The sequence below is a fragment of the Pempheris klunzingeri genome, chromosome 8, assembly GCF_042242105.1.
Source record: "Pempheris klunzingeri isolate RE-2024b chromosome 8, fPemKlu1.hap1, whole genome shotgun sequence".
NCBI lineage: Eukaryota > Metazoa > Chordata > Actinopteri > Acropomatiformes > Pempheridae > Pempheris > Pempheris klunzingeri.
In genome coordinates this window covers 26229691-26301779 of record NC_092019.1, presented here as the reverse complement: position 1 = coordinate 26301779, position 72089 = coordinate 26229691, and the positions used below count along the sequence as shown (strand labels likewise).

Sequence of the window (72089 nt, the reverse complement as noted above, 5' to 3'; positions counted from 1 at the left end):
CAGTTATTACCATTGATCATTACTTACCTGTGCTCTGTTATTACACCGTAACAAGGGTTACAACGGCAACAGTGTTAACTAAGTTCACTATTCCTATTACAATAGAGACTACTGCCACAGCACTACTACAGCATTAAACACCACCCCCACAACATTGCCTACTACAACTACAACACTAGACACCACTGCTACAGCAACAGTTACCACTACCACGACGTTGACCACGCCCACTAAACAAAACATGGCAACAACATCTACAACAACTACGACCACAACATTAATAACAAGTAAGAAGTTGACTGAAGTCCCAGGCACCACAACGATGCAAGCAGTAACGCGTCGGAAGAAGTTAAAATCTATATTGATGCCCCGGGCAAGAGGAGCACCTGAGCAGAGGCTAACACAAAAACCAGACGTGACTAGAAATGTGTCAACGAAACAGCCAGACTTGACTGAAAACGGGTCCACATCAACAAGTACAGACTATATAAGTATTAGACCAACTACACCATCAAGTAACAACTGCCGTAAATGTTTTTAGTACAATGACAAGTGAAGACCCGACGGTGATAGTAGAAGAATTGTTGGCCAATGTTACGTCAAGCTTAGGCCGAGAGGGCTGCGACTGGATGGACATTTATAATCTCACATATGAGAATGGTTGTAATGACGGTAAAAGGTATTACAAACTTCAGAGGGGACTGGATACCATAATTATGAGGAAGTATGGCAGAGTTAATGCTAAACTTAATCCAAGGACAACCTCTAATATCCTAAATAGATCCTAACTACAACAACGCAAACCACGGGGAGAAGAGTTGTGGGACCTAGCTACACAAAATACGTGGGATAAAAAGATGTCGTATACGGCCAAGGACATGACGCCAAACGACTGTCTAATATGTGCGAAAGCACCAGGGACAGAGCCTACTGTAATTCCAGAGAAGCACAATTGCAGAGAATGTGCTAAGATGCAATGGCGTATATGTGGCGAAGGAAATTTCACATTGATGAAAGACGGAGTAAAGTTTTTCCGTCTTCCTATGTGTGGCAGATAACTATACGGGTCTCAAAGGATACATAATTATTTGGACAAATATTGAGGATATATATTTCAATCAATCAATCAATCAATCTTTATTTATATAGCGCCAATTCACAACAGCGTTATCTCAAGACGCTTTACATGAAGAGCAGGTCTAGACCAAACTCTTTAATTAGAGAGAGACCCAACGATTCATGAATTCAAAATGAAGGATTCAAGAATTCCCACATGAGCAAGCATCAGATATTATATTGAGCAACAGTGGCAAGGAAAAACTCCCCTTTAACAGGAAGAAACCTGGAACAGACCCAGGCTCAATGTGGGCGGCTTCTGTAGGGGTCCGCGTTGGGTGGAGGTTGGACAGAGAGAGAGAGAGAGAGACAGACAGACAACACAAACAGCAACCAATGTACTAGCAGTGACTATAGCACATGACGAGTGGCCGACGATCCGCAGCAGTGATTCATGAACCAGAGAACCACATCAGCAGGACCAGGACCCACAGGAACCTGAGAGATGAGAAAGCACAGAAACGCTCCGGGGAAGATCGCAAGTTAGAGGCTGACATGAGACATAACGATGGAGAGGAAGAGGAGGATAGAGAATAGAGGAGCTCAGTGCACCATAGGAGTCCCCCGGCAGTCTGAGCCTATAGCAGCATAACTAGGGGCTGGTCTAAGGCCTGAGCCAGCCCTTAAATATATGCTTTGTCAAAAAGGAAGGTTTTTAGTCTACTCTTAAATGTAGAGAGGGTGTCTGCCCCCCGAACCCAAACTGGAAGGAGGTTCCACAGGAGAGGAGCCTGATAGCTGAAAGCTCTGGCTCCATCACTACTTTAGAGGACTTTAGGAACCACCAGTAGGCCTACATTCTGGGAGCACAGTGCTCTAGTGGGGTAGAAGGATTTTAAACTCTATTCTAGTTTTTACTGGAAGCCAATGAAGAGAAGCCAGTACAGGAGAAATATGGTCTCTTCTTTTAGTTCTCGTCAGAACACGAGCAGCAGCGTTCTGGACCAACTGGAGAGTCTTTAAGAACTTATTGGGGCAGCCTGATAATAATGAGTTACAATAGTCCAACCTAGAAATGACAAATGCATGGACAAATTTTTCTGCATCATCTATGGATATGATTGGCCTGATTTTAGCAATATTACGTAGATGGAAAAAGGCAGTTCTAGAAATCTGTTTAATGTGGGAGTTAAAGGACAAATCCTGATCAAATAAGACTCCCAGATTCCTCACAGTGGAGCTGATGGCCAGAGTAATGCCATCCAGAGCAGTTATGTTGGTAGAAAAGGTGTCTCTAAGGTGTCTGGGGCCAAGCAAAATAACTTCAGTTTTATCTGAATTTAGTAGCAGAAAGTTGCTGCTCATCCAGGACTTTATGTCCTTAAGGCAGATTTCAAGTTTAGCCAACTGATTGTGTTCATCTGGCTTTATTGATAAATATGATTGTGTATCATCTGCATAACAGGAAATTAATGGAGTGCTTCCTGATAATATTACCAAGAGGAAGCAAATATAAGATAAAGAGTATTGGTCCAAGCACTGAACCTTGTGGAACTCCATTTCTAACCTTAGTGTGGACAGAGGAGTCATTGTTAATATGTACAAACTGAAATCGATCTAATAAATAGGACTTAACCAGCTTAATGCAGTTCCTTTTATACCAATGAACTGTTCCAGTCTCTGTAACAGGATGTGATGGCCAATGGTGTCGAAAACAGCACTCAGGTCTAACAAGACCAGTACAGAGAGAAGTCCTCTGTCTGATGCCATAAGGAGGTCGTTTGTAACCTTCACCAGTGCTGTCTCTGTGCTATGGTTCGCTCTAAAACCTGACTGAAAATCCTCAAATAGACTATTAGAATTTAGAAAATGACACAGCTGATTAGCTACGACTTTCTCCAGGATATTGAAGAGAAAGGGAAGGTTGGATATGGGTCTATAGTTAGCTAACACACCTGAATCAAGAGTAGGCTTTTTCAAGAGCGGTTTAATTACTGCTATTTTATAGGACTGTGGTACATAGCCTGTTAGTAAAGACTGATTTGTCATATCCAGTAAGGACCTCCTTAAGTAGTCCAGTAGGAATGGGGTCTAGGAGACATGTTGACGGTATGGATGAGGAGATTATTGAGGCCAATTCAGCAAGATCAATTGGAGAAAAACAGTCCAAGTACACATCAGGTGTAACAGCTGTTTCTATGGTTCCTAGGTTTGAAGTTGGACCAGACCCTGTTGAGGGCAGGAGGTGCTGAATTTAGTTAGAATTGTATCATTAAAGAAGCTCATGAAGTCGTTACTGCTGAGCTCTAAGGGAACACAAGGATCAATAGAGTTCTGGCTCTTTGTCAGCCTAGCTATTGTGCTAAAAAGTATCTAGGGTTGCTTTTATTTTCTTCTATCAATGAGGAGTAGTGGGTGGCTCTGGCATTACAGAGGGCCTTTTTATAGGTTTTAAGACTATCTTGCCAGATTAAACGGGAGTCTTCCAATTTGGTGGCCCACCATGTCCTTTCTAGCTTCGTGAGTGTTGCTTAAGCTCACGTGTCTGGGAGTTATACCAGGGAGCTTGTCTCTTTTCTTTAATTCTCTTCTTTTTTAGAGGGGCAATAGAGTCTAGTGTCATTCGCAGTGAACCTGCAGCACTATCGACCAGATAATCAATTTGGGAGGGGCTAAGATTAGCATGGGGGTCATCCATAGCACAGGGACACACTGGCTGAAATACTGAAGGAATCACCTCCCTAAATTTGGCAACAGCACTATCAGATAAGGATCTAGTGAGGACCTCCCTGTCATATAGAGCATAGTCTTGTAGCAAGAAATGTTAATGTTAATAACAAATGTTATCAGGTAATGGTCTGATAAAATAGAGTTATGTGGGAAGACTGTTAACTGTTCAGTTTCAACACCATAAGCCAGAACAAGGTCAAGAGTGTGGTTAAAACAGTGAGTTGGTTCATTTACACTCTGGGAGAAGCCAATTGAGTCCAAAAGTGAGACAAAGGCAGTACTGAGACTATCATTATCATTATCCACATGAATATTAAAATCACCTACTATAATCACTTTGTCCACACTAAGGACTAAGTCTGATAAAAACTCTGAAAACTCAGTTAAGAGTATGGGCCAGGAGGGCGGTACACTGTGACAACCAACACTGGTTTTAGAGTTTTCCAGGTTGGGTGTGAAAAACTAAGAACAAGGCTTTCAAAGGAGGTATAATTAAGTTTGGGTCTAGGTTGGACTATTAAACTAGAGTTAAAGATTGCTGCAACTCCACCTCCACATCCAGAATCTCTGGGAATATGAGTATTAATATGACTGGGAGGAGTGGCCTCATTAAGGCTAACATACTCCTCAGGACATAGCCAGGTTTCTGTCAGACACAATAAATCAATTTCATGGTCGGATATCAGATCATTTACTAAAACAGCTTTGGATGGCAGAGATCTGATGTTTAAAAGTCCACATTTAACTCTCCTGTCCTGTTTCATAGTACCAATGGTAGTATTAACTCTGATTAGATGATTGGATCTAAATGATCTGAGTGGTCAGGTGACGGACACAGTCTCTATAGGATGTTGGGTGGGTGACTGTACTAATGGAGGAGCAGAGAAGTGTGTAAGACTGCTGGGTTGTCAAGTTTTAGGAATTATAAACTTCGCCATATTTCTAGATAAGAGCGCAGCTCCGTCCAAAGTGGGATGGATGCCGTCTCTTCTAATGAGACCAGGTTTTCCCCAGAAAGACTGCCAATTGTCTATGAAGCCCACATTGTTAGCTGGGCACCACCTCGACAGCCAGCGGTTAAATGATGACATGCAGCTGTACATGTCATCACTGGTCAGGTTGGGCAGGGGACCAGAGAAAACTACGGAGTCCGACATTGTTTTGGCAAAGTTACACACTGACTCCACATTAATTTTAGTGACCTCCGATTGACGTAATCGGGTGTCATTAACGCCGACGTGAATTACAATCTTATCAAATTTACGACTAGCCTTCGCCAGCAGTTTTAAATTTGATTCTATGTCTCCTGCTCTGCACTTAACTATGGTCGCCGGTGCCGCTAGCTTCACGTTCCTGAGCTTCCAATGACCAGTCTGTTTCTTAGCGGGTGTGTCGCTGAGTGGGGAGAAGCGGTTGGAGACCTGAAGGTGGTGGTGCACCGTGGGCTTCTCCTTTGGGCTATGTTTCCTCCAGACATTCACCCAGCCGCCCTGGTTTCCCGGCTGCGCGGGAACCGCCGGGGGAGTAGGAGCTATGCTAGGTCGGCCCGCACCGGCTACTGGGGGCTGGCTAGCTACAGCTGACTTATGCTCCATAGTGCGGAACCGTGTCTCCAACTTAACATACTGGATATCAGCGCATTGAATGCGTATATCTTGTAGACAAATACTGATCCGGCGTGGCACAGATGGAAGAGCCACCGAAGAGCTTGGAAAAACCATGATCACTCCTCTGATGACCACCAGACAGCGGCTCCCACAGACACCAGGGGCCGCCAGCCTTGTGTTGGATGCTCAGACTCGTGGAAGCTGTTATGCCAGGAGGCGAACAGAACCAGAACCCACACGCACGACTCAGAAGTATCAAAATAAACTTTATTAAGAAAAGACAAAACAAACAAGCACGGTGGCAAAAGCTAATACTATGGAAACAAAAACAATTCCATAAAAGCAGGAGCAAAAAACAAAATACAATACAATACAAATACAATAAATAGAAATACTCAGGCCAAAGGCAATCTATACAAAAATGACTAATCTATGTACAAAAGTAACAACAAAGGAGCAAGACAAAGCTTGAGAAAAGTATCAACACAAAGACAAAACTCACAGACACGGATTCAAGACAAGGTCCAAGGAAACAGGAATGCTGGTTGACAAGACAAAGGTACATGACGAACTGACACAGGACAAGGGGAGACGGAGACTAAAATACAAGAGGTAATGGGGAACAGGTGAGAACAATCAAGGCGGGGCCAGACAATCACAGAGGATCTCTGAAACGAGAGGACAGGGAATTTCAAAATAAAACCGGAAGTGACAAGAGACGAGACAATAACTAAACTCAAGATCATAACAGAAGCAATGTGCATTCTGCAACACACGGAGGATCGTGTTGTGCACCTGCGCAACATGTGGGAAAAGTGTGTGCAAAGAACATTACATCACGGTTTGCAGCTCCTGCCTCCCCTGAGATGTGATGTGAGCTGCTGTTATGTTATGTTGTTGTTGTTCAGGTCATGTTCATGTTTATAGATCTTGTTCTTGCTGTTTTATGTTGTTGTAATAAATAAATGGAAACCGTACAGGGGCAATCTTTATTACAGCACAAAAAGTATTCCATATTTTGATATGTATGATTAGGACTGATGCTGGTGTAAAGAATTCTAAAAAGAAATTTTTTAAAAAGAAAGAATTATAATTATTATGGCTTGTTTTTTTACATACACATTTATGTGTCGAAGGGTCTTTAACGTGAGTATTTTAGTTTGAGCAAAAAATAATAATAATAATAAATGTTGCTGCTAATCTTTCACATGTACCAGGCTGCAATAATGAAACAAAAAAAAATCCAGTTTGCATTAAGTATTTTGAAAGTATGTCATTTTTTGTGTTTTTTAGACCATAAAATGATGCGCATCATGACAAAAACATGGCAATTTAAGGGTTAATTGTTTAAAAAATTCATTAAAATTTGATATGTATGATTAGGGCTGATTAAAAACTATTTAAAAAAAAATTAAGATTTTTAACATTTTATGGCTGTCAATCAGAGTCAATCAGACGTGGCAAAGCTCTCATGAGTGGAAGCAGAGAGGAATATTCTGCTCGTGCTCTGGCATCAGTCGCAGTAGCAGGAGACAGGCATGCAATGTGGGTCAAGAGGGCATTAAACATTTGTGACTTATATTAGTGAACATTTTCAGTCACATTCACTACAAAACACATTTCGAGTTTCAAATACTGTTGGCAAGAGGTTCTTAGCATTCTACAGATATCACAATATTGTCTTTGTGCTCCAAACATTAAGCAAGACACATCATATTGAACTAACTGAACTGAACATCACTGAACTGTGATTTTGAGAAAAAGGCTTCCAAAGAAAGTGTCCCAGTTCACTGCTAGTTGGTGCCTTTACATGCCTACATTTGTAGTCTAACCACCTCATTTGGTGTTTTTAATTTTTTCTTGTTCCGTGAGAGAAATCTAGTCTCTGCTGGGCTTTAACGAGTGCATCGAAGTCAGGTTGAATGTCTGAGGTGGACACAGCACAGCTGACAGATGATCGTCAATGAGAGAGGATCTATACCTGGATTTTGTAAACTTCATCATTGAAAATGTTTGTTCACATGTGTAGGTAGAGCCAAAGAGAACCAACATCTTCTGAGCATGTCTCCTCGTGTTTGGAAAGTTCTCCTCCTTAAGAAAAGAGTTGAAATCCAGCAGAGATCCTGACTTAAAGTGCTCTGCCAGTACTGCATCAGACTGCAGGTCAATGAGTTCCAGCTGAACATCACTGGGTACATTATCCACACTGCAGGTAAAGGGAGACGAAATCATGTGCATTTCATCCTCGATTGTTCTGAGACCTTCAAATCGCCTTGAAAACTCACCATGCAATGCTCCCAACATGGATGAGTACCTGCGGAGGTGATCAGCTGATGGTGTGACTTCTTTCAGGGTGTGCATGTGAGTGAGAGTGTTGCTCTCCAGTTGGCTTGAAAGAAACGGCATCTTTCTCATGAAAGCCTTCACCAGGCTGTGCAACAAAAAGGCCCTTGCCTTGCAGTTTGGTGTTCAGTTCATTCATCAGTGCAGTCACATCAACAGCAAATGCAAAATCTGCCATCCAGTCCTCACCTGAGAGCTCTGGGATGTCTTTGCCTTTCTTCTCACAAAACTCTTGAATCTCTGCTTTCAGGTCCCAAACTCTTTTTAGCACTTGGCCCAGGCTGAGCCATCTGACAGCTGTGTGGTAGCCGATGTCACTTTGCTCAGTCTCATGCTCCTCCAAAAGTGCGACAAACTGTCTGTGATTCAATGCCCGTGCCCTGATGAAGTTTACTGTTTTAGCAACAACATCAATAACATGGTTAATTTTTAGCACTCACTTGCACAACACATGTTGGTGTATAATACAATTCAAAAATACCAATTTCTGATCTGGGTCGATTTCTGTCACTTTATCTTGCATACGTTTCAAAAGTCCGACATTTTTCCCTGTAAGATTTGGACAACCGTCCGTTGTGACACCTGCCAGTCTGTCCCATTTCAATCCCAGAGTGTCCATGCAGGCATTTACTTCCGTAAACAGATCGCTCTCTGTCATCGTCCCTTTCATCGGCCACATGGCTGCCAGCTCCTCCGTAATCTTGAAGTCCGTTATCCCCCGGACAAATATGAGTAGCTGGGCTGTGTCGCGGACATCACAGCTCTCGTCCAAAGCCAAGGAGAAAAAGTCAAAACTTGCCACTTCACGTTGTAGCTGAAGCTCCAGAATCTCTGCAATGTCCTCGATCCTCCTCGTCACGGTTCGCCTGGACAGCGGAACTTGCTCAAATGCGCCTTTTTTTCCAGGGCATATTAGTGCTGCAGAGTCCACTAAGCACTCTTTGACAAACTCCCCCTCCGAGAATGGCTTACTGTTTTTAGCGATTTTGTGGGATATCACAAAGCTGGTCTTGGTTGCTGCATCCCTGGATGTGTGAATCTTGGTAAAAAAAAGCCTTGCTGCTTTTGCAGCTTAGCTAGCAAAGCTTCCGATGTTCGCGCCCTTTCAGCATCAGTCAAGTTTTTGTATTTCTCCGCGTGTTTTGTCTCGTAATGCCGACTCAAATTGTAGTCCTTAAAGACGGCAATCTGCTCCCCGCAAACTAAACACACGGCTTTACCGCCGACTTAAACAAATACTTAGCAGTCCACTTTTTGTTGAAAAGCCTGCGTTCGGCATCTACCTTTCTTTTTTTAGCATGAGTGGACATTTTTGAGGGCTAAACGTCATTATATTTTGGTTAAAATTCACATTTTAGTGCTGTCCCCAGGTTTTCACTCATTGCTGTTACCCAAACACATTCCCCCCTCTGAAAATTTTGGAACATTCTACCAGTGACATGTTCTGCAGGAAGTGACATCATTTGGGTCTTCTGCAAGTCATGGGAAGACCAAAAGTAAGTTATCTCATTTATTTTTCCTTAAATTTAATGATATATTAGCTGTGTCAGAGACGGTCAATCTAAAAACTCAGTCCTGTTACCTAAATTATCTCTAAGACAATATTTGTTGATATCAAAAGTAAAATATTCAGTTAAATCTTAAGAGTGTGCTCAAGCTACTAGCATAGATGCTAAGTGGCTAGATTTCACACAATTGCTAATTTTATGCTAAAAACTCATTGCTGTTACCCTCATTGCTGCTACTCAAATAAAGAGTAACAGCACTGAGTTGGCGATAACAGCAATGAGTAGGCTAGTGCCCTCTGATGCCCTTTTATATTAATTAAAAGAATACAATGAATGAATGAATGTAAATAATATAATGAATGGATGAATATTAATTAGTTTACATGATTGCATACATTTTTAAATGAAATAGGCTAACTAAAGTTGCTGTCATCTGAGATCAGTTTTGTGAATCATAATTACAGGAGGGACCATTGAGCGCTGCTGAAAAGCAGCGGCGGTATCGAGCCAGGCGTGATGCCGATCCAGAGAGAAGGGAAAAATATTTAGTCAAGGAAAAGGAGAAGTACAAGAGAGATCTGCAGTCAGGCAAGAGAAAGAACATTAGTCAGGTCAGTGCCAGAGAGCAACGACAACAGCGCTGAAAGTGGAGGGAGACTTACTACAGGCTGAAGGAGAGAAAAAGGGCACTACAGGAACTCCTTGCCAGTCCTCCACACAGCCCAGAGCCAGCTCTAGATGTGCAGCCCAGTTTCTCAAGGTTTCGTTTTTGTATGTGTGTTGAAGGGATGTCACAATTATTTGTTTTCACAATAAATTGCGGCATTAAACGACACAATTAATTAATCTTAAAGAATCCTGAATACAGTCACTTTCCAAAAAAAATTATGGTGAAACCAAATCATCTGATGTGTATGTGTGTGATGTAAATAGTTAAATAAATAAATAATCAATAAATACATTTCTAAATAGGCTACAGACATTAATTAAACAGTGTTACTGAACAGTGTAATACAATGCTGTGTGTATTTATTGTGATGTACTTGTGTTTTAGGCAACGTGATCAAGGACAGCAAAGCCGCAGGACAACAAAATATGAGTTGATTAAACAAATTGATGAGTTACACAGTCGTCTGAATAATGTAACACGAAGAAAGGACAAATACAAGAAACAAGTTCAAAGGTTGAAAAGGAAAAATGAGTCTCCACGTACAAAAGTCAACCGAAATATAAAACAGTTTCCACATGCGGCCATTAGAAAGACTCTCTTCTTTCATCATGTTTTGATCGAGAACATTAGGAACAAGTACAGAAATGCACAGGGGGAGAGAGAAAGGCATAACGGGGCAGGTTATGAAGAAGTACAGGCTGCAACAGATTGCCCAGGCTTCAGTGGGTTTTTCAAATAGAAGATGGCAGAATGTAGCAGATGGCTACACCTACCAATGGATGCAAAAGAGAGGGATAGGGAAGTATCTGGTGGACAGCGTGAGGGCTTTCTATGAGAGAGATGATGTGAACCGAATCACAACAGGGAAAAAGCAGACAATCACTGTAGGTGCAGTATGCATTGTTTGTGTTAATTGATGACAATTTCAATTAAGTTATTAATCAGTTATTATTTTATGGCATTTAAATAGTTTACATGCATGATTTAGTAACATTTGCATTATTATAATTTACACAGCGACAGTATTTGGTTATTTCAAGCTAATGTACTGTAAGAACTAAGGTAAAAAAAAAGGAGCCTGTCGCTTTAAGAAAGTGCGGCGATCTTTGTGATGCTAGGTACTGTGTGAGAGACGACCAGAGAGTCGAGAGGAGCTCACGGTTTTTCTGACCGTGTTTGTTGGAACGTGTTACGTGTTGAGAAAGTGCTGAGAACTTTTAGGTTTGTGTATATTTACAGCCGTGTCTGGACAGAAAACGTGTCTTCTATTTTTTGTATATTTTGTTCAATAAATGTGAGAAGAGGAACTTTTGTGGAGGACACACTTCTTTTTTGGAAACACGCGTCAGCCATAAGCTCCTGTGGAAGGTTTTATTGGAAAACCTACTACAATCACTGTTAAAAAAACTAAAAAGCAAAAGCGATTCCTTTTAGATACAATGAAGAACTTACACCAGAAATTTTTGGCTGAAGAGAGATTTATCTCTTATTCTCTTTTTTGTTCTCTACGTCCATTCTGGGTTGTGGTTCCAACGCTAAGTGATCGTGACACATGCATGTGCAAAATGCATGAGAATTTGGCATTCATCGTTCAGAAGCTACACCAACTCGGGGTCATCAACACCATCAATTTGGATTAGCTGGTGAAATCAATCACATGTGACCCTGAAAACATAAAATGCATGTATGGTGACTGTAATGAATGTAAAGACCTCTCCTGCCCAGTCTCAAGTTCATATGTAGCAGAGAGTGAGGTTACTTACCTGCAGGGGGTGACAGTGGATAAGGAGCATAAGAATGACCCAAACAAAACATCGAAAGTCACCATGAAGAAGGAGTTCCGGTCCACTCTTGAAGATCTGCTGGACCAGCTGAACCTCCAGCTGCATAGGTTCACGAGACATGTTTATAACATCAGGAATCAGTACATCCACTACAGGGCACTCAGAAATGGGTTGAAAGGCCATGAATGTTTAATTCATGTAGACTTTTCAGAAAAAAAAAAAAAAAAAAAAAATATATATATATATATATATAAAATATATATCCCTGGTTAAATCCTCACACTGGCACGGAAGCTGCTTGCACGTCTCACTGGCACACAGGTGTAAGGAGTGACAGAGGCAGTGATCCCTGGAAAATCTTTTCTGAGATGACTGGACACCGAATTGTGTTGTCCCATCATGGTATTACAGCCATCCGACCCAAAACCCACAATGTTTTCAAGTGGGATACCTGCCTCAGTGAATTACTTAATCATTTGCTCATAAAGCCTTTCTGCAGTGGCTCCTTCTCTGACAAGATCTGCATTTTCTTGTGAAAAGAGCTGGACCAGCTTCCAAAAGCGGGTCTGGACCCTGTTTATGTCCTCATCAAAAAAACGAACCACAACACAGAGGGTTTTGACAGCTCCAATGTCTGTTGATTTGTCAATCAGGATGCTGAATTTTTTTCTTTTCAGGATTTCTGACACTCTCAAAATAGCAGTCACCAATAACATGCTTTGTTATGGCAGTCACCTTTGTACAGCCAAGAGACATTTTTGAATCCTTAAAAATGTCCTTGATGACATCCACCAGATGGTCTGTGGCCCTCATTGCGATGTGCTCTGCTAAAAACCCTGCCAGCTTGACCTCTGCTGTTTTCACCGCTGTTTCTAGTTTTTTGCTTTCCGATGTTTTCAGCAGGCACTGTGTGATCGATTTTTGTGATGGCGCCAGATTTTTTCTTTTTCCTTATGTTTACTGGATTTGCTGTGGTTAGTAACTTCGGCCACCATCTCAACGTTACAACACCGACAGAAAGCTTTGCCGTCAGTGTCAGGACCACTGCTCCTACCCCTGCCTGTGGCCAGAGGTGGCACTGTTTTGTCTGTCTCTGTCTCTCTCTCTGGGTGTGATTGCAGGAGTGGAGGCAGCTGTGTGGTCACCTGCAACTAATCAGCCTGTCTGTTACTTATGTCTGGTTCTGGCATTCGCCCTTTGTCAGTTTGTCACCTCTGCTGTTCCTTCTCAGACCTGTTCCTGCCCAGACTACGACCTCTGCTCTGCCTTGCCTGTCCTGGATACCGGCCCCGTCTCCAGCTTCGGAACCCTTGTTGAGCTCTGATTGCCTAGATCAGCCCTTGTAACCCAGCAATTTAGTTTATGGATTATTTTGTTAGATGTTCACCTTTCGTTCATGGTCATCAGCCCCTGTAACTCGGCAGCTAAGTTTTGTGATTTGCTTTGTTAGCTGTCCGTCTTTTGTTGGTTTTCTATTTTTGCACTCTGCCATTGTTCCTTAGTTAGTTCCCCTTTTGTTCGTGAGGAGTGGCAGCCTCATTGTTTTGTATTTTCCTAATTCTGTTAATAAACCCGTGTGTAACCTGAGTTTGGTTTTGATCCTGTGTCCACATTTTTTGGGGTTCTCGGTCCAGCTGTGACAGTCAGAGCCTGCAGGTTTCAGCCATCCGGCAAAATTGGGGTCGCTCTCCCACTCTTTTCTATATTTTTGGTGGCGATGCTTTTTGCTTGTTCCCTGTTCCATCACCCTCCACTTTGCCTCTCGTCTCTTCAGCTGCGACTCACTTCACTTGTTCTTGCTTCTCAATCTCAATCGAAGATTCCCTGACCTGATCTGCAACCGGGCCGGACTCCTGACTAAGTTCCTCCTCATGGGGCATGATCAGCCACTCATGCTTGTTATTCCGAGACCAATGTCACTTGTATCCAGGTGCTCGTATCTCACGCTAAACCAATTATGATTGGTTGGAAATGTCACATGATAAGAGACGCCTTCAGAGTTCACAAAAACTGTATGGCAGATTTGAGCAAGGCTGATTGGAACCACACGTTCACGAAAACTGTCAAATTATCGTACTTTTGGCTTTTTTTGGGGATTATTGATCGTATATTGTACAGAGGGCAAAATTATCGTACAAATACGATAATTATCGTACACCTGGCAACGCTGATGGTGTGACACATGGTGTCAAAGTCTGCACTCAGGTCAGGAGGATGAGGATAGTGAGTAGGCCAGAATCAGCTGCCATTAGGAGGTCATTGGTAATTTTAGGATTTTTCTGTGCTATGGAGGGGGTGGAAACCAGACTGGAACTCTTCATACAGGTTATTGAGAGATAAATGAAAGTGGAAACAGTTTTTTCAAGAAGCGGTTTTGAAGGATGCAGGAACAGTTCCAGTGGTGAGAGAGGAGTGAATGATGGCAGAGATGAGGGGAACTAGAGAGGGGAGGCAGGCTTTAACCAGATCCGTGGGTGGTGGATGGCTTGGATTTACAGATGAGGTCTGAAATTTCTGAGAAAGTAGGGAGCTGGAAGGTGGAAAATGAGTGAGTGGTTGGGTGAAGTTCGGATGAGATGCTGAGGTAAAAGTTTGGACCAAGGTGCTGGTTCTCTTAGTTCTCGTTAGTACACGAGCAGCAGCATTCTGGACCAGCTGGTGGGTTTTTACAGACTTGTTGGGGCAACCTGATAGTAAGGAATTGCAATAATCCAACCAGGAGGTGACAAATGCATGGACTAGTTCTTCTGCAATTTTACGTAGATGGAAAAGGCAATCCTGGAAATTGGTTTTATGTGAGTTGAAGCACAAGTCCTGATCAAAGATAACTCCCAGATTCCTTACAGTTGTGATGGAGGCCAGAGTAATGCAATCCAAAGTAGCTATATTATTAGAAAGTGTGTCTCTAAGGTGTTTAGGACCAAGCACAATAACTTCAGTTTAAATTGCTGGTCATCCTCAACTTTATGCCCCTAGACTTCAACTGATTGGATTCATCTGGCTTTATTGATAAATATAATTGGGTATCATCTGCATAACAGTGGACATTAATGGAATAAATAAAGGTGCATAGCCTGTTGATGAAGACTGACTGACTGACTATGTTCAGTAAAGACATAATTAAGGGTAGGACTTCCTTGAGAAGTCTAGTACACGTATACTAGTGCATGTGGGGATATATGATGTTGTTCGTCAGCAGTCTCAGCTGACAAACAATTATTTTAAGGTTCTTTTTAACTTTTTAAACAGTTGTGGAAAGTCCATTTTTAACTCAGGTCCTATTCCCTCACTGGCCTGCAGAGCAGCTCGCTTCAGCAGACTCTTCAGCCTCAACTCTAGCCTCCAGTCAGCCTGCGGAGCTCACAATTTAGGTTTTATTGTTTTGGCTATCAGGCCAGATGGAGTCCACCCCAACAAACAGGGCTCATGTGTGCTCGCTGCTAACATTCAGCATACAGTGCAGTCCTTCCCACGTGGCTGACTGTTTACATACACACACACCTCCCTGTTAGCTTGGGCCCCTGCTCTTGTCTGTAGTCTGTGGCCCTCCGGATGGCGCTGATACATGCCTGTTCCATTGTGAACAAGTATTTCATATGGTTTGTGCTCCTCTAGAGGTTTGAATTTTCTGTTTCTGACAGATGACCATGGAATACAGGCCCCTAATTGAACTCTGTCTGCCAGACTTTTCTCTTATCAGCACTCCCAGGACCTTGGGCTGTGGCGGAGGACTCACTGTGGTCTTCAGGAACAGATTCCCAAATTGGACAATGAGCACAGGAGTGCTCTCATTGTTTGAGTTGCAGATAAATAAGGCTAGGTAGTCAAATCAGTTTTATTGTATTTTGATTGACCGACCCTTGGTTTTAGTAGCTCTCTTATGTCTGATTTTAGTGTTTTTTTTCATCTATTATTATGCTGGACAGAGTTGTAATGGTTGGTGATTTCAATTCATGTTGATAACGCTTCATGCAACTGTGATGCTGATTATCCTGATAAATGAGTCTTTTACTTTTGTTCAACACGTGTTTGAGTCCTCACATTAAGGGTCATACATTTGATGTTGTGTTTGAGCATGGTTTAAATTTCCAAATACCGTATTTTCCGCACTATAAGGCGCACCGGATTATAAGGCGCACCTTCAATGAATGGCCTATTTTAGAACTGTTTTCATATATAGGGCGCACCGGATTATAAGGCGCATAGAATAGAAGATACTGCAGTCAAACGTTTGACTGGGGTTGCGTTGTGCATCCACTAGATGGAGCTGTGCTAAAGGGAATGTCAACAAAACAGTCAGATAAAGTCAAACTTTATTAAGCGTTCTGACAACTCCGTTCACTCCCATGGTAACGTTGTTCAAACGTTAATGTGCATATTAACAATATCTCCCAGCCTTGCTCACTCTTCTCCCAAACGTGGAGGGGAACTTTTCCCTGATTCAGTAAACACGTAGTAAAAGAAACAGTCTGATACCACTAAATCAAACGTTAGTGCATAACTCAACATTGTTCAGTTACGTATAACACGTAAAGCTCACTTTTTCAGTTCATTCCTCGTCCATGAATCCCTCGAATTCTTCTTCTTCAGTGTCCGAATTGAACAGTTGGGCGAATACGGCATCCAACCTGCCCGGCTCCCTCTCGTCATTATCCGAGTCAGTGTCGCTGCTGTTGCCTGGCAGTTCAGAGATTATTCCTGCCTTCGTGAAAGCTCGGACCACAGTTGAGACTGATATATCAGCCCAGGCATCCACGATCCATTGGCAGATAGTGGCGTAAGTCGCCCGGCGCTGTCTCCCCGTCATCCACTGCTCCCATGCAGCTCGCAGTCTAGCTTTGAACGCCCTGTTGACACCAATATCTAGCAGCTGGAGTTCTTTAGTTAATCCACCCGGAATGACGGCAAGCTCCGAATTAGTTCGCTTCACTTGTTTTTTGACAGCATCTGTGATATGGGCGCGCATGGAGTCGTAGACCAATAGGGACGGAGCTGTGTGGAAAAAGCCACCCGGTCTCCTAACGTAAATTTCTCTCAGTCACTCACTCATCTTTTCCTCATCCATCCATCCCTTCGGGTTAGCTTTGATGACGACGCCGGCTGGAAAGTTTTCTTTTGGCAAGGTCTTCCTCTTGAAAATAACCATGGGTGGAAGTTTCTGGCCATTAGCCTGGCAGGCGAGAACTACAGTGAAGGATGACTTCTCATTCCCTGTGGTGCGTACAGACACCGTACTGGTCCCCGTTTTTTCCACAGTGCGGTTCACGGGAATATCAAAGGTGAGTGGAACCTCGTCCATGTTGGTGATGTGCTCTGGCTGGATCTTCTTTTCAGTGATCTTCTTTTTGCAGTATGCGCGGAAAGTGACCAGCTTTTCTTGGTAATCTTTTGGCAGTTGCTGCGAGACGGTAGTTCGTGTGCGGATGGAGAGATTACGTCTTTTCATGAAACGAAAGCACCAAGAAGGACCGCCTCGAAATTCATCGATGTTCATGTCCCGTGCTAGCGCTGTTGCCTTCATTCAAATAGTGACTGTAGAGACGCTTCTACTTGCTGCTCTCTGTTCAACAACCCACTGTTCGAGTTTGTCCTGTAGTTGTGGCCATCTCGCTTTGTTCCCTCGGAAACTCTGTTTAGTTTTCTTAACTTGGCGCAGGTCATCTTCTTGCTTCCTCCACTTCCGTACCATTGATTCATTAATATTGAATTCTCTCGCTGCTGCTCTATTCCCATATTCTACTGCGTCACCGCTAGCCTTGAGCTTGAACTCTGCGTTGTAAGCGTGTCTCTTGGAAAGTGCCATTTTGGGGCCGTGTACAACCAGTATGGATCAACCAATTAACCAATTGATCCATATATAAGGCGCTCCGGATTATAAAGCGCACTGTCGTTTTTTGAGAAAATTAAAGGCTTTTAAGTGCGCCTTATAGTGCGGAAAATACGGTATTTGCTCCAATTGTTCTGAGGAGCTGCATTTTTCTAACCCTGATTGTGTTTTATTTAACCCATCTTTCAAGTTTGATACTCTGCACAGTAACTATGTGAGTCATATTTTAAACCACCTTTCTGCTGAATAGTTTTCTGCAGCCTTTATCCCGAGTGCTGTCCTGTCACACTGATGTTGACAGTCTTGTCCACTCTTTTAACTGTCTTGATATTTTGGACCAAGAAGCTCCCACAAAAATGAGACTTCTGCCCTCTGTCCCCCCCCCGGTTGAATGACACTATCTGTTGTCCCGTGTAAATGTCGTGGAGTGGCAGTGGAAATCCACGTTCACCGTCCCCATTTTAAAGATCTTTTAGCTGAATTTAATAACATGATTAAGGATGCGAGAGCCACCCACTTCACCAACCTTAATTCTTCCAGTAAGCACAACCCTAAAGTCCTGCTTGACACCAAAAACAACACTGACCAGCGACTCCTGATGTTCATGTATTTTCAGAAAACGATTGCAATAACTTTCCCTCCTTCTTTGTGGATAAAATTAGAGATGTCCCATATCTCCTTATCAAACTCTGCAATTAATTTTGGAACAAATCTCTGCAAGACCTCTTTGACTCCTCTGGTGGGCAGTGTCAAAGCTTCCTTAAGCCCTGTTGATATTATACCAACTTCCTTGCTCAAAAATGCAGTTGGGTCATTTGGTCCATGTCTACTCACTATTTTAGATAACTCTCTGCAATCTGTGTCCCAGCTTATTTTTAACATGCAGCTGTACAGCATCTTCTGAAAAACGCCAACCTTGACCCATATTCTCCCCAGAACTACAGGCCTATGTCCAAGCTACCTTTTATTTCTAAGGTTTTAGAGGAAGTTCTTGCTAAACAGCTCACTGCCTTTTTAATCAACATCTCAGTATATCCTAGAAATAACTAGAATATATGAAATGGAATATCACACTGCCTGTCCTTATTTGTATAGTTTTTAATTAATTTATTATTCATTTGTTTTATCATTTTATTTGTATGGTATTTGTATTTCAAATTGTGGTTGTGTTCTTGGTATTTGTTGGCAATTTCATTATGTGATGGAATAATGTGTATTTCATGCGTGTCGTTTACTTCAGCTTCAACTTTACTGTCTCCGAAGGGAAATTTATCTTGCAGCCAGTTAACATAGAACACACAGATCCATAGGCACACAAGTGACAACAGGAAACCTACAGTATGTTTAGCTAATGCTAAAACCATCATCACACAATGTCATGTGTAAAGAGCCTTTCTAGTCATTTCGACCACTCAAAGCACTTTTCATTCACACATCATGTATACAGGGGGAATCTAAGTTGGAGGAGACTATTCTTTAACACACATTCACAACACCAAAGCAGGAGTGAGTTGGGGTTGAGTATGTTGCCCAAGGACATTTTGAGATGCAGCCGAGCATCAAACCACCAATCCTCCGATTGACGGACAAGCCACTCTACCGGGTCTCATCTCTAACAGGCCAGTGTGAGGAGGGGGCTCAGACACAGTTTACGGCATCATGTTGAGTGTTGAGTCATGGCAGTGGGATGCAACAGAGGCGCTAGGACCCGATGACCTCAGCGAGACGTTGAGGATCACTCAGTGCTCCTCTATAGCCACAAGATGACATGTAACCAAGACAACCGCAAAGTAAGCGTCATTAGATCCCAACACACTCATTACTTACACTTATTACACACATTACTCACTTATAGCTAATCAGATAGCTAATCTGTCACAGTCATGATACTAAGTGTCTCATTCATACATTTCTGAAACTCTGAGGACATGGACTCTGTAAACTGATAAACAGATAAATATCTGCTGTGCAATAACAAGACAAAGAGCCAGAAAACACTGCAGAGGGCAGTTTACAGTTACTGTTGTCATTCAGCAGGGTACATCCAGAGTACAATCAATTCAAGTTTCACTTTAGGGGCTACAAGTGCAATTCAAGGCTGATTTCACTGGCAATCAGATCATCCAAGTGATTAGCTGACTGGATGTACAAGAAGAGCTGTAGAGTGGTCTCCACAATGTTCCATTTCCAATGAAATTGTACACAAGAGCCACTCGTACTTTATAGTGTGGACAGTGAGTTGAGCACTTTACCAACTTATATTTTAAGCAAATTAAGCCATTTCTGACAGCTAATGCTGCCTGGACGTTTGGGGTACTGTCCTATTAACTGGTCACTTGTAGGTGTAACAACACTTGGAACCAACCAAACCAATAGAACTACTAGAAAGCTATAGAAGATTTTGATAAATAACTACTTTTATTTCACTATTGTAGCATTTTGAAAACGATTTGAAACCTTTAGAAATTTTGAATATGCCTGTTTAATGTATAAGGCTTTACATGGTCCTGCTCCACCTTCTTTAAACACATTTATTAAACAGAAGGTTGATAGTGGTACCAGGGCACTCACTAGAGGGGACTGTGAGATTGACCCACCAATTTCAATAAGGGAGTGTAACACATGTACCACTTTTAAGACCCATCTTAAACAACGGGCCGAGGCACATCACACCCGTGAGCACTATTAAACTGACATGCTGCACAATGTATTGCGTCCTTTTTCTACTTGTGGATCTTTATATTTGTATTTTAATAGCGTCTCTTGTTATGTTTCTGTCTTATCCTACCTGCCCATTTACATGCATTGTCCCTATCAAATAAACTAATAAGATACACTAAAACTAAGATACAGTACAGTACCCTAATAGCAAAACAGGTGGTGTCTTTTTTATTTACTGATTTGTAGGCAGCAGTGTGTGGTGGCTAGCACTGTTGAATCCAATGTTGGAATCCAGGTGAGACCCTGCGGTCTGTCTGTAGGGAGTTCGCATGCTCTCCCCGTGCTTGTGTTGGTTTTCTCCAGCTTCCTCCCACAATCCACAGACATGAAGTTTAATTGGTGACTCTAAATTGCCCGTAGGTAGGTGTGAGTGTGAATAGTTGTCTGTCTCTGTGTGTTGGTCCAGTCCAGGGTTACCCCACCTCTTACCCAAAGTCAGCTGGGATTGGCTTCAACTCCCCCGTGACCCCGATGGATAAGCAGCATAAGACACGAGGTTTCAGCTGTGATTTGTGTGCGGCCACACAGTTTTTATGGGGGGATTGATTTCCTGCTGCGTGTGAGGTGCTGGTGTAGCAGTGACTGTCTCCTGCTGTCCTTTTTAGTTTCATTTGTAGGATATGTTTCAGTTAGTCCGCTCGGCCTTGCAGGGCTCATGGATGTAAAGACCTGGGGGTGCATCCTGTGAGGGCGGACTAACTTCCTTTAATTTTTGTTAATTGTTTTATTTGTTTACTCACTTCCCTGTTTAAGATCCGCGGTGGGTAATTATTAACTGTAATCCCTAGTAGTGCTGAGACCCGACTTATGTGTGCTGGTTATAGTCACGTGTGAATTGATTGCGGTGCTATTTTGATATGAATCGATGTGCAGTGGCATTTTAAGCATGCAGTGATTTTCACCCCTAGTCTATTGGGTTCATGTGCAGTAGGTATTGATCGTATACATAAATTGACCCCGTTTGGATGAATAGGATTGTGATTTTATGATCTGCACTGCGGATAATAAATATTAACATTTATACACCTTCATTCCTTGTACTCCATTTTATTCAATGATTGGCCTGTGGGCTCAGGTCCAACAGCTATTAGCTTGTATCTTGTCTCGTAATGCCCGATATAACACAGCTATGTTATTGTTTTATGGTGCTCTACCTTTACAGCAAGAAACCCTTCGGCCAAGAATGAGCAAGAAAAGGGGTGGAGAGAGAGAGAGAGAGAGAGAGAGAGAGAGAGCGCTGCTTGACTAGAATTATTTTACTACATGTCCAACTTTGCTTCTCATTACTGAAATCATTGTGCATTTGGTGGAAAATTTGGAAGTTATCAAAAGTTAGAGAACCAGACTTTTCATTGAACTGAGCGGCAGATACATGACCACTGCCCGCTGCAGAGCCGGAAGCTGCCGCTCCCAGTGAAGCTGCTGTGCACTGAAGGAACAGCAGCAGCTTTCAGTCTTACGCAGTCTCTGCTTTGAAATCCCATCATGAACTCCATCATATCGCTGGGAAGATAACGGAGTAGAATGAGCGCCAAAAATTCCTAACGATGAAGCAGTGAAGCGCTTCTCTTCATCAGTCATACCTGCTGGTGCTGAGAAACTTGGTTCAGGCAGGGATTCAGGTCGCTGCCATGAAAAAGGTGGTCTGCTCTGGTACAGGCCACACTGAGGCTGGAGCTGGAGGAGACAGCTGCAGGCCTGGAACTGGAAGAGCAGCACTGAACTGGTCTCCAGCAGAGCCCAAGGTGAAACAGAGCTGGACCCTCAGGGATCCAGGGGAGAGTTGGGAGAGCTGAGCTGGACCCTCAGGGATCCAGAAGACAGGTGTGAGAGAGCCAGGCTGGACTCTGAGCTCTGGTTTTTATGGACCTCAGGTTGTAGGGTCATGTGTCACACATTGACCAATGGTGGCTGTAGATCTGGGTCCAGGGGTGCATTTTAGCACATATGTGTGAAAGTAAAGGACTCTGGGAAACTGAGTTCAGAGAGGGAGCCCATTGTTCAAAAGACAGAGAAACATATAGTCCTGACCATTTTCTGTTGGAGGGCCAACACCAGTCTGTCTCATTTTTAGCACTCATCAGTGTGCGGTGCAGACCAGCCGTTCTTTATGTCAGTACAGCAGTGAACAGTATGTTTCCACTGTTGGTGCTGCTACATTTACTGAGGACAATAATGGCTGGAAGTATTTGTTCCAGACCTGGTCCCTCCTGACGTCAGGTGAGCTGCTGCTGGTGGAGCCTGTGTCCTGATGACACATAGCGTGCTTAGCTCGCCCTCTGGTGGACAACATGAGAAATGACACCAACAGTGGATCAAAATGAATGGAGCGAAAAAAAACAGTTTACTGAGGAGATTCTCATGGGTTAGACACTCTTCATATCAGGAATACACTTCATATTCAAACCACACAGGCTTTACACTCAATGAAGTCACTGTCAACAAAACTGTGCATTTGATAAGACAGTCTTATTACAGCAGTGATGAAGGTTACACATATACAGCTCTCTGTCTGACTATCTATCTATCTATCTATCTATCTATCTATCTATCTATCTATCTGTCTGTCTGTCTGTCTGTCTGTCTGTCTGTCTGTCTGTCTGTCTGTCTGCCTGTCTGTCTGCCTGTCAGACAGGCTTTCTTGGCATGACTTTAAAATGTGTAGCCGAAGTACAAGCACAAAGATAGACGACTACAATGAGTGAAACAACAACACGAACAAGTCCTTAGAGATTATTGAAGTGTGTGTGTGTGTGTGTGTGAGAGTGTGTACAGATAGATTAGTCAGGTTTTAATAAAGCAGATCATTTATCGGCCGACCAACACAGATGACTGATATCTATTAAAAACCAAACTGAGCAGGAAACATGGCTGTGAGATCTGTCCTGCTTTCCCCTGTTTGGTGGGGGGCTGCAGCCTGGCAGTGGGAGACACTGTGGGCCACAGCAGCATTAAATCTCAGGTCATCTTTATCGACAGTTACTTAGTAAAAAGATCTAGAGCTGGCATCGTTGGCAACGATACCTTCGTATTGGTGTCTCCTCTCACTACACCTGTTGAGTGAGTCACCATATCAAACATTTCGCTGTTGACCAGTGATGACGTGTTGCTGGGGGAGCTGTCTGGGCACGGGAAGGTTGTTTCACCACTAAGGGAGATGTACACCTCCACTGCTGAGACACGTTGTCTCACACAGACGGCGGATCCTCATGATCCTCAACAAGGAGGACGCTCTAAAGCCGAGAAAGGAGCAGTGAGCGGGATCAGTTATTAGATGCACATTTTGAAGAAACTTTTCTCTTTTTTGGAATATATTTTAAATCAGGAAAAGAGATTTTACATCATTGAAGCAGAGGAGGGGTCATGAGACAGTGGGGATCAAGCAGCGTTGTCAGCATCACTCTCTCAGTGTCTCATGTGACATCATCAGGAGGGATCCATAGATCTGCTGAGGCCACAGGAAACTGAGGGTGTATTGAAGACCTAAAAATCCAAAAAAGCCATACTGGCAGACCTGCTGGGCTCTGAGGCACAGGCAGCACTGGTCTAGTCTCACTTTCAGATCGCTGCTTGATGGACTCACCTTCAAAGTTCTTCTTCAGCCAGGAGAGGAGGAACGGGCAGAGCAGGAGGGGCCTGTTGGCCTCAACCGTGTGACGACGTCCTCCAGGTCTTCACTGAGAGCCTAAATGATTTACTGTTGCCTCAGAGCTGCAGGAGTCCGGTTGGAATCTTGCTGCCTGCATTATATTTTGTATATTTGTATTTGTATTTGTATTTTTCAATTTTTTTTATCTCCTTTTCTTTCACTGGAATTCTCACTACTATCTTCGATTCTGATGTAGCTGTTGTGTAATGGGAATTTTCCCCTTGGGGGATGAACAAAGGTGCATCTTATGTTATCTATCTTATCTTAAAGATGACCTGCAAGAAGTGAAGCAATGGCGGCCAGTCTCTCTCTGCCGTGTACAGACAGATTGAGAAAGGTGACGGACCAGGTCATCCACCGGAGACAAACCTGCTGTGTCCCTGATAATTCAGGATCAGTGTCTGGTTATTTGGGCTTTAATGCTGGTCTGGTTCCTTTGGACCTGGAAAAGCCTTTTGAGTGGGCTGAGTTACTTTTGGAAAATGTTACAAAGGTTTGGCTTCATCCCTGGACTTATTGCCAAGAGGTGTTTTGTCTGTCTGTGCTGATGACTTTGCTGCCATTGTGAAAAATCAAGATGATGTCAATGTTTTGGACATGTGAACAGAAGGTTGGGGGATCTCCATTGAAGGATCCCGCAGGGGGCGCTGGCTGTCAGTTTCAGCTCAAAGAAGCTGTTCCTGTCAACTATCCTCTCTGTCAGTCTCCTGAAACTCCTTTTCAGTGTTTACTGGTAAGGCTTTGGGTGCTTTACAAAATGTGTTCTCACTCTGTACTCTGTGACGATGAACGGACTGAAACTGTCATTCAATCAAGTTGTCCCACTTCATAACAATCTCTAGACACTTTTCATGAAAGAGCACGACGTGCTTTCATCTTTGATGCTCGGTACAAGAGGAAAGAGGCTGAAAAGTGGAAACACCCAGACCATTTCATATTAGAAAAATGACATAATATGTTATTTATGTTGGTTGATGTCAGATATTTAAGATAGCTATCTTGAAAATGAGATTTTGGATTGGCAGTTCTTGCAATGTAGGGCTGTAAAAAGATATGTCTATTAAATATATGAAATATCTAGTAAACAATATAATAGTATCATAGTAACAATAGCTTTGGTTTGTAATGCAAAGCAGACTGTGTTCGTCTCCATAGCAACGGGTGATGAGGCTCTTGGGTAATAATCCCGTTTCTGTTGTAAAACCGGCCGTATTGTTGATTTATCAAAGACACATGGATCCTCAGTGGATCCTCCAGACTGCCACGGACTGATGTGGACTGATACAATGAAGAGAGGAAACCAAGGATAAAAGAGTCATGTGACAGTTATAGTAATCCAGTTATAGAACCCCCACATGAGCAAACAGGAAATATATTTTATGTGGGAGTTAAAGGACAAATCCTGAGGAGAAAGCTGCAGGCCTGGAACTGGACTCTCAGGGGTCCAGAGGAGAGGTGTGAGAGAGAGAGAGAGAGAGCAGTGGGGGAGCTGACCTGACCAGAGGCTGTAGGGTCCAGAGGTGTGTTTAGCACATATATGTGAAAGTTATGGACTCTTTTTGTTCAAGGAAACATGTCATCCTCACCATTTTGGTTGAGTCAAACAACAGTCTGTGATAAAAAACATCCAAACGAGGAGAGAGAACACTCACAGCTCCACAGCTGCTGTACGCCCACAGCACGATGAGAGGCAGAGACCCTACAAGCATGTGGGAATGATTCACCCTGATGTCCCAGGGTCAGTAGGTCACTGACGGTGAAGCCTGAGAGCGACGTGTCCTTAATTATGCATAACTTTAAGCCTTCATACAATTTAAACAGGTGATTTATATAAAAACCCTCCCCTGTGCAGTTGCCATGACTGCTGCCAACATGTTTATTTCTGCGGTGAAGTTGGGCCGATAGGAGCCGGCCTGAAGGCTGCTGCTTGGTCTCCATCAGTATGTCCCTGACAATGTGTTTTCATACACAGTTCATCACTGAGACAGGCCTCAGCAGAAGCAGGGGTCCTGGTAGGTCAGAGGGGGATTTAGAAACAACACCATTCACATCATTTAATCCACAGCTCAAAAGTCCCTCCTTAAGCCCGGTGCCTTTAAAACTACATCACCCATACTGCATATCGTTTGAATGTCATCACAACAGGAAGTGCCAGAGGCTGGGGCACAAACACTGTTTGTGTATGAGCAGGGCAGCGTGGCAGGGGAAAATGAGTGTCCTGTAAATCGGTGTGTCTGTCAAGAAGCTGTTCCCCTTCAGCCGAAGCTCATGGACGGCGACGCCCACGACCGACGCACCCCTATCAGGAACAAATAGATCCGGCGGGCGAGGCTTTGTTCCCTCGTTTCATCCCGGTGGACCTTCCGCCTATGATGGAACGGGCGATGGAGCAGCTGAACGTACAGCTCAGCCGGCTGACCCGCTCCCTCCGCCGGGCCAGGACCGTGGAACTCCCGGAAGGTAGATAACCACACGGAAGCCTTTAGCTCCACAGAGAGCTGACGGTGTTCACGTCCCGATACGTTCACCCGAAAATGAGCGTTCATAGCGAGATGTCTGCCAGCGGCGGGGGTCCGGGTCCACAGTAGTCTGGCAGCCCGGGACTCTGTTTGGGACTGGTAGCCCCCACTGCCCCCTGTCACCCCGTCCATCTTAGGCTGAGGTTAAGTTAGGTTATCGTGCCGAGCGTTGAGAAAAGCCTCGTTAAATACAGAGCGCGCTACATTGTGGGAGAGGCGTAAGAAATGGAGTACAGAGTGTCGTAGCACAGAGAGCCTGCCGAGGCGTGTCCGAGGGCGATACCAGCTGCTTATTCCGCAGCCACACAGCCGCACTCTTTTTATTTCTGCGCAATACAACAGAAACAAAGAGTGTGTTCGCTGCTGAAAACACGTCACAGCGCAGCGCAGAGACAGAGAGCTGCTCCCTGTCCGCTACCTGTGCCTCCACACGGACTCAACCACGCCACCTGGTGGCGGAAGCCGTGCAGCGCACAGGTGGTCACGGACAGGTAAGAGCAGCACATAGGCTGTGCCTCCAAGTATACACTGGAGACACAAGAATGGGTTCTTTGGCATTTTCTCCAAATAACACACCATTTCTTCAAGAACACTGTGAAACTAAAATGTGCTTAATCATCAGATGTATTTCTTTGGTTGAGAGCTGACACAAATACTAAGTCATAGCTTATTCCAGACAGATCCTGGACAGCGTATTGGCACCTTTTTTAGAAATTGTAAGAAATAATTGGATTTCAAGCAGGTGGTTCAGCGTGCACACACCTGTGGTGAGTCATAGGCGTCTGTAATCAAACAATCACTCCTTCAACCAGTGCAAATGGAGCAAAGTAGCCATTCTGCTGTTTTTTTGTCACTGTGTGTACCACGCTAAGCATGGAGGACAGGACAGGAGGCTTCACTGGTGGCTCCTCCAGCAGGACAATGACCCAGAACACACGTGAAAAAGCACCCCAGGGTGCCTCTAAAGATGCTGCACTGTTCTAAATGACCAGCAGCGAGTCTGATCCAAGTCCCGTGGAACACCTGTAGAGATCCAGAGCAGCAGATGGAGGAAGGCACCTTTCAGATTTGATAGAAGTGGAGCAGAGTGGGCCAGACGGCCAGTACAGAGGTGTAGGGAGTGCACGGGTAGTGCTTGACAGCAGTTAGTCCCTCCAAAGGCGGCGCTGCCAAATATTAAATCTAGGGTGTCAATAATATAGTCAATTTCTGTTTATTTTCTATGTAGGTTTTCAGTCCGTACGTCACTGCACAACTGGCTTCAGTGTTATATCACAGGCCTCAGAAAATCCACATTCTGTGTGTTCAAACATACACAGAGTACAGGGTTGACCCTCCTTCAGGTTACTCATCTTGCAACAGTCAGCTTCTGAGTGTTATTCTGCAGAACTGTCTCATTTCACCATGTAGGACATTGCTGAATAGATGTAACGGACACATAGTGGTGGATATGTTTGTGATTACCTTAGGTTATTCAAACCAAGAACTGTCTCCAACTGTAACATCATGCTCCAAAGTGGAATCTGAGCCGAACGGTCCGCTGAGCTTCTTCCTAATCATGACCGAACAGTCAGGACTTTTTACCATATGCTCCAAACTAGCAGGCACACCAGATGAAACTGTCACTTTACTACTCGTTGATGCTTGTTGAACAGCTGGTTAGATTAATTACTCTACCGTGCTTTTTATTCATCTGTCACTTCACCTGTTGTCTCCACCTCTCTGCTGTCTGCTCACTGTGACAAATGGCAGCAGCACACAGTAGAGTGTGAGGCGCTGTGAAATAACAATGAGGCGCTGCAGTGAAATCTTTTAATGTAGCAGGAAAACCCTGAAATCCTTCCAAGACTAGAGAGCAGCCTGAAAACACATTAAACCAACTCCTCTCTTGCAAAACTGCAATATTATCATTTTAGTATTGGATTCACTGTTCCAGACAACACTATCTAAGCTCTGTAGGTAAGCTTTAGTAACGGCCAAGCTAACTGGCCTTGAAATGCAGCCAGCGGAGGAGAAATAAGGCCTTTACATCAGTTAAACGCGCCGGCATTATGTTCTAAAAATGTAGTTGCCAAGCTTGAAGGGTCAAAACACTAAATTAACATTTGAATTAGGATGAAACCCTTCCAGTTACCTCCTCCTGCTGCCTCCAGCAGCTAATCCAGACTGGTAAATATCCCACAATGCATCTGTAAACTCCACATTGACAGTATTCCACTGTAGATGAGCTGTAGGACGCATCGCTGCTCACTGTCGTATACTGTGTTCAGAGATCTTCAGTGCTTCTGTGGCTTCTTGTATCCTTCAGGACAATGTTGGCTAACCTTTTGATTCATGTAGTCAGAAAAGTAAATGCACAATCATTCTGTGTTGTTTAGAGAACCGTGTTGGTCATCATGTGATGTGTGATACGTTCAAGTTGAACTTGCTCTCAAATCTCTGTGTGCCTCAGTGGCAGGGGACCAGGCCTCGACTTGGGCTTAATCTGGAGACTTTCCTTTATTTCTAAATGTTTCACATGAGCTGTTGCAGGTTAATGGAATTCCAACCTACACAGTGTGCTTTCTAACCTGACTTATTGGAGACGATTATTTGAATATTTGAAGTTATATTTATAACACAAGTAAGCTTTATTCAAAACACAACCTGAACTACAGCAGTCCATGCAGCTCACGGTGTTTATCTACAGGTCAAATCTGATTAATAATAACCAGGACATGCTGCAAATCACCATTTTTGTCCACGACACCGTTTTAAGTTTGTGGTGTCACTAGTTTCCTAAAACTAACCCTGGTCATTGTCAGGTGAAATAAACCAGTTTCATGATATTCAGATCTTGCGAATGATTTCTTAATGTGTGGTTAGTGAAATAATAGCTAAGTTGACATGTGAATCGCACAGCATCAGTGTAAAACCTTTGTGCTACTGTGTCAGCTGCGTGGCGTAGCTGAGTGTGTGGCTCGGCAGTACCTCTGACTGGTTCTTCATTTTGGTTTCACTGTGCTACAGATTTGCTCACTAAGTGATTCATGGACTCACGTGCTCTAACATGCACTCATGGCAAAGGACACTTAACTTAATTCTCTGGTCAGGTTGCTGTTACAGAATGTCATATGGACAATGTATAGGAACTCATCTTAGCAAATGAAGTGGATTCATCTCACTCAGCTCAATCTTTAAACCTTCACAAAGCTAAACTGTGGAACTTTCTAGTTTTCATGGAATAGCGTGAGCGTGGTTAGCAATAATTGCATGCTTCTTCATAGAGCAGTGAAAACATCCTGCATGCAGTTAGATTAGTCAGTAAAGTGATGGATATAAGCCTGTTCTGAAGAGGCTGTAGAAGCCTCACAGATGCCTGTTAAACACTGCTGTTTCTCTGCTGATGCCCGGTTCACACAGCATTGCACAGTGTATTCTGCAAATTTTTTGAAATTCTATGACAGTCAGTAGTTTGATCATTGACCCCTCAAGTTTCTCGAGGGATTTAACCAGTGAATCACTGATCCTGCCCCAAATTCCTTTTGCTGGATAAGAGACCAGGCCTAAAGAGACACTAGCACTACATTCACACTGCAAGCCCAAGTGGCCTCAATCAGATTTTTTCCCCCTTATGTGACCCAGATCAGATTTGGGCCACGTTCATGTGTGGTTCAGAATCGGATACAGATCAGACTTTTTGAAATGCGACCTCAAACAGATCTGAACAGCAATGTGAGCCGTATCGGAATTCAATGCGACCTGGACGTCACTCTTGGTCGACAATTGTCACAATTCTGCGCAGGTGGAAGCCCCCGGAGACACTTCACAACAACAAACATGGAGGACGGCGGCAGTCACTCCGTAAACACCGTGCTGCGTCAGATGTCGTGTGCTTCTACTGCACATGAGGGTCACATCGGGGCCTTAAACTGTTCACACTGCAGTCTGTTATAGGTCACATTTTTAAAATAATGTGAACAGCCACTTGGAAATGTTCAATTTGTTAAGTACTGATGGTTTTATTCCTCTTCTGTTTCTCCCTGCACAGACAATGAGACCGCAGTCTACACACTTATGCCAATGGTCATGGCTGACCAGCACAGGTAAGCATCAAAGCAGCTGAATAATAGTGTTGGCCCACTGATCTCAGGTACAGTAAGCATCAAAGCAGCTGAATAATAGTGTTGGCCCACTGATCTCAGGTACAGTAAGCATCAAAGCAGCTGAATAATAGTGTTGGCCCACTGATCTCAGGTACAGTAAGCATCAAAGCAGCTGAATAATAGTGTTGGCCCACTGATCTCAGGTACAGTAAGCATCAAAGCAGCTGAATAACAGTGATGGCCCACTGATGTCAGTGCTTGAGGTAAAATGCATGTTTTGTGCTATGTTTAGAGGATTTTTGCCAGTAGCAACGAGTCTGTTACCACGGCAGAGGTCTAGTGAGTTAGTGGTGTTGTCTCGAGAAGAAGTGGTTTATTTTTTCCAATGTGTCTCTATAAAGGTCGGTGTCAGAGCTGCTTCTCAACTCCAAGTTTGATGTGAACTACGCCTTTGGACGGGTGAAGAGAAGTCTGTTGCACATTGCTGCCAAGTAAGATAATGTTTACTCTGTTCTTATTAGGGAGAAGTCACAGCCTCGAACTCTGCTAGGACCACCCCCATCCTGTCCAGCGTATTTAAAAAAAAAAAAAAAGATAATATATTCCTATTAGTCCCACGGCAGGGAAATTCACAGCTTTATAGCAGCAAGTAAGCAAAAGTTAAAGAACAGCAACAAAGATGAGCAAATGCCTGTGCAAGGTGTACCCTTGTACCTAAACAGTGTTTGACAACACAGGGCATCTTCATAGAGCTAGACCAGCACATATTAGTTAATTGCAGTTATATCAGTATTGGTGTGTATGCTGGCTGGCTGGAGAGGTATCAATCAATGGCAGTGAAATAATGGCAAACTAAGAGTGAGATAATTCAGAAATATTCCATTACATTTTTTACATTCCCAAATATTATTATCAGTATCCAGCGTCAGTTGGGCTGTCCAACCTAGCTCACGTGGGGGATGCAGACAGTATGGGCCTTATTTGGGGATATCTGGATTATGTTTTGGCGTGGATCTGGATTATGTTTTGGTGTGGATCTGGATTATGTTTTGGCGTGGATCTGGATTATGTTTTGGCGTGGATCTGGATTATGTTTTGGCGTGGATCTGGATCATTAGAATGGTGCACCATACAGGTGTTGATTTGTTCCTTAACTGAGTGGCTCATATTAATAACAAGAAGTTGCTACAAATATCATACATATAGTTGACATTTGCATATGCAAATATCACCACACATACATGAACATACACCCCAATGTGCACTCACACTCACCCATATATCCCTCTTTCTTTTGCCCTAGTATACCTCAGCTGTCAGCTATGTTTGTTCATCCATAGGGGCTTAACCAAGGAAAATGGGTGGCTTAATCCCAGTTTAGAAAGGCTCCCTCCATGGGGTCTTTGAGCTGCTCATTTTGGGACACTGTCCAAACAAAATGAGTTCTCTAGTGGACATCAGGAATCCATCCCAGCCAGTGATATACTGCCTGCTACATGCCTTGGACCCTGGAGGCTGTTATGCATCCCCTCACTCCATCCAGAACTAGAATACAAACATACATACTCTCCCCATGTCCACTTTGGACTAATTATTAGAAACTCCCACATAGATTTTTGTTTTTGTATATGCATGAGGTGTATCCCTATCCTCCTGAGGACATCCAGTTGAAAATGATTATTGCCTTATCAATCTATGTAAATATGTATCTGGTATTACACCCAATAGCAACGGAACATCTTTGTTTCACCCATGAATTATTTTGGAGCACTTCTATCTATCTATGTGAATTCTTATGGTTCACACACACCATGCCAGAGAGAGAGAGAGAGAGAGAGAGAGAGAGAGAGAGAGAGAGAGAGAGAGAGAGAGAGAGAGAGAGAGAGAGAGAGAGAGAGAGAGAGAGAGAGAGAGAGAGAGAGAGAGAGAGAGAGAGAGAGAGAGAGAGAGAGAGAGAGAGAGAGAGAGAGAGAGAGAGAGAGAGAGAGAGAGAGAGAGAGAGAGTATATACATCAGCAGGACCAGGACCAGGATCCACAGGAACCAGAGGGATGAGAAACCACAGAAAGGCTCTGGGGAAGATAGCCAGTTAGAGGCAGACATTTGGCTGACATGAGACATAATGATGGAGAGACGTTACCATATATGGTTTGTTGGCGGTCTGTCATGTAGCCTGATTGTCGCTGATTGACTTGGAGAAATCTTGTAGTTCTGCTGCCTCATGGTGAGGGAAGGGGGGGGCATTTTGAACTCCCACTTAAGTTACCAAATATGGTCCCTTGCCCGATAAAGGGTTAAGCTTAAACACTAGCCATTAGTGATGCACAGAGTTTAAAATACTTGGACTCACCAGACCCATTAGAGCCTATCCACACAGCATGACCTGACCCACAAACTGCCAACACAGTGAGTTATAGAAGTTGTCTGGGTTGAGGCCTGAGACAAGGACAGAGTGAGAGAGCGACACACAGAGGGGAAGAGAAGGTGGAAGGTGGACCATTTTCCAGTTTCTCTCCCTTCAAGGTTCTCTCTGCCTCTCTAAATTCGCGCTGTGCTCCATCCAGTATCGTCCAGCTCATGCTCACTGCTCGCTCATGCTCCTCTCACAGGCTCTGTTGGATACCACTAGAGGGAAGTGAGAGATTAAGTGTGTGGTAAACATTTCCTCCTACTGGTGATACTTGGGAGTGGGATTGGGAGCAGAGATGATGATGATGTGTGCATGCAGGACAGCTGCTCTGTTCTGACATTGTGCTGCTCTGCGTTCTCTCTATAGCTGTGGATCAGTGGAGTGTCTGGTTCTGCTGCTGAAGAGAGGAGCTAACCCAAACTACCAGGACATCTCAGGCTGTACCCCCCTCCACCTTGCTGCTAGGAACGGGTATGGGTGCTACCACACTTGATCTCTGTTGTGTTCAGTTTTATTTCAGTATCTTGTGACACTTGGTCCAATGAGTTCATAAATCCTGCACTATGAATTTCATGTTATTTGCAGATTTTTCTGATTTGGTACTTGTGTCATTCATTAATGAGCTATAACGTAATGGCACAAACCGAATGTATATTTACATGCAGTGTTACTGTCGGCCTGTATAAATAATACACCTGTCACACACTGAAAGCCAGATAAACTGTTGACTTTAGTGAGAACAGTTACTCTGGTGTTTCTTTTGAAATGCCTGCTTATCTGACTTGCAGATGTTATTTTCTTGTAGTCAAAGGCTGTTCGAAGTGTGACATGGTGTGGAACATGGTGTGATTGTGTGTGTTACTGATACTGAACCCTTTCCTCCACTGTTTCCCCAGACAGAAAAAGTGTATGGGCAAACTACTGGAATATAATGCTGATGTCAACATCTGTAACAATGAGGGACTGACTGCTGTGAGTCTACTGTAATCCTTTGGCTGTGGTTTAGGTTTTATTGGATGTCTGAAAATCATTGCAATCAAATTATTCTAGTGCTTAATTAAGTGTCCATATGATCTCCTGCTGCAGATCCACTGGTTGGCAGTGAACGGGCGGACGGAGCTCCTCCATGATCTGGTCCAGCATGTGTCCAACGTGGATGTGGAGGACGCCATGGGGCAGACAGCTCTACATGTAGCCTGTCAGAATGGACACAAAACTGTGAGCCAATTCCAAAATATCTCTTTAATCAGAAAATAATCTATGTATTTTCAGGCCTGCTAGCTAGAGCATGGGGACGCCTCGCAAAATGGTGCTCTTTGGCCTGATCAGTCCATTGGTTCAAGCCTCGTTTGTCCAGCTAGTTGTCAGGAGCAGCTTGTTATGGCATGTCGTTTGAGGGTAGTAAAAATGAAGTTTTACCTGCAGTGCAAAGAGCCACTGTAAGGTCACTGAAGGAAATGTATTTAACAGCTACTTTCTTCGGTCCATATTTTCAGGGGAACTCTGACATCATTCACAGCCACTAGATGTTAATGCCCGGCTTTGGCTGTAGCTTTTATTATGACTATTATTATGATTATTTATTATGCTATTAACAGCACCTAAAATAGTAAAATTGGCCAAGACCGTGCTGATGACGGCACCCTGCCAGGATTTGAGCTTGATGCTTCTCTCTGTTATGACAGATAAATGTATTCAGCACTAACTTCACCACAAGGCTTAGCCTACACATCCTGCTCAGTTCACTGCACCTTAAGAGGTTCTGCATGTACTGAGTGCTACACCCATTAAACACATACCGTATGTATCTAAGTGCTGATGATGCAGCCTTTGGTCTCAGCTACCTACTGTGACCATAGTGTTAGCCAGTCACAGCTAGTCACCAAATAACATCGTGAGTGTTGTTGATGGTTGCTGATGTCATCTTTTGTCCAGTGAAATCTTTCCTAGTGAGTGATATGAGTGTTTGGTATGTCTGCTCAGACGGTGTTGTGTCTTCTGGACAGTGGAGCTGACATCAACAGGCCAAACGTCTCTGGAGCCACACCTCTGTACTTTGCCTGCAGGTGATTCATAGCACATTTCCAGACTCTGCTTTAGAAAATGACCTAACCAACAAAACTTGAATTCTCACTATTGATTCACATGTCAGAATAGTGTAAAAATAGTAATAATATGAGGGATTATAATATTCTAAAATGTCCACAGACAGTTTTGCATATCTGATCTCCAGTATTCGACGGTCCACCACTCCATTACATTGCGTTGCGTTCTGTTACTCTGCAGTCACGGCCAAAGAGACACAGCACAGATCCTGCTCTCTCGAGGTGCCAAATACCTCGCTGACAAGAATGGAATCACTCCTCTGGATCTCTGTGTGCAGGTGACTTTATTCATCACCTTTTAACATTTCATGCACTTTACACTCTTTAGTCCTGTGTTTACTGTCCCCCCCTGTATTTGTTCAGGGGGGATACGGAGAAACCTGTGAGATCCTCATCCAGCATCACGGCAGACTGTTCCAGACCCTCATCCAGATGACACAGAATGATGATATTAAAGAGAACATGGTATGGCCAGTTTGTCTCAACATTCATTGATAAGCCCCACTGATAAGTGTTTACACATTCTATTTCTACTTCTACTGTGTGTGTGTGTGTGTGTGTGTGTGTGTGTGTGTGTGTGTGTGTGTGTGTGTGTGTGTGTAGCTCCGGCAGGTTCTGGAGCACGTCTCTCAGCAGAGTGACAGTCATTATCAGAGGATCTTGACCAGTCTTGCTGAAGTGGCAACCACCAATGGACACAAACTTCTCAGGTATTAATGTACATATTTCAATCCATCATATCATGATTGGTTGATATTTCATTCACATGATTGCTGTCTTTTCTGTCTCACATGTTTTTTGTTACACTCTATATATTTATCTTGTTATATAGACCTTCTTTCAAACATTATTGTGACTAAAGTTTGCACTGTTCTGGTTTAAGTATAGGCAGAAAGCATTCAACATTTTTGGAACCACAGTTTTTCACTTTCTGTCTGAGAGTAATGGTAAATGGTAAATGGTCTGTATTTGTACAGCTCCTTTCTAGTTATTTCAGCTACTCAAAGCTCTTTACATGACATCCTCATTCACCCATTCACACATCATTCATACAGGAGGGATCTAATTTGGAGGAGACTATTCTTTCATACTCATTCACACACTGAAGCTGCTTCAGGAGCAAGTTGGGGTTCAGTGTCTTGCCCAACTTCGACATGTTGACCCATAGGAGCTGGGGATCGAACCCCCGACCTTCTGATTGAGGGACGACCCACTCTACCACTGAGCCACAGCCACCCAGACTGAATTGATATCAGTCTCGTGTCTCAAGTACAAAGCTGGACTGAGGTTGTGGTTAGCTTAGCGTAGCTATAAGACTGGCAGCAGGAGGAAACAGCTAACCTGGCTCAGTCCAAAATTTAAAACACGGTCTAAGTTGCGGCCAAACGGCCTCAACATTTAGTGAAGAGTCTAAAAGTGACTCTTTTATTATAGTATATAATATAATAATATATATTTTATTCAGAAATATGAATTAAACAACCAAACTTCAACAACTTTTCCTCAATAAAATAAATACAATTTTTAATAATTTTTTGCTTTTTTGTACTATCCTGCTGTAGTGTCGTCTTATATTTATATTCTTTAATTATGGCCACATCAGCTCCACAAACAAGACACACACCTGCTTTGAAAGTCTCTGTTTTCAAAGTCCACTTTTCCTTTAGCCATTTATTTTGGGGGGGCTAGTTTAAGTGTCACTATAAAGGTGCTGACGATGCATTGATCCATTGATCGGTGTGTCATTATACCTGCGGGAGGAGGGGCTGCTGCACGGGTCCTGACTAGCGCAGCAGCTGTTAGTATTAGAGGTGGGAGTGCTGTTTACCAACGGGCCATTCTTAATAGGCACATGAAATAATCTCGTGGGCCGTATATAATTGTATTGTGGGCCGGATGTGGCCCGCAGGCCTTGAGTTTGACATGTCTGATCTATGCCATCATGCTTGTAACATCAATACAAATGTAAACCAGTCAAACAACAGATTATTGAACAGCAGTGCCTCCTGCTCCTCCATCATCCTCCAAACTGCCTCTTTGTCTTTGGAATGTGCTTCCTACGTATCATTCACCACAAGAATCAAACTTTTTATGATTATAACAGCAGTTTTATAATTAAGAGGTCCACTAAAATGTAGTTAGTGCTTTTGTCTTGTAGAGACACTAATTGGTTCAAATGTGACATTCAACTAGAATTGATAGATTTAATGTGTAACTTTCTGTATATGTCTAACAATTCCATTGATGAGTGATGGACAAAAAGGAACAGTTTTCTCTCTTCAGACATTTATTCACAGTTGTCTTTATGTTAAACAACCAGTGGCAGTCAGCATCTCTAAGGAACGATCAGATCAACAAAGATGTTCAAAATCAGTGTTTGCTGTCTCATTTAGTTGAATCAGAGTAATCTGTGTTTCTCTCCTTCACTGTCTACTGACTGCACTGACAAAATATTCCAGTATCATTCCACCCTTCATTGCAGCTGTCTCATCGCTGTCAGTGTGTTTAGTTTGACGTAGTTGTGCTACAAACTGATGGTTGGGTGGTGCCAAGGTGTGTTTAGTCCCTCCTTTTTGCTCTGTCCCTCCTCAGCCTGTCCAGCAGTTATGAAGCCCAGATGAAGAGTCTGCTGAGAATTGTTCGGATTTTCTGCCATGTGTTCCGTCTGGGGCCTTCATCACCCAACAATGGCAATGACATGGGCTACAATGGCAACAAGACACCTCGCAGCCAGGTCTTTAAGGTGAGTAGAGGATTTATACAGATGTGTTGTTAGATCTAATGCTGCCACTAGCACATGATCATACTGACTTGTCTTGTGTCCTTTTCGAGTTAAATAGCACCCATAAGAATTGACTCCATGTGTTGCAGATGGAGGTTAAGAAGGCGAGTGTTCATGGAGAGGTTCTGCTGTCTGACAGTTTTTATTATTTGCAGTTCTGTAGTCTCTGTAGACACAGCACATTTTCTGGAAATTCAACAGAGAACAGTTTATAGTTAAAGTTACCATATGAGACTGTTTGTTGTCTCATCCAGCAATTAAATACCTGACATATCATGGCCCAATCCTGTAAAACTAATCTCGTCGTAAAGCAGTTCTGCTCAATGATTCACACCATTGCCTTCAATCACCGGACATTTACAGTGTAGTTGCTGGTCTACCACTTTCCCAATCAGTTAATTGGGGCCCGAGCATATGGTGATCCGACGACCCTATTGAAATGGAGGGAATTAGTATTTTACACAATGAATCGCCTTTTTGAGCGGCCAAATATGTTTAAAAAACTTTAAAAAACATAATTTACGTATGTCATGGGCCGTGGCCCCTATAAAATTTCAGAAATTGAGCCGCTCCTTTTGCTTTCACCTACATGGGCGCAATTTGGTACACTATCATTTCCAGAAGTGGAAGTTCCAGAACAGGAAGTCAGCCATTTTGGATTTAGTTTAGTGTATTTTTGGTAATTTGGATGGGTCGTAAATAGTTTGCTGGGGTTAATCAGATCCACCTCAAGTGGTCCATGGTGTGTCACCATGAAACAAATGGTTAATAAATGGACTCTACATGGTCAAATCTGCTGCCCTGAAGATGTCTACATGTGAATATTCAGTTCTAATCATAGTGTCACCTACTGGCAACAGGAAATTACTTGTTTTACGCTATGATGTCCCCCGACAAGCCAGTTCACCAGATCCACCTTAGATTTGGTCAGAAAAACCTTAAGACCTTGATGATGCTTTAAATTGAAAACTGAGTTTTCATCGAAAGGAAATTATGTTTTATAGTTTGAGGTACCCCTCCCAGCAGGTTAACCACAAGCCACTTCAAAATTAGTCGATAAAGTCTCAAGACTTTACTGATGCTAAATTGTGAAGCTTTCAAGTTTTTATAAAACGCTGTTGCTGCGGTGATGCATTGATCGCCATGACACAGGAAGTTGCTTTTGAAGGGCTAGGAATGGTGAAAACTCACCAAATTTGGCACACACATCGGGAGACCTGACATTTGTAATCTGATTCGGTTTATGGGTGTGGCAATGGGGCTCGACGCTGGTCAAATTTTGGCATCTTTGGCCATTTAATTGGGTCATAAATTGACGTATTAGTCTGAGGGCCACCTACTGGCAACAGGAAGTAAGCCTACTGTGGCAATCATCATTTCATTCATATGAAATTTCAACACTTCATATACTGGAATATAAGACGTGTTTAGTGCTTGTTTTCTAGTGCCACATAGGGGACACAGGAAGTGACACGCAACTCCGTAGTTTGTCAGAAAATTTAAAGACATGTACAACGGTCGGCGTTGCCACACACCCTGACTTGCGTAGAGGTGTGAGGGCCCACTCATTGCTGCTTGTAGCTTTAATTAGTTTGTGTTGTGTAATTTTGGTGTTAGTTAGTTCAGATCCAGTGCAACATTTGTGTGACACACAATAAAACTACTAGCTGATGGAGGCAGCAGTAGACCAGCAACTCCTGTGTTCTGTGAGGTAAAATGAAGAACTGTTTAACTGTTAACTAATAACTGTTTGTGGTTAAACCAAAAGGATCTTCCAGGTCTCTCTCTGTAGGGATCCTTCCCATAATGCTGTCAGACACTTAGAATAACAACCTGAGCCTGTCAGTTGCTAAACAAGAACTAGATTACTTTACACCCACTGTAACTCGTTCTCCACCTGTTCTCGGCTGCCAGATGAAGCGATGTGCTGAACCAATGGCAAAAGCATTTGAACCTACATGTCTTTTCAGACCAAAATGTGCAAAAATATGGTCCAGGTTTCAAAAGTTCTCTTTTAACACACAGAGAGGAGATATTAGCTACTCTTGTGTCTGGCCTTTGTAGCCATGGCACATGTTTGCACATTCATTTTGTAACTATAAGGAATCAAAACAGCTTGATTTAATTGAGAAAAGAAAGAAAACCAGGTTAAAATCTCTCGTAGTTCTTATAAGTAACCCTGAAATTATTCTTTTAGCACCACATAGGATTCGACTGTGGCACGACCTCAAACCTTCCCATCTGTTTTTAAAGGGTTTCTTTAATAAAGCAACAAAAACCATAAATAGCCATAAAGGTAGTTCTGGTTGCATTTGATTTTGAAACCCCTGTCTTTCAGATTTCTTTAAACAGGACTCTGTTTTTGGAAACCGCTCACCTCCTGCCTGTCTCTCTGCAGCCATTGGAGCTGTTGTGGCACTCCCTTGACGAATGGCTGGTGCTCATCTCCACAGAGCTGGACAGGAACAGGAAGAACCCATCTTCCTCCTCCTCCAGTAGCGAGATAACCTCTCTGCTTCTCAAACAGCGGGAGGTTGACCGCTCCAGCTCCACGCCAAAGATCCCCTCCTTGCTGGACCCTCAACTTGGCATGGAAACGGAGGTCTACACAGACGGGGAGGACGTTATCTCCATGACAGCCAATCGTCTCAGTGCTGTGATCCAGGCCTTCTATATGTGCTGCTCCTGCCAGATGCCACAAGGGTCTGTGCTCAACCTTCACCTCTCAGCTGAATCCAGTCAACATGCAAAGAAGCACAAGTAACCTAGGGAGCATTATATATTAGTTGTGATTCAAACACACCTCCACAACTCCTGTATACGACCAAAACCACAGTTTTGGGGACTTACACTGCTGCTATTATGATAGTCACCACTACTTATTCTGTACTCCTGCTGAATGTAATACTGCTGACACTAGTGCAATTAGTACTACTACTCCAGGTACTCTTACTCTACTACTGCTGACACTAGTGCTCTCTTATTTTAATATTGCTGACAATAGTACTATTATTACTACTACTGCTGATACTCCTAATGTACTACTGCTGACACTAGTACAATTACTACTACTGCTGGTACTCCTACTGTAATGCTGCTGACACTAGTCAGATTACTATTGGTACTGCTGGTACTCCTGCTGACACTGTTACTACCACTGCTACCTCTGTTTTACTTTTGTTACTACTACATCCACCTACAGCCACCACTTCTAATGCTGGTACTACAACTACTGCACTGACTTACTAATATGATGCAACCCACTGCAACATATATAGGAATATATATAGGAAAATATATATAGAAATTTTGACTAACAATTAGCAATATGGTAACAGTGAAAAACATGACAATAGTTAACCTGTTGAGCCCTAGCCTCTATTTTGGGCCTCTTCTCGAAAATGACATGCCCAAAGTTAATAGGACATATCTCTACAACCACAAGGTCTATTTATATAACTAAGGTACCATGATAAAGGTAAGACATAATTTATGGTTATGGCGTCATAAAACTAGTTTGCTGAGTGTTGGTCGTATAGCCACATGGAGCAGCTGCTGGAATGCGAGTCTCTGCTTTCATATGACACCTCGTTTGTGTGTCTAGCATGAAACTACATACCGGTAGCAGAGAAAATGTTTCCATACGTGGCGTTATGATGATTTGATGATGTGGTCGTTAGTTTGCTTGGTGTTGCAGTTGTGTTTGGTTTAGGTAAAAATGGTTCATATGAGCCGAGTTTGTCTTGTTTAATTTGATGTGCAACATGCATATATTGGTACATGATGTACTGCTGGCCGCTGTGTTTTCAAAGACTTGCCTGCAGATCTGCTCGGGTTCAACAGGTTAATATAATGAATAATAATAACAGGACTAACATCAGTAAAAAGTGGCGGTGGCTGACGATCCGCAGCAGTGATTCATGAAGCCAGACTACCACAGCAGGAGAACCAGGACCAGGATCCACAGGAACCTGAGAGATGAGAAAAGCAAAGAAAGGCTCCGGGGAAGATACCAATTTAGTACCAGACATGAAAAGAGACATGAAGCAAGGATGGAGAGGAAGAGGAGGAGAGAGGAGCCCAGTGTATCATCATGGGAGTCCCCCGGCAGTCTATGCCTATAGCAGCATAACTAGGGGCTGGTCCAAGGCCTGCGCCAGCCCTAAACTATAGGCTTTATCACAAAGGAAGGTTTTTAGTCTCTTAAATGTAGAGAGGGTGTCTGCCCTCCGAACTCCAACTGGAAGGAGGTTCCACAGGAGAGGAGCCTGATAGCTGAAAGCTCTGGCTCCATCACTACTTTAGAGGACTTTAGGAACCACCAGTAGGCCTGCATTCTGGGAGCACAGTGCTCTAGTGGGGTAGTACGGTACTATAAGCTCTTTAAGATATGATGGAGCCTGACCCTTAAGAGCCTTGTAGGTGAGGAGAAGGATTTTAAACTCTATTCTACATTTTACTGGAAGCCAATGAAGAGAAGCCAGTACAGGAGAAATATGGTCTCTTCTCTTAGTTCTGGTCAGAACAGGAGCAGCAGCGTTCTGGACCAGCTGGAGAGTCTTTAAGGACTTATTGGGGCAGCCTGATAATAAGGAATAATAACAATAATCCAACCTGGAAGTGACAAATGCATGGACTAATTTTTCTGCGTCATCATCATAGACAGGATGGGCCGATTTTAGCAATATTACGTTGATGGAAAAAGACAGTCCTTGGACATGTGTTTCACGTGGGAGCTAAAGGACAAATCCTGATCAAAGATATCTCCCAGATTCCTCACATTGGAGCTGGTGGCCAGAGTAATGTCATTCAGAGCAGCTATATTGTTAGAAAATTTGTCTCTAAAGTGTCTGGGGCCAAGCAGAATAACTTCAGTTTTGTCTGAGTTTAGCAGCAGAAAATTGCTGCTCATCCAGGACTTTGTCTTTAAGGCAGACTTGGAGTTTAGTCAACTGATTGGATTCATCTGACTTTATTGATAAGTATAATTGTGTATCATCTGCATAACAGTGGAAATTAATGTGTGCTTCCTGATAATATTACCAAGAGGAAGCATATATAAGGTAAATAGTATCGGTCCAAGCACTGAGCCTTGTGGAACTCCATGTCTAACATTAGTGTGGGCAGAGGACTCATTAACATGTACAAACTGAAATCGATCTGATAAATAGGACTTAAACCAGCTTAACGTGGTTCCTTTTATGCCGATGAAGTGTTCCAGTCTCTGTAACAGGATGTGATGGTCATTGGTATCAAATGTGACACTCATCTCTGTACTTGTTAGATCTAAGTCCTCTGTCGGATGCTCTTTTATTTTCTTCTATTAATGAGAAGTAATAGGTGGCTCTGCCATTACAGAGGGCTATGTTGCCAGATTAAGCATGATTCTTGGTGGCAGCCATATCCTTTCAAGTTTTCGCATTCTCCTATGATCCAACATCATTTTCAGTAGTTATTTTGCCATGTCAGATATAAATCAGTCATCTAATTGTAAAACAGATGCAATTGCTGAGATGTTGCTGTGTCTTTTCCTTTCTCATTCCATCTTCCTCACCCTTCACCTCCCTCTCTTTCTTCACCCAGAATGACGTCCCCGCGCTTCATTGAGTTTGTCTGCAAGCATGACGAGGTGCTCAAGTGTTTTGTAACCAGGTGAGTCAAAGTGGCCCTCTGCCTACTGCAGGCTTGTCCCACAGTATGAAGAGACGGCTTTCTGAGCTTGCAACTTCTTTCCTCTTTTAATCTTCCCTGTTGTTTCTCTCTCTGTGTATCTCTCTTCCTTGTCCTCCTTGTTCAGGAATCCAAAGATCATCTTTAACCACTTCCACTTCCTCCTGGAGTGTCCAGAGCTGATGTCACGCTTCATGCATATTATTAAGGGGCAGGTAAGACATGAGGAATTCTTGTATTAAGTGTTTTAAGGGACTCAATATGGAGCTAAATTTAGTCAGAAAATGCAGTCTGTCCTTGGCTCTGGGAAACTGATGACATTATTCACAATTTTCTGGCTTTTTAGAGACTCAATATGGATTGAATAGCTCTAAAAACAGACAAACAGATCAATCAATAATGATAATAAGAATTAGTTGCAGTATGCATGACCACGTGTACATTTTTCCACTGTTAAATGTCAGTTTCTTTAGTTAAGAATTACGATTAATATGTACAGAGTGGGGTACACATTAATCGTAATTCTTAACTAAAGAAAGTGATGGTGGACTAATCAAAAATCTTTGTTTTTTATGTGTTTATGCAAATAACAAAACTAGCCATATATCACTAGGTATATCATCAGATTTGTGAATGTCAAGTATCGAAATCTTTATTGGCCTTAAGAATCCAGTGTCGATCAAGCTGTTATCACCTTAGATATATTATCATCTCATCATTATTATCTTTACTTCAGGGGAGTTTTTCTTGCCATCGTTGCCTGATATTTACTCATGTGGGGATTCTTGAACCCTTAATTTTGAATTCTTGGATCTTTTGTAATGTATCTAGTAAAAGAGACATACTTAGTCTTATCAAGAGTCTCACTGCTGGTTGTCTTTGTCTTTGTCAGCCACACAGTCTGATGCTGGTGCAGGCTTCACTCATACAGCTCTACAGTCTCTGTAGGTAGCTCAATTCAAAAGGGGGAATTCCTCAATTGACCCTTCACGAAGTCCTGTCCCTCGAATGCAGTCTGGTCAATCAGAAGGTGCCATCAGCCAGCTCCGATCTCACTTGATTTATTAGCTCAGTAAACATTTTCCTAATCAGTTTATGGTCTCGGTTGCTAGTTTCGAGTCTATTTTAACACAGCATGATGTTCGTAAATTACAGTCCAATTTAGAGGAAAATAGACAAGGAAGGGGGGGCTTTAGGGCAGGGCTACCTGCCGACTAACTAAACGGTACAAGAACTGTAAGAATTTAATTGTTACGTCAGTTAATCAATCAAGCAACATCCATAGAGCCAGTAAATGTCTGCCAGATGATGTGGCCAAGAAGCTGGTAGCCCTGGCTGCAGGTGGCACAGAGGAAAGTTAAATATTGTTCATTTACATAAACTACATGTAATAATACAAAGCTGGTTGAAAATGGCGATAACACTTCTGTTAATTTTCATTTATGTGGCTTCATGGAGTCTCATTACCCATGGATCATGGCTTGCCTTGGAGTAAGCCCTAGTTTTAACTACAGACTTGAACCTGTGAAGTTGATTTTATCTCCTGATTCATCTCTCAGTACGCCCTGCTGCCCTAAAGGTAGAAGCCTTTTTCTCTCTTCCACTCTCATCCTTCACTCTCCCTCCAGCACTGAGAAAACAAAGGCATACATTGTGCAAATAGACGACGGCCACATGTGTGTATTAGATGCAGCTTTCTGAGAAATCTACTGTCTGAGAACTGATAGTGCAGCAAAGTGATAATTAGTTAGGTGTCATGTAGTGTGGGATGAAGTCCTGTCTTTCCCCCTCAGCCTTTCAAGGATCGCTGTGAGTGGTTCTATGAGCATCTGTTGGCCGGCCAGCCAGACTCCGATATGGTTCATCGTCCGGTCAACGAGAACGACATCCTACTCATCCACAGAGGTACAAAACCGCCACCAGAAGAGTGGACGGAAGATCACGCCAGAGTCCATTCACGGGTCCAATTTACACTTCAGTGATATGTTGCCTGGTTTATTGGTAAACGTGCACAAAATGAGCTTCTGGAGGTGAATGTGTGAACATGTGTGCAACGTGAACATTTTGTGTAACTCTGGGTTACACTAACACAACACAACATGCTGGTGGCACCTCTGCTGTGCTAACACAGTGGCCTAATCACACAGCTGACACACTGCTACTATCACATTCACATTTACGGGCAATTTAGCCCGTCCTCAGCAACCTAACCTGCATGTCTTTTGGTTATGGGAGGAAGCAGTCAGAGGAAACCCATGCAGGCAAGGGTGGAACATACAAACCCAGCATGCCCCAGCTGGCCGGTGGGTTCAACCCCAGGCGACCGTTCTAACCACTTCATCAGCGTGCCATGCACTCTTAAAGCAGTTACTGTCTAAAACTGGTTCTAACGTAAAAGTAAAGATGCTGCTTGGTGTAAAGTTATGTGACAAAGTGAAATACCAAGTTGTATAGGTGTAAGATAAGATATTAAGATAAGATATCCCTTTATTAGACCCACGATGGGGACATTTACAAGGTGCAAGCAAGTTGAGAGTAAATTGCCAGTTTCTAAATAGATTTTGTCCACATATCAAAGAGAGAACTAACAGTAATCACCATGTTTCCTCTGTTTTCTTTTTTTTCTCATCTTTTGTCCTTAACATGTTCTTATACAGTATTCTGTGGCTCTTTTACTAACAGACTCCATATTCAGGAGTAGCTGTGAGATGGTATCAAAGTCCACCAATGAGAAGCTAAAACAGGGGATCGCTGTTCGCTTCCATGGCGAGGAAGGGATGGTGGGTTTCTAAATTCATATGACGATGCGTGAGTCCTGTTTCAGCTGTCAGCTGATTTAATCCAAAGCAGTGAGTTGCGTTGTGGCTGGTGTTGAACTCGTCTGTGTATTTCAGGGCCAAGGCGTGGTGCGGGAGTGGTTTGACGTCCTATCCAATGAGATCATCAATCCAGACTATGCTCTTTTCACTCAGTCAGCTGATGGTACGTGAAGCTTTCCCGACTGTGATAACATACAAGTGACAAGCAGAACTTTATCATGTAGAATGAGGGTGTGTCTGTCTGTTATCTACAGGTACCACTTTTCAGCCCAACAGTAACTCCTCAGTGAACCCAGACCACCTGAACTACTTCCGGTTCGCAGGTCAGATCCTAGGTCTGGCTCTGTACCACCGACAGCTGGTCAACATCTACTTCACCCGCTCCTTCTACAAACACATACTGGGTAAAGGAATGCCGCCATATCAGAAGCGTCAGACCAGAGCGTTGTTGTCAATATTTGGGGCCATTTGCTTTTAACAGTTTGTTGTACATAAAAAATCAGCCCAACTCAGTCAAACTGGAATGCACATGCATCATACACATGACACTTGATTTGTGTGACTTATTAGAAATATGTTATAGATACTTCTTTAAAACAAGTCCCGAATCGAAGATTATATACATACATTTGGAAAATGTTCCACTCTATATAAAAAAAATCTGGGAAAAGCCCAGAAAGCCCTAGTGAATGTGAAACTTTAGAAGCTATAGAATGTATCCGACTTCCTTAAGGTTAATGTGTGTGTGTGTGTGTTCTTTTCCCAGGTATCCCAGTGAACTACCAGGACGTGTCGTCCATCGATCCAGAGTATGCCAAGAACCTGCAGTGGATCCTTGACAACGACATCAGTGATCTGGGTCTGGAGCTCACCTTCTCCGTAGAGACGGACGTGTTTGGGGCGATGGAGGAAGTGCCGCTCAAACCCGGGGGTATAAGTATCCTGGTCACCCAGGACAACAAGGTATTTATTTACCATGTTTTTCTAATTATTCCCTGATAAAGTACAGACATTAAAGGGACAACTTCAAGAACTCTCATGAAAACATTTCACAAAATGTGTTTTTCTTGTTTGGACACATGTCTTATGTGTATTTCTTGTATGACAGAATAAGGTTTCATCAAATAATCCAAACATCTCACTTTTATCTTTTATCACCACACCCAACTATTGCTCTAAGTTTGGAGACTTGTGGTTTAACAATTGTATGGTGATAATCTACAAAGTATTCTTGTGATTATAACATTTGACATTAATCTTAGCCATTTTACCTGGCTCAAACTTGAATCATCTCCTGTCAAGTCCTGTCCTTTCCTTCCTGTCCTTTTTTCCTGCATTATTTTCTTTTCAATTGTTCTTGTGGTGTCATGCTACAGCAGTGTGGCTGAAGGTGGAGTTGATGACCACTCTAGTATATTTTATCCATAGTTGGCCTCCTATGAGATATTAATCTCTCTTCCCCAGTTTATTTCCTGGAAGTGTCCTGATTAGAGAGTAAAACAGGAGCAGAAAGACTACCTATGTATGAGCTCTGTCTCTTTCTCTGGTCGATCAGTGTTTTGAGAGCTTTGATTGATCCCTTCTGGCAAAGAATGACGTCATCAAGGCCAACAAAAAAAAACTAGAGCAGGAATTCAGGACCATGAACAAAAGTACAAGCACTCACTAGTTATCACCCAAAACCCAAAGTTCTCTGCAATAACTGACCCTGCCTCATTTGTTGAAACACTTCCACACACGGTCTGACCCCATTAACGCAAAGAATGCAGGGCACTGCAGGAAACTATTCATATCCTGGAGCCAGCACTTCCTGCTCCCGTCACAGTGGAGGATGTGCACCAGTCAAGGCTCCATGGCCAGATGTTATCCAGGCCCGTGTTCTCAGGGATTGTGCCATAGAGCTAGCTCCCATCCTCCATGCTATCTTTTGGGAATCCTACAGGACTGCTTCATCACCCACGCTGTGAATACATCCTTCTTTATTCCTGTGCCCAAAAAAGCCCCTTCCATCAGAACTTAACTAGCACTGGTCTCAATTATTATGAAGTGCCTGGAAAAACTGATGCCAGACCACAACTGAACTTCCATCAGTTAGATTACAAGGTCAGAAGGGGGATTGAGAACACTGTGGCATGCAATCTTCACTCCGTCCTATAACATGTGGAGTCACCCGGTAACTTCATCAGTTACTTCATTGACTTCACTTCTTCTTTCAACACAATTCAGCTCCACCAGATGATCAGAAAACTTCAAACTCTCAACACCCACTGGGTACACAGCTTTATCAGCAACAGACCCCTGTCAGAATGGGCACTATAGCATCTTCTATCACCAACACCAGTGCTGCACAAGCTTGTGTCCTGAGTCACTTCCTATGCACCCTCTACACCAGGGGTGCCCACACTTTTTCGGCTTGCGAGCTACTTTTAAAATGACCAGGTCAAAATGATCTACCTCCATTAAAAATGCTAAACATATATTTATGTCTATATATACTGACTATACTTTATGTATACAATATATGTTGGCGTACACTGCATAACTGAGACTAATGTAACCCTTGGTATTACACATACAAACTGACAGCAGTAATGCACACAGGTGACAAACAGTGATGGAATCATCAACATTGCACAGAAGTGACAAGAGTAATTGGAACATTAAATACATTTATGATCACTACCTTACTCTGATGACTCACTGAATGGAGTCGAATATCCTTCTTATCCTGTTCCCTGTCCCAGAGTATCCCTTCTTTAGTAGATATAGATTAGAAGGCTAACTAGGTCACTTCACTCGCTGCAGTTTTGCAGTAGCTAGTGTGTTTGACCGCTCATGTCCCTGCTCATGACCCGTAGCAGAGAAGAGATCTCAGACTGGCCCCCCTGTACGTCAATCAAGTCGCAAACGCCATAGAGCGGATACAGACATTCATTCATTTTCTAAACTGCTTAGTCCTAATTAGGGATGATAGATGATGGACTAACTTTTTTTTTTTTTAATGTCGCGATCTACTGGCACTACCATCGCGATTGACCGGTAGATCATCCCTAGAACATCCCAGCCTGCAGCATAACATATGACCCCAGACCGCCCCAAAATACCCCAGTGGCTGTCATATATATATGCAACTATGTATACTTGTGAGGCTCTGCACAATCTGTGGCAACACGTTTCCTGGAAAGGACAATAAATCCTCTCTCTATCTTGCTGTGTGTGTGTGTGTGTGTGTGTGTGTGTGTGTGTGTCCTCTCTCAGGCCGAGTACGTCCAGCTGGTGACAGAGCTGAGGATGACACGAGCCATCCAGCCTCAGATAAACGCCTTCCTGCAAGGATTCCACACCTTCATCCCCCCCTCGCTCATCCAGCTTTTCGATGAATACGAATTGGTCAGTCATTATAATATTCTCTTTCTTCTTTCCTTCTGCCTGCCCCCTTGGGGGTTGGTCACCTTGAAGCCCCTCCCTCTTTTCCAACTCCATTACAGGGTTTGTTTCTGTGTGTTGTCACATTTCATGTCCTCACTCTTAGTATAGCATCATGATTATCCACTGTGGATATGTTGGACACACTCATCATGTCATGCTGTAACCACCTGGATGGTCTGTTTTCTGCTTTCACAGCTCAACAGCTGTTTTACTCAGGTAGAATGTTTTTGGGTTGTCCATCCATCCGTCCGTCCGTCTTATTGTCATGATCATGATATCTCAGGAACACCTTCAGAGAAATTCCTCAAATTTGGCTCAAACGTCCACTTGGACTTGATCAGAATTTGGTAGTTGAAGGTCAAAGATCAAGGCCACTGTGACTTTGGTTTTTTGTTGATGCAGACCACAAGGTACTTGTGTGAACCCCCTCTCTCCACATCCTCTCCCTGGATGACAACCAACTGGTAAATGTTGATGGAGTGTACTTGTATAGCACTTTTCTAGTGTTTTTCATCACAAGTGCTATAACACTACATTCACACAACATACCATTCATACACTGATGACAGGAGCTACCATACAAAGGTGCCAGCCTGCTCATCAAGGTCATCATTTGGGATTCAGTATCTTGCCCAAGGATACTTTGGCATGCGGACTGTAGGAGCCGGGAATTGAACTCCCATCAGTAAACGACTCGCTATCCACCAACAAGTATTGTGTGTGTATCACAGCCTGAGATATTATAATGTAGTAATGATACACTTTATTTGTGTTGTGTTGTTTTTCTTAACAGTGTTCTAAAGCACTTTACAAAAACCATAAAGTACAATAAAACAATAATAAAATATAGATAAGCAAAATGAAAAGTATAAGTAATAAGTAAAATTCACGCTGTGCTAAAAGACAATATTTTTTTTTTATTAATAAAAGAATATTCTAAGAAGTGATTTTGAAAGTAGTGATAGATTTCTTGAACCTATTCTTAGCATTCATTTGATGGTTAGTAGATTTTTCAATAATGGCCTGACCATGTAAAGCCTTGAAAGTCAGTGATTAAATATTATACACAAATTAAAGTAAGTAAAGACAATACAAAACAACAGAAAAACAAATGGGAAGCCAGTGCAGGCAGGCCAGAATCAGACTTACCTGGCTTTGTTTCATGGAACCAGTGATCCTCACAGCAGCATATGAAGGTGATAGAGGCAAACCTGAGTAATATGTGTAGAGGACATTATAGAAGTCAACACGTGAGAAAATAAAAGTATGGACAACCCTGCGTTAATCCTCAAAGGATAAGAAGGATCTCATTTTGGGAATTAAGTTTAAAAAAAAAAAATGTGAACAAACTTCTTTGTTTGCTCATCAAAGTTAAAAACACCCACATTTCTTAGTATTTGCTTCATATCATGTCATATCAACTGCAAACTAAATGACTAACACGAAACAACTGGGTGCAGCAAACAAGATCATTTCTGTTTTTTTTCAGTGAGTTTTTAGCTGCAATCTGTCTTCAAGGTGTGTTTGCATGTGTGTGTGTGTGTGTGTGTGTGTGTGTGTGTAGGAGCTCCTGCTGTCAGGCATGCCAGAGATCGATGTGCAGGACTGGTGTAGGAACACTGAGTACACCAGTGGCTACGACTCGCAGGAGCCAGTCATCCAGGTGGGCTCTTCCTCTACCAGTGTGACATTGATATTATCAGTGAGGTTGTCCAGACTGTAGGCACAGGTTGTTATCTGGGATTTGCACCAAAAGAGCCGAAGTATTCATGCTGTAACGGATGCAATGTGTCACCAGTCTTCAGTCTTTATGTTTCAGATTTTCAGTACACACAGTGTTCCCAATGTAACAGCAGATAAACGATCAGGTCTCCTGCTTTCTATTCATGAAGCAAAATTCATTTAGCAAAAGTCATTTATCAGTTTATCAACCTCCTCCAGGGCTTTATTGTCATGGTTGGCAGCCAGGAACACAAGGAAAGGACCCAAACACACACTGACACAGACTGTCAGAGGAAGCAAAGTATCAGGGCGAGTTTTTTGAGTTTTTCCTTCCCGAAGAAGGAGGGTCATAAAGGGCAGGTGATGCCTCGGACTGATCCATCGGACTGATCCATTGGCCTCATCGTCTGCTGGACTCTTTATTAGATTGTTTGTTCGCTTACACTTGTTTATTTCAGTGAACTTTGTAAAGCACTATGAGACACTCTGTTGTGATATTGGGCTATACAAATAAAAAAAATTGAATTGAATTGAATTTAAGTAGTGAATAACTGATGAGGGGAGGGAAGCAAAAGTGGATAATAACATTTATTTTATGTTTTCTGACTCATCTGAAAATGAGTATTTTATTTCGGCCCATCACTTTGGTTGTTTCAGAATGTGAAATGATGCTGTAATGTTCAAACGGTAAAGCAGCTTCTGTGCTCAGTGACGTGACTAAATGTTCCCAACTTAATGTGAAAATACCCCAAAGCTTAAAAGAGCTTATTTCATTACAGGTCATACAGATGATGATCAAGAAGCTTGCTGGTTGAGGAAAAGTAGTTAAACATTCCCCATTAATACTCAGTACCAGGACGTGTTTTACTCTGGCACAAGTTAAGCAGTTAAACTGTATTCATGTCACTTTGCAACAGTGTGTTTGTGGACAGAACCACTTCTTCTGCGTCTCTCATTCTGCTTCCCCCCCTCTAAGCAATCATCTGATCTGTCACTGCACTTCTTGCAGTGGTTCTGGGAGGTGGTGAAGAGCCTGACCCAGGAGGAACGGGTTCTTCTACTTCAGTTTGTCACAGGAAGGTTTGTCTGCTGGATTTCCACTACGCTTCTTGATACTGAAAAATGTGGGACTGTCTAGTATAGTAAAGTGTCCCTCTGTATCAGTTCCAGGGTTCCTCATGGTGGCTTTGCCTTCCTAATGGGTGGCAGCGGATTGCAGAAGTTCACCGTTGCTGCAGTGCCATACACATCCAATCTATTGCCTACCTCTAGTACCTGGTAATGACTCTTCTTTATTTTCCTTGGTCTATTCATTCCTGTAGTATGTGAATCTGGCCTTGATCTTTTTAGAGGCATTTATTTTATCATCCTGGACTGGTCATGGTCTTGTGAGTGGTGACTCAGACTAGTTTCAGTCTTGGCCGCTGATATCACTGGTTACAGTCTTCTTCTTGAGCCCTTTCCTGCCACTCGTAGCAGACTGCAGAGGCTGCTGTGCTGCCGCTCAGCCATTCCTTCCCCATAGAGACACTTTCTCTGTCTATACCGAAGTGCAGATACTGCATGCTTTCCATTGTGTGTCTTTGCCTTGTAATATCATAGTATTATGATTATTTTCTAGCTATTTTTCTGACAAGAATGATGTCATTTGGCATTTTTTTTAATATAATATTGGCATCTAGGTCATGTGGTTGGTTGAGTTTATATGCAGTTGTCAGGAAATTAGGAAGACAATGATGACTGACAGAAAAACTGATCAATTTTTTCTTAATATTTGCACAATTTAATTGAACCAATTTTCCTTACAGCTGTTTCCTTACAATGTTCTTTCTAGAACCTTCCTATGAATTTGCAATTACGTTTCAGTTTCTTTCTAGGAAATTATAGGAAACTATGGGATGAAACATAATGTTACTGAATATTTTGTCTCAAATATTTGTTTTGTTGTGAGTTGCAAAGTGAGTTTAAGCAAATAAAGTAACGTTCAGGCAAGGTTACATATAAAACTCTGTTTTTAAGTAACGTTCTGAGTGAAATCAGTTGAATCTGTTCTAAATCCTAAATCTAATTTTCTAACAGAATGAAGAATATCAAATGAGCACTGTTGCTCATTTGTACTCAACAATATTCACAGTTGGACTTAAATGGTCTCACCCTGAAATCCCACCAGGCGTGTCTCCATTGCGTTATGACTGCAGACTTGGCTTCATATCCCACTGGGAACACTTCAGTCTGTTTCAGTGTTTCAGAGCCTCAGCCTCATTTTCCTGTGATTTCCGTGCTTCTAACATGAGCAAACAGGCTGTTTCTTATTCTGTCTGTTTTGGTTGTGTTTCCTACTTTGTTGTGCTGTAGCCTCCAGACAGCAGGTTAAAGTGAAAGTGTCTCTCCACTCAGGCAGTAGTGATTATGACATCATACTGATATAGTGGTGGAATATATGATCAAAGATAGACCAGGAGTGTATCTTTATGGGAGCAGAGCTCCAAGTCACTTTTAGGATGCTTTAGGATGTGAAGCTAGATGGCCACATTGCAGCCAGAATACAACACAGAGGGATTTGTGGCTGCACTGTTTGATAGGATGCTCAACAGTCCCGCCAAAGTAGTAGATGTGTTCTTCAACTATTCAAGCAATACTTTGAACAATCCTGTGACTATGGAATATTTTTGATTGAAAGTGCACATCCTTGGGCAGCATGTGTCCTCTGTGTTGTTGGCTGGGCAGTGACGTCCTTGTACACTGATGGAGCAGTTTGAAAACAGGGAGGTGTCTGTGTGGCAGAATGTGCAGCAGGCCTTTCCTTTGGATAGGTATGAGGCATCAGCACTCCTACTTGCTAGATATGAGTAGTCATAACCACAGTCTTTCACCAGGTTGACCATGACCAACCCCCCCACCCCCTTTTTTCTCCTCTCCACAGTATCAACATGCTGAAACTCCCAGAATACCCGAGCCAGGAGGTCCTGAGAGACCGGCTGTTGGTAGCGCTGCATTGTGGGAGCTATGGGTATACAATGGCATAAACGTCTTATCAGCTCCTGCTGCTGTGAGGGTCTGCAGACTCATGGAACACTCCCCTCCTCTACAGAAACTCTTTTTGTAGTCAGGCCTGGACAAAAAAGGGAAATCCACATTGATCTGAGTGAGCTGCTGGAGAGGCACGGCAGACTGAACGGAGAATACAGGCTCTGGATCTCCATTCATTCCTGTGCCAGAATGTCTCTTTGAAGCTGGCATCTAGTAATTTATGCAAATAATAATTCAATATCTTTAAATTTGACTATTTTCATGCATACATTTATACAAGAAAAGTCTGCAGTTATGCCATGAATTCTCTGCTTACAACACAGGATTATACTCACAATAAAGCACATTCATGCAAGTTCACTGAATGTCAAGCATCTATTGGAAGGAACTAGCGTTGATAGCGTTTCAAACATGCAATCAGTTAAACTGCATTATATTCACATCACAGGTTCACAGAGCAGAAGGGCTCAGCATCAGGCCCACATACCAGCAAACTGGTATAATGGAACAAATCTGAATGTAGTTTTTGTCTCAGTTTACATTTAAAGGTCCCAGACATGCAAATAGCATTTCCCAGTGTTAGTTCAACATAAATGTGTCCCTGTAGTGTCTGGAGACCCTCAAACTCTGAGAAAAGACCACCTTCTCTCTGCTCCATCTTTCAGTAAGCGAGTGAAAACACTCAGTTTAGATTTGGCTCCCTTTTTAATGTCACGAGTGGATCTGCTGATCACGTGACCTCCTCCGGCCCTTCAGCAGGCCGACTGTCCCACCCGCTGAGAATCTCCTGAATCCACCTTATCCTCTGGTAGCATGAAGATGTTGAAGGCAAAAGCAAAGCAACAGATTGTTGTGCACGTGTAAAAAGGAGAGCTCAGACAGAGGCAGCTGCAGCAGCCACGTCTGGTAGGAGAAAGATGATGTTTTATTTGTTTTACATTACACCATGTAAACCTGTTCTAGTAGGACGCAAACACAAGTATGAACTCGACATTGAGCAGAATATGGGACCTTTTGGGACGGTAGCTCTTCTCTGAGCTACTAAAACCATGTACTGTCATACCGCTGGGTGTCATTAAGATACCATTGCCAATGTGATACCAGATTTTTGTTTTTGATATCTTATTGCACTGTGAAAAAGTAAAATGATCTATTTTGGTTAACAAAATAAGCCAAACCTCTCAGATGCTCTAGTGTTTAAAATACAGTGAGAATAATACACTACATGCCAAACGTACACCGGATGGGGACTATATGCTGTAGGTTGGTCCCAGTACTTGAATATTGTTTTAGATGAACAAAAACATGGATAATAAAACATTTAGTATTTGCCCATTAGAATTTTACTCCTGTGTAGTATGTGAAGGCGGATGTAAAGCAGCAATAAGACATTCATGTCAATACATTTACATAAAATATAGATGAACAGTAAAGCTGGGGAGGCAGTTTGTTGTTGGTGTCAATCCCATAATAACCTTTCATCATGTTGTATCTCAGGTGGTCTGATAGAAAACTGGCCTTGTGCGCTTCCTCTGGGCTGCTTTCAGGCTTTAGTAAGTCTACCCGGTGACAGGAGACTTTGGCCAATCACAGGTCCTCTCAGAGAGAGAGAGAGCGTTCCTATTGGCTGCTCTACAAAGTCTCCCTTCAGGTGTGGCTGAAAGTCTGAAGACGGACTCATCAGACAGAGTCTGACAGAGAGGAGACAATAAGGGCAGTAAGACAGGAGTCAGAGTCACCAAGAGTCTGAGAGAGGAAGAGAAGTTCACATCATTATCCTGTAATATTTCATGTGTTGCAGTGGTTCATTAGCTGGTGTCATGGTTCTAAGACCTCTTTTGTTTTGTTGCCTAGATTGTTAGGTTGTCAGACTTTGATTGGCTAGTTTGGCCTTCTGCTAAAGGCTGCGGCTTATTCCATCAGCACTGTCATTAACATCAGAGCAGTGAATCACAGTATATCAACTCAAAGGGCTTTACAAAGCCCTCAGGAAGTGTGCCAGGATCTTAAGCCAATTTACCATAGTAGCCAAAGCAGATCCATTTCTTTTAGTGTCACACCTCCAGTGGAATGACTAATTTCACTATCAGAATTTGATCGATTAGATTTGACAACTTTTGGAGAGTCTAGAAGAGCTGCATGATAAAATCCTTTCATCCCTATTTAAGTTAGAGGGCTAACCAGAATACACTCGTACACTTGGTCAATAGGCCCCACAATGCAGTAGCATGCATGTCCACGTGTGGAAGAGCCGCGAAATTTGTTGTTTCTACCTGGGAAGTCAACCTTTTTGGCTTCATCTGCCACTCGCCAACTCTCATCAGAATGAATGAGGCTAGTCTGTATCCAGCTCTCCTGATCTTCATACAGCTGCCGCTCTATGACAGCACTGGGATCACAAACCCTGAGAAGGGTGATTGCTTGCCAACTTAAGTCTCTTGCAGCAGGAAGCGCACCAACGATGGTTGAATGGGCCCTAACTAGGAAAAACAGGCCGAGATGAAAAATAAACTGACTAGTGTTAGTGTACGTAAACACAGCAGTAACTCATTATTCTCATTAAGTAGAATTGTTTTGTTTCTTAAATTCTGTAAACTAATGTAAAATGTCCAGCACATGTTCAAGCTTAGTAGTGACTAATTGTTTTGGCACTTAAAAAATATGAAATTCTGATTGAACTCGTGGAAATACCTGATCAAAAAAAGAAATAATAGTGTTAAAATGTGAGCAAACATTTAGTGGCAGCTTTAAGCAGCCGAGCACCAGAGCTGCTGGAGGTGTTTGCGTCCCTGTGAATTCAAGTCAAACACATTTTTTTTATTGGGTAAGGAAATATAAATTCTGAAAAGACTTAAGTTATCTTACACATTTCCCACTTTTTCAAGAGGGTAATACTTTTTTGACACATTTGTGGAAATGGTGTCTGAGGTGAGCGGTCAGCTCCTGTGGTACGCTGCAACCTGGATAAGGTCATACTGAACACAAATCAGTTCTGTCTGTTTTTTAAATCAGGGTTCTCTATTATTGACTTGCGCTTTACAACATTCAGTATTTAATGAATCTAGTTAGCCTAGCTTGCTAACTGTAGGACTGATTCTCTCCACATGTTAAATTGTTCCCACCCCTGCTGAGTCCTCGGCAGCTCAGTCATCGCTGTGTTTGTCATGTATTCTATGACTTGGACTGCCTCTCTTTAATGGTTATACCCCTTCAAGACCACCAGCTAGCATAGGATGGGGACCATGTACTGTAGTTTGGTCCCAGTATTTCTAGTATAAACTTATTTTAATTTGACTGATTCAGTATTTGCCCATTGTTACTCCTGTGTATGTGGAGAAGGATAGAAAACAGCACTTAGACCCTTGTGTTTATATCATATCTGACGTTATCTGACTTAATGAAAGGTGTGCTGTGTGGTGCGTTCAGGGCCGTAGTATATCTAAAATCATGGCCAGTGTAGGGGGTGGCATTACTGCAGGAAAATATCTCAAAAAAAGTTTCCCTTTTAGGTAATGACACTTTTGTCCAAATAAGTGCAGTTTAAAATGAACGCAAAGGATAATTATCACGTTATTTTAGTTCGACTTTAATGTGTCTGAGGCTGGAAGTCATCCAGCTGTGATGGAACGTGTGCTTGCAGTAGAGAAACTACAGGCCAAAAACATTGATGTGGGTATTGGACATACCCAATGACAGAAGTGTTCTTCATTTGTCCACATAGCTGCATGAATGTGCCTCTCCATCCCTGCAGCATCAAATGCATGTGTCATGTGCTTTACTATTAGAATGGTTTTGTCATTTTTGTACAGTATTTTGCTGTGACCAGTCTTTGTGAATACAATCATCTTTAGTGATAGCTTTCTGTTTGTATCTGTCCCTGTTCAGTAGACTTTGATAAGGAGCAATACGAGATGAATACATTTGTATATTTGCCTCCATAAACATGCTGAAAATTAGTTTTTATTCTATAAGAGACGGGAATCATGTCATTAGGTTTCCCTTCTCTCCTTTTAAGTTCAAATTCAAAATCAGTGCTGCCTCACTTGAAATGCTTTTGTTTACTCAAAATGGGACCTTTATACATACTTTATACATACTTCTGTAAATGTCTTCAGATGATGTATTTTGCCATAAATATGTGTTGTGCTTTGAAATTTTATTCAATAAAACTTGATTTGACAATCCTGGAAATTTTCTGATGTTGCAACAAGATGCAGAGGAAGTGTGTGCGTGTGTGCGTGTGTGTGTGTGTGTGTGTGTGTGTGTCTGTGTGTGAGTCCACTGACATTGAGAAAGACACAAAGACTGATTAAAGCAACACTTCCTTTTATTCCTCCTCCCTTTTCTCCCGTCTGACATTGCGCCTTTCCCTCCTCCCACTAATTTGAAAACCACCCATCTCTGAGTCTGTATCCTTCACACAGGGTAATAGTTGCCGTCCTCACACCTGCAGCCTTCAGACACACTGAGACAATGTGTCACTTTGGTCACATGCAGCAGTGCCAACGGGACGCTCTTTAGCCAAAGGCCTAGATACACCACATACCACTGATAGCACAACAAATGCTGGCTGAATCTCATTCCTTGCACCTGCTTGCCTGCTCTCAATTACCATATCCTCCCCTCCCCGTCCTCCCCACTCCACTCATTCCCCTCAGACTTGGAGGAGGCACTGTTGTCTTCCTCACTTACTGCATTAACACTTATCCATCAACCTGTGGCACAGACTGCATGTTTTCACTTACATTCTCTGCCATAATGCCTAAACCCTAATCTGGCACTTATGACTACTGAAGTGTGGACACTGGTGCAGGATGTGCTCAGGTTGAATAGTGACACATTTTAACATGTTTGTCATGAATGACATGAAAAGTGTTCAGATGTGTAGACTCAGGTAAAAATTGTACCTGATCACTAATCTTATCATTAAACACTGTAACAAATCTTTCCCAGCCACATCCTCCGCTTGATAGGGGAAATGGCCAGAAAGAGAGAGGCACAGTCAGCGAGAGTTGTCTGTTCCGAGTGCACACTCCCCCGCCGGATCAGGCTGTGCTCTCTGCCTCCCCCTGCTCTCATTTTCATGAGGGAAGAGAGGAGAAAATACAAGGAATGTGGATGGTTGTGGTTGTTGATCCTGTACCAGGATTAAAATGTGGGTGAAGTTGGCTCCAGGATGGAAATAGTTAGGTGGAGGTGTAGAAATTGACTGGCTGGAGTTAGCCCAGTTTGGGGGTTAGGGTCGACTTCACAGTTAGATACGGATCTAAAGTATAAATAATAAATAAATAATAGATAGAGATATTGTAGTGTACATGTTCATGTGTTCAGTGTTGTGCTAAAGAAAACCAACCTGCAAGATGCTAAACATTGATTTGGAGTATGATGAATCAACCAGACTAGCGCCTGGCTTTTCAGCATAGGTCTGGTTATTGAGAATTTCTATGACTTTTGCACTGTGCATGAGTCAATGTGAGACTGAAAGAGCCTGGCAAAGACTCCTTTTAGTTGAGAAACAGTCTTTAAGAAGATGGGCTTTCAGTCCATCCAGGTGTATTGTCCCAGAGGCCGAGGATGTCGTCCAAGTAGCAGAAGTACAGGTTTGATGGGCGTTTTAGTGAATACAGTGTCCTCCCAATGGGCCAGGTAAATATTAGGGTAAGATGGTGCATATTTCATGTAGCACAGCCACACAGCTGGAGATGGTGTTGGTTGTTGAACAGGTCGGGTCTGGATGGATCTGTGTGTTGGCTGCAAGGCCAAATGTAGTTTCTATGTTGGTATGTAGCGAATCTATGTCTATGGAAAAAAGGAGAGTTGGCTGGGTACCTGGAGTTTTTTATTTTACTAACAAAATCGTAGCTGGGGTGGAGTTTGGAAAGTGGGTTAAGGAAATGGTTTATGTATGCTGTTACCCTGTAGGTTTCTGAACCAGTCACTAACAATTGGATGGCCAATTGGAACAGCAGAGGGGACCGTCCATACCTCTGGAGGTTTATGGATTTTGGGGAGCAGATAGAAAAGGCAGGGTTCATCTGGACTGTCCAGACTGTTCCTGTGTAGTGAGTCTGTGTCTCTAACTGTACTGACTATGGTAGTGGGGGGGCTGTGGCTCAGAGGTAGAGTGGGTTGTCCATCAGTTGGAAAGTCGCTGGTTCGATCCCCGGCTTCTATGAATCAGCATGCCGAGGTGTCCTTGGGCAAGACGCTGAACCCCAACTTGCTCCTGAAGCAGCTGCCGTGAAGGTCTGCGCTGAGCCCTGGTTGGGTTGGAGGGTTAGGTGTAGGGATGAATGTGAGGCATTTCTCCAGTATCTCCAGCTATGTGACGGGGAGGGACATAACAGTGTGCTATATGGGGAAATAGCTGGATAACACAGCTCCGCACTACATACAGTGATAAACATGACAAACAGACATTTTTGTAATCATTCCCAAAATATTCTCTCAAAACTGATTCAAAACCAGAAGTTTTAGACTAAATGCTGAAAAAAAAGAATGCATGCAAGTAATTTGTAAGCATATTTTCGAATTTTAACCACACAGCCTACCTGACCTCTACATGTGGCCTCCACACAGACGGTGTGTCTGCTGCAGCTGTCTGAGAGCCGGAGTCTGCCTTTAATGGTCATGAATAGTGAAGTATTTCTCTTCATTTCACTATAAATGTCACGTAAACAGATAATAATAACAACGACACACTTAGGTAGGCAGAGTGTCTCTGGTCTAAGTGTAACCCAAGTACCTATTCAACCACCCACTGGAGCTCAGTAGCATCTAGTCCCAGTGGCAGTGCCCCCTTGTGGACAGTGGCAGTAACTACAGCCTTGGTGTTTTCTTGTGGCTGCTCCTGTGTGTTCAAACCCCAGCCAGGATTCAAAGGTCATTAGGCATCACATCAGCTGATGGCTGGTAGAGGTCAATTCTAATCAAGTTACAATGATACAGACACATTCCTGCACATTGTGAAAGTAAATCACAGTGTAAATCATTGAGCTTTATCAATTATTCACCTTGTACTGAACTGTATTCGACCTCTGCATGTCTTGGACAATATCATAAGCCTGTCACATGTTGTTGCTGTATCATCAGATAATTGTATGGAGGCATGTCTTGTGATTAGCTCCTGAGCTCTCATGCCATCTATGAGGCGTAGTTTCTCTTACAGGTCCTTTTGTTGCTGGAGGCTATAAAAGATGTTTAATGTATGTCTTCTATTCAGCTATTTGTCTTCTATATATGTATTTATATATATATATATATATATGAGAGCACAGTGATTAATTTAGATATCAGAACATATTCATGAACGTATAAATGTGGACACAAACCTGTACAGCCAACATAAAAGTAATGGAAACAAAACACAGACAAATTCGATGATGGATTTTGAGTATTTTGATAAGAGAAAAGTTTGATTATATTGAATGGGGCCACCGGGCTCACATGGCCTGAGTTACACTGAAGTCAGGGAGCTACAGCCAGCTGTATCATGAGAAATAAAGCTGAAAATAAAACAGAGACTTGACCACTGACCAACACATGACCTTGATTAAATATTTAGTTTGGCCACAGGGTTGATAATATCATGAAGAGCCTGGACTGTCTGACAAGCTGAAAATCTAAGCTTTAACATAAGGCATCACCAAAATAAATCACATCATGCTGACCTGACCTGACCACAAAGTTGAGGATAGAGGGAGGATTTGACCTTGACCTGATATTGACTGCACGAAATGTGACATTATAAACAGCCAGATGATGTCAGGATGGACTATTTATACTTGATGGTAAGAGGAGAATCTAAGTTTTAATTTGATGCTTTACATGTTTTATTTGAGACCAGGAGGATATGTGTACACCAAAATGCTGCTCATTTTAGGCCTGTGAAAACAGCTGGATGTGAGCATATTAAAACTGTGAGCTGCAGCCAAGCAGAAGCTCTAAAATGAACAATCCTTGACTGTCTGAAAAGGTGGAAATCAGAGATTTAAAATGAGGCATCACAACAGTAAATCAGATCATGCTGAGATCATGAGGATAGAGGGCAGAGTGACCTTTGACCGAGGCCTGTAAGGTGCCTGATATGGCCCTAACAAAGATGTCGCCTTTCAAATACAGGAATAAAAGGTATAAGGAACTGATCTAAAACTATAGGGATTCAGTTAAGATTTGCACAGATGCAATATTGCAGATATTTGAAATATTCCAGCTCTCATGTGGACTTGCTAGGATGTGGTGGAACACAGTAAAAATGTCAAATATCACTACTTTTCTTCCAAATGAAATGCTGACATTACAGAGTGCATGGTTTTATACCGTAATGGCAGTGAGATTAAAAAATGTGGTTTTAATGGCAGTCAATGAGGCATTTCTGGCCACAAAGCTGTCCAGAGGGAGGATCTCAAATCAATTTTGTTGCTAATCTTTGACATATCCAAGACTCTAATTACATAAGGCTAAGCTAGCAGCTAGGAGATGGAGAAACAAGATTATCATGGGAAATGTAAACTCTGTGTTTAAGTGTGACGAGCTAGAGGCATACCGTGAGCGCAGTCTAAAGAGTTTTACAGAGAGCTGGCAGAGTGATAGCATCCCTGACTCCTGTGTGGATCTACCCAGCTTCACGGCAGTACGAGCACACAGACACACCAGAGCGAGGTGGAGGTGTGAACGACAGATGGTGCAGCCCTGGTCACATCACTGTGAAGGAGAAGATCTGCTGTCAGGATGTTGGTCTGTTGGCAGTCACTCTGTACCGAGAGAGTTTTCTCACATCGTCTCCTCACATTATTGTTTCCATTCAAACGTGTGCCGGGCCTGGAGCTGTGTGCGACGTCCTCCGTGATGCTGTTGGGAGGATACAGGCCCAGCACCCTGAAGCATTCATTGTGATAGCAGGAGATTTGAATCATGTCAGCCTCACCTCCCCTCTGACAGTATGTTGACTGTCCCACAAGGGAAAACAGGACACTTGATCTGCTTTATGTAATGTCAAGGAGGCATACACTGCTGCAGCCCTTCCACCACTTGGTAGATCAGATCACAACCTGGTCTTTTTAGTGGACACCAGAGGCCAGAGAGCCTCCCAGGACCTTGCTTTGAGTGCACAGATTGGGACATACTGCTGGGGGCACAGGAAAAGATCAATAACTTGGACACCGACATTGACAGAATGGTTGACTGATCTGCATTATCATGAAAATATATTTCATTAACATAAAGGGCACAGAGACCAAATACTTAAAATAATTATATATATACATATATGTATATATATATATATATATATATATATATATATATATATATATAGCGTAATATAATATAATTCCCCTTTAGCCTACCTAGCATAGTTGTAGGCTTTTATTTAATACAGTTATGATTCTACATTAAATTTGGTTTCAGCAGTAGTCTGACTAAAGCTGGCCAGTTTCATTTGTTATTGTGGCAGAGATATGTGAATGTACTACAGACTTCTCTTCCATGTACCGACATCAGATGCAATATTTAAAGTTATGCTTTGTTAATTAGTGCAGACAAATGATTACTTTAACCCTTTCATGTACAGAGGTCACTACAGTGTGCAGCTATTCAAAAGCTGTTTTCTTCTATATGACATGAGTTTTGATGGCATAGTTGCACATCAGCCGCTACAGTGGATGATACTGCATCATCTCATCCACTGCTGCCCAGTGGGAAGCCATGGCAAGTGAAAAAAAAAAAGAGTGAAACCAAGATGGCTGACAGACAGCCAGAAACACTAAGCTGCTCATTTTCTATAACAAGAGACCCTGCAGGTAAGAAAAATATGGTGACATCAAGTAACATCTAAGGAGTCATGTAATTGCAAAATTGCAAAGTATTGGTTTTATATTGGGAGGAAATTATGATTAATCACATGTCCACTGAAGTGTACATCATGCATCAGCAGCTGTATTTCACCTACTGGACATGTAAATATATCTTTATAAAATATGGGTTGAAAAAAAAAGTTCAAATCTTGTTTTTCAGCCTAAAGATGAAGAAAAACACTTAGTAAAAACATCCTGACTGAGGTTATCATAACTCGTGCAGGAAAGGGTTAAGAACACTAATTAATCACTAAACATTTTCAACACCAAAGCAGGCCGAGGCTAAGGTCTGACCTTTAATACTTATAACACATGCTACAGTTTCTCCACAGAGGGGAGTCTGTTTGTGAAAGTGTGAGAGAAAGTCGTTCACATCCTGTTCAGATCACATTCTGTTAGCCAGGCAGGGTATCCAGGCTGTCTTCATTAGCCTGTCGGTCAAGTGTGATTCAGCAGACCTGGAGCCTGCGTGTGCTAATACTGAGTAATAAACTTTCTCCTCTTAGAAAAGAATTAGACAAACACGCGTCTGAATGAATCGTTCTGTCCCTTTTAATTCCTCACTCAGGCTCAAGTGGTTTAAAAAAGAAACTATCCCCCAAATGACTCAGATGTCTTCTTGCAGATGACAACTGTTTGAAGTCATTTGGTTGGAAGCAATATAGACAAAGTAAAGGATATGACGGATGGAAAGAAAGTGCTACCGTTCTAATGGTCGGAGGAGATGGAAACTCTGCGGTACCAGTGTACACACAGCAGCACATCCTCCACCCACACAGCTGCTCTCACATCATTCAATCATGCATCTCGTGTGAAATCAGTAACACTTTGAGCTCTTCTCTGATGTTTTTAGCTCGAGTTGTGGTTCTCTTATTTACCTCCCAGAGCATCTTTTGGAGAATGACTTGGCTGACTGGACTCGTGCTGCTGTTGTTGGGTACTTCATGTGTGTCTTCTACTGAGGAAAATGGTTAGTGAACAACATTTTGAACTTCCTCACACATTCATGTGGTCGTTACTTGCTGAAATATTGATCTATTATTAGAAGACACAAGTAATACTATATTCCTAATTATACAGAAGATCACATGCTCAGATATCCTTCCTCTTGTGTTGGTTTCCTGTTACCATCTCTTATGTTAACGGGGCGGTTTTGACCCGTGTCTTAAATCAGCTGTAAAATACACTAAAAACAACTTTTTTATCATCCAATCTATCAACAATTTATCATCCAATTTGTTTCTCATCTCTTGGTTACCTTCTTAGGCTTCCTTATCCATGAAAATATTAGTTTTAATATTTTTGGTGTGGGCCCCTGGGCCTTTTCTTGGCAGTATACCCCTCGATTTCAATTTTAAAAAAATGTAAAATGAACCTCAGGAGAATCATATAAATAAATAAAAGGTTGTTGTGTTACCTGAGTATTACTGAGGGGATTTAGAACACATCTCTGAAATAAATTTGTTCTGTTTATTTTTTCATTTTAATATTATTGACTATAGTAACATCTATGGTGTTACGGGTCAATTTCAACCCATATATATATTTACTTCAAGAAAAGGCAAAAAAGTTGTTTTTTTTTCAGCAATAGAACTTTAGTACAAAGACAAAATGAAAAGCAGAACAAATATATTTATATATGTATAACATAAATATAATAAAATACAGTCCAGTAGTCATATCGAGGACCACACGGTTTTTCTCAGGGATGCCACTCACAGCTTTGCCTGTGTAAATCTGTATATTCCAGGCATAGCTGGTTTTTGCATCACAGGCTGCTCAGATTTCTCTGCCGTACTTCCCTGGCTTACAGGGTATGTATTGCCGGAAGGGGCGTTTTCCTTGGAAAGGGACAAGACGTTCATCCACTGTCACCTCATCAATGTCTTTCCACATGCCGCCATAGACTGTTTTTCCTTCAATGTTTGTCATAGTAATGATGACTCTTTTTAGCGACAATGGCATAAATAGCTCAAAACACTGACTCTGGTCACAGCAACCCTTGTGATTCCAGGGGTCACTTTGGTGACATTTGCAGCAGCTGCCCTGCCATGTACATCAGGAGGTACTGAGCTCCAACAGATCTTATCATTTTTGGACTTGAATCTTTCAGCTGGAGCAGCTTCAGCACCGGTGACCTCCTCATCAGACTCATCAGATGTGTCTGTGAATTGACCTCACATATCTGGACATGCTCGTTTTTGTTTGTTCTGTTTTTGTGCAGGTGTACTGGAAAACAAGGCAAAATGAGAATACTCTAAAGCTCACATGATTGGGAGAGGAGCTGGCAGTCAGTGTGTTGGCTGACAGTGAACTTATGATTTCAGTTTTGGCTCTAATTATTGCTTTATAATCTTACTTTTATAACTGGGTCGAAACCGACCCTAACAACACAAAGGTCATAATTTCAACTAGAGCATTTTATAATTTAGTGAGAACAAATTTTTTTGTTTTATTTTGTTGAAATAGAGGTTCCTGACAAAGTCATAAAGCCTTGATGCAATAAACAAATTTATGTGGTTATTCTATGCATTTAAAACCTAAAACGGGTCGGTGCACACAAGAGGAAGGATATACAAATACATTTTAGTTTAGCTTGTTAAAATCTATTTGTGTCCGTTAGAAAACACTGGCTGAAAGCTTGGAGGAATGAGTGTAGTATATAAAAGCCTATAAAGTGAGTGGAACATTTACTCAAGTAGTGTACTTAAGGTGAGCCACTTGTTCTGAAGTGTTTTCTTTTGATGACATTTTCTAGTTTAACTTTAGTCAAATATTGTACGTTTTACTCCTCTGTATTTATTTGACAACTTTAATTACTTCACAAATTACGATTTTTGCACAGAAGTTATTTATGAAGTTATCCAACATTATATTCAAGTACAGCTGAAGTAGTTAGTAACTGTCTGATAGACAGAACATTTATTGGCAACTATTCACTATACTAACTAGAACTAGAACTAACTATGAATCTTTCACATAAAGAATTCTCATGGTTACAGCTTCTCAATTATATTAATTGTTTTGATTTTTTAATCATTTTGAATTTCATATTCTTGATTGGACAGAACAAGCATTGTGAAGGTGTCACTTTGGGTAATTGTGGCGGCATTTCTCTCAATTTTCAGATTTTTTTTCAAACCACATAATCGACTGATTAATGAAGGAAATAATTAGCAGATTAATCCTTAATGAAAAGAATCTGTTTTTACAGTCGATGCAAAACAGATAAAAATGAACTCCACCTCAGTAACAGCATGATGGCAAAATACTGAATTTACATGAATACATGTGTAATGATATATAATATTTAACAGTATTTGGTTTTAATTGGTTGTATGTTTATACTGTGGTATTCTAAATACTTACCCCACTGGTATTTCTACTGAAGTCTGTGCACAGGCAGCACAGTTGGCTCCAGGTTTGAATAGCAGATTTGTGGTTTGAACCTTGAACCTTTCTGTGTGGAGCATGTTCTCCCCGTGCTTGTGTGGGTTTACTCCGTGTACTCCGGCTTCCTCCCACAGTCCGAAAACACGCAGGTTAGGTTATTGCCTGTAGGTGTGAATGTGAGCATGAGTGAGCATTTTGCTAGTGTCCTTGTCACTACTGGCAGCATGAGGTGGGACCTGCAGCCCATTCAGGTTGCACAGTTAGTCCAGCTCCTCCAGGATGGAGGTTCGCTGTTTCTCCCAGCACAGTCTCAAGGGCATCAACCCTGCAGCAGGACCGGTATCTGCTCCTCTGTGTGAGGAGGAAGAGGAGCAGCGCTGCCAGAGCCCTACAGAACCTGGATCTAATTGAGAACCTCTGGGACGTTACGTATTGGTGCATCCAACGTCACCATGTAGTGCCACTGACTGTCCAGGAGCTCACTGATGCCCTGATTGAGGTCTGGGAGGAGATCCACTAGGCTACCATCCACTTCTTCATATTAATCTAATCTATTACATGAATATGAAGCTAAGTTCATAATAATTCATATTATTAATACATTGATAATTCATATCCATTTATTAATAAGCAATTTTACCCTACTGCTAATAACCAAACCTGCTCCTGCCAGTGCCCTATGCATATATATTCTCCACTTTTGTGCCGCAGATGAGACTGTTGTTGTCTTTATTTTCCTCCGTGGAGAACAAAATACAACCAACTCACAGTAAAGACACTGTAAAGACATCTCCAGATGTGGCACAGCAGCACAGTGAAGCTCTAAAGACAGACCTCTTCAGTGCTTCTCCCCAGGATAGGCCTCGGTATGACCGTCCGTACAGCCCACGCAGTAGCTATGCCCTCAGGTAGTGGTTAGTAGTTTGTGTAGCTGCAGTGCCGTTTCACTTCACAATAAATGTGACAACATGAATATTAGCATATTATCATGAATGAGCATCACATGAACTAATAGGGAAGAGGGAGTTATGGTCAGGCTTTGTCACAAACAGTGCTTGTTTACTCTGATTTGCGATGAGGCCTTGGTTGTATGAGAAAGTTAGGGAAACACTGGTCAGGGCAGTTTTTAGATGTCTGTCAGAAATGACCTGTGTCCTTTAGACATGGTTTCACTCTTTTCCTTTTGCAATTTTGACAAGCAGCTATGCTGTGTGTAGTTGGAAATAGTTGATGAAGGAGAGGGGGGGACTTTTTTCTTTGTGTTCTAGTTACCTTAGAGGTCCATTACCCACAAAGGACCTTCACTGCTGCCAGAGGCTCATCGATCAAACTATCCTGCGAGGCATATTATGACTTTGAGCAATGCAGTCAGCTGCATGTTGTATGGTGTCATCACACTAAGCAAAGTGCTGAGCTGACTGACCCCAGGAAGTACTTCACCACCGTGAACGAGACTCTCGGTGATGGCAACATGAGGCGCAGGCAGACCGTGACAGAGATCCTCTACCTGACACCAGAAGACAACGGCCAATTCCAATGCAAGGCCGAATGTGAGAATGGAGAGTCGGCAATGGGACATTTCATCTGGATCCATGTCCAAGGTATCGTTGTGATCAAAGTGGAAAATGACATCAATTCATCTAATTAACCTGAAATGTTGTACAGGCATTCACGGTCCCCAGAGGATGACTCCTACTTACTTTCCATATCCCACCTGCAGAGCTGAATTCATATCACTGTATATTAGAGTAGAAGCACACTGATGCCTTGTTCTGCTCTGTTCCGTTCTCTTGCAGGTTCCTCATCTCATCTGGACAGAGGCGGCTCTGCTCAGGATTAAAATGTTCCAACAACTGGCTCTACTTTCCGAAAGCATCTTGAAACAAACCTCACCTGACCAAAGTCAGACCAAGTTTCACAAAGGCTCAGTTTTTGTCTTTTTCTGTTTCATCATCTATTGTAACTGCTTTAGTGTCCTTAGCTCAGCTGTGACTGTCCCCAATGCTGAAAGATGTTAGCCTTCCCCTTTACAGCTACATTCTATGGACGAATTCAGTAAAATCTATTTGTGTCTGTTAGAAAACACTGGCTGAAAGCTTGGAGGAATGAGTGTAGTATATAAAAGCCTATAAAGGGAGTGGAACATTTACTCAAGTACTGTACTTAAGGTGAGCCACTTGTTCTGAAGTGTTTTCTTTTGATGACATTTTCTAGTTTAACTTTAGTCAAATATTGTACGTTTTACTCCTCTGTATTTATTTGACAACTTTAATTACTTCACAAATTACGATTTTTGCACAGAAGTTATTTATGAAGTTATCCAACATTATATTCAAGTACAGCTGAAGTAGTTAGTAAATGAATTAACTGTCTGATAGACAGAACATTTATTGGCAACTATTCACTATACTAACTAGAACTAGAACTAACTATGAATCTTGAAACAAACCTCAACTGACCAAAGTCAGACCAAGTTTCACAAAGGCTCAGTTTTTGTCTTTTTCTGTTTCATCATCTACTGTAACTGCTTTAGTGTCCTTAGCTCAGCTGTGACTGTCCCCAATGCTGAAAGATGTTAGCCTTCCCCTTTACAGCTACATTCTATTGACGAATTCCCAGATGGTTCAGTGAAACCAACCATGTGCAGGTTAAATACATTCAGGATTTATTACCCATCCCTAATTTACACTGGGACAAGGACATGATTTCCAAAATGATTTGGCTCAGCGCCCATAATCACAATAATATCATGCGATTTGGAAATATACTTTTCATGGAGCCGGACTGTCAAGATTGTTTGAGGGAATGATGCCCAGTGTGCACTTCTAAAGTGAAGGCTGAAAAACCACGGAGCCCAATGTCTTGTCCATGAGCAGAGAAAGATTCAACCTTACCCAGCCCCGAACACCACAAGTGGAGTGTGTCAAACAGTGAAAGCTCAAACTGGTTTGAGGCACTCTAAGCAGTCTGCCCTGCTGCAGGAAACTGCATCGGAAACAGTGTGTATCTTCAAGATCATGTTTAAAGTAACGTGCCCAGTCAGATTAAAGAGGATTACAACACATCACATAACCTTGTTAGGATCCATCTCTGTATATGGACGTCTGAGTACAGTTAGTTTAAACTATACAGGTTTGTGTGAGAACATTTTGTTCCTTTGACCCTGAGCTGACAAATGTTTGGAACTTTGCAGGCAGGAAGGCAACAGTAGTCGTTACAGTACAGACTGAGCTGGGGGCTGTTGTATTGTATTGTAGAGACATGAGATCAAAGAACTTTTCACATACATATGAATATCAAAAAAGATTGTCTGTTTTGAATTTAAATGTTGGGTTTTGTGTCTCACTTGAGAAAACATGAGAAGAAATAACCTGTTTACAATCTGCTCCTTTCTACAAAGTTTAAAATGCACTCAGTCAAATGGTCATCAAATGTCAAATCACATTTCTAAGATGTGTTGAGAGGTAATGTCAACTCACTGCTTGTTGTGTCACACCTTTTCTCTCTCTGTGGGTGACACACACACACACACACACTGAACAGGAAGCTTGTTTTGAGCATGTTGCAAGATGCTCAGAGCAAAGAAAACCTCAGAAACCCTGATGGTCTGCTCCTCAGCGGACATTCTGCACACACGTCAGGCTTTACACCTTCTTCCTATTCTTGTCAAATCATTTGATTTATGTGTTGGTTTATTTCACTTGCGTTTGAAAGTCTTAGATCTAGTTAAAAAGAAAACTTCTCTCACTTTATTGTTACTCCAGGATCCAACGAGGAAATGCTACAAATGTTAAGCACTGATGGATCCAGAAGTAGTGCACACCCACTCACACTGTTGGTTCTAACATTACGGCTGGTGGTATGATGCAATGGATCTAAATGAGTTACCGTCAACTGAGGAGCATTGAATTACCAAATATATTTTTAAATCACCAATAAAATGGACATTGATGCATCATTTGGTGCTGTAAGTCTGATTATGTATTAAGAAAAGAAATTGCTTCAGAAAACAATGTTCCATCAAAAACCACAGTGACTGTCGGGTATTAGTCTCTGATATTCTATCCTCACAGACTCTAGAGGAAGTGGCAGACTGAAAACAAGACTCTCAGGTCTGCACGTGGAGGTTTGGTGCGTGTTGAGTCCCCGTGTTGAGGTAGAGTTTTTGGTGCCTTTAACTTGCCAGTAGTGCACTCTTATGGACAACTTGTGTAATGTCAGAGAAGAGACCTCTGAATATACTGGTCTCTTATGAACAAAGATTCTTCTAATACCAGAAGCTACAAACCAACAGCTGGTCTCCGCAAATGTTTCTGATTTAGAATGTCTTTTTGGTTTTTCACAACACAAGAGTGACATTTTGATATCAAATAAAA

At 42.4% G+C, this 72089-nt stretch overlaps 2 protein-coding genes and 1 long non-coding RNA gene across 8 annotated transcripts; 2 read left to right on the top strand and 1 right to left on the bottom strand.

Moving 5' to 3' along the window:
* Window positions 1–4706: 4706 nt before the first annotated feature.
* Window positions 4707–5507, bottom strand: pmvk (phosphomevalonate kinase; the record flags this gene model as incomplete). The annotated part of the gene is made up of 1 exon (XM_070834917.1): window positions 4707–5507. A coding segment is annotated over exon 1 (801 nt), but the record flags the coding sequence as incomplete, so codon positions are not given.
* Window positions 5508–26141: 20634 nt separating this feature from the next.
* hace1 (HECT domain and ankyrin repeat containing E3 ubiquitin protein ligase 1) lies at window positions 26142–56282 on the top strand. 6 transcript variants are annotated; one of them, XM_070835654.1, is made up of 24 exons: window positions 26142–26355; window positions 30445–30499; window positions 30901–30990; window positions 33276–33380; window positions 33806–33881; window positions 33996–34127; window positions 34893–34975; window positions 35196–35292; window positions 35378–35479; window positions 35618–35724; window positions 37607–37757; window positions 40195–40499; window positions 43380–43448; window positions 43594–43681; window positions 45260–45371; window positions 46149–46246; window positions 46361–46448; window positions 46540–46689; window positions 47052–47248; window positions 49544–49675; window positions 51279–51377; window positions 52446–52516; window positions 52601–52714; window positions 54360–56282. In XM_070835654.1, exons 1-24 carry the CDS (start codon window positions 26265–26267, stop codon window positions 54460–54462), a joined length of 2715 nt encoding a protein of 904 aa, XP_070691755.1. In that variant the 5' UTR covers window positions 26142–26264; the 3' UTR covers window positions 54463–56282. The 6 variants fall into 6 exon arrangements, with proteins under 6 accessions (XP_070691755.1, XP_070691751.1, XP_070691754.1 ...); XM_070835650.1 differs by having other exon boundaries at window positions 40135–40556; XM_070835653.1 differs by having other exon boundaries at window positions 33960–34127.
* Window positions 56283–65212: 8930 nt separating this feature from the next.
* On the top strand, window positions 65213–69620 carry LOC139205764 (uncharacterized). The gene is made up of 3 exons (XR_011584473.1): window positions 65213–65290; window positions 68982–69314; window positions 69510–69620. It is a non-coding gene; the product is annotated as an uncharacterized lncRNA (long non-coding RNA).
* The last annotated feature ends 2469 nt before the right edge of the window (window positions 69621–72089 follow it).

Bases quoted from the DNA above. Each gene is read 5' to 3' on its own strand.
- hace1 (XM_070835649.1), top strand. From the start codon at position 26,265: ATGATGGAACGGGCGATGGAGCAGCTGAACGTACAGCTCAGCCGGCTG. The intron at 30,991-33,275 runs GTAAGATAATGT...TTCTCTCTATAG, and splicing joins CTGTTGCACATTGCTGCCAA to CTGTGGATCAGTGGAGTGTC. The intron at 34,128-34,892 runs GTGAGCCAATTC...ATGTCTGCTCAG, and splicing joins GTCAGAATGGACACAAAACT to ACGGTGTTGTGTCTTCTGGA.